We start from the raw sequence: 72,089 nt of genomic DNA, 5'->3' as shown, positions 1-72,089 counted from the left end.
TAGAGCTTTTGAGGCTCTGGTAGCTGGTACATCTGGCACGGATTGTCTGGTGTGAAAGACCCCATGACCTCATGTGCTCGATTCCTAAAATTTATGTCTGAGACATCTACATCATCAATCACCCATTTTACCATACTTGTGTATGGAGAAACTTAGTTCTTGCTTCTATTTTGTGTAAAAATGAGCATGTTGCTTCAAAGTAAGAAACATTAGATGATTCTTGGGCATCAGTTGTTACCTTTGTTACCAGTTGCCTGGGTTTCTCTTCTTCCAGTAGGTTATACATAGCTTCCCATAATGTGGTTCCTTCATCTTTGTTGCTAGTGGTATCAGAGAAAAGTGGTATCATATCTGATTTCTCAAATGTAGTAGCTTTTCCCTTCTTCACCATCTTTTCCAACATTGTTTTATTTAGAGGTTCCCTAAAATGGAGCAATGGATATTATTGGATAAACATAGAGCGAAAATGATATTGAAAATTCAATGATACAATTAATTATGAAAGGTGACAAGGAAGAAAATTTTATTTGAAAATGAAGATGAAAGATATCAAATCATGTCGATTCATTTTAAACATAAATGCCATTAAAAATCATTAAATATGCACTAAGATCTTCTATCATGGCCTTTAATAACCATTTAAGTCATCGTATCACAAACGTGTACTAAAAAATCTTTAAGTTGATGAGTTTAAAGTGAAAAATGCCGATTATGCAACTGCGATAAAGATTATCGCAATATCGCAAATTGCAATATCATATTTTTGATTATGCATTATTTTAGAGTTGTTTAGAATTTTGCGAGATGCGATGTGAGCGAAGTACCTTTTATCATTTAAAGCGGATTTTTCTGGAATGAATATTTATTGCATAAAGGTATGTTTTACTATGCACTGAACTTAACCAAAGTTTACAACATTTATCACATACTTTCGTCAAGTCTGGGTCATATCGTATTTTGCAAATTTTCTTAGTGCACAAGATTGCCCTTTGTGTAAGCGCTGCAATGCGATGAGTGTTCGACTTGTTATGTTGCATTATCGCAATTTGTATATTCCAAAGGTTTGTTTGTTGTACTCTTTGTGAATGTTGATATGCAATTGCAATAGGTACTTTGTTCTACAAGAAATAATTTAGGCCTTAGTTTTAAATGGAAAGTTTTAATGGTACCATAAGTTTATTATGGTGATCCCTTCTTATCGCAATTCACAAATCTCGATTGTTAATTGAACTTTTGACACACATGGTCTGGCGATATGCGATAAAGTGAGAATTGCTAGTCATAAAGGGATTTGGCTTGATACCTTATATTATTTAGAAATTTATTCCTAAGGATTCAAAAAGAAAGCGCTGAAGTGCTAGGTTTTGGGAGGATTTTTTATAAGGGGTCCCCATTTATCAATAGAATATTAACTATTAAATCAATAAATGGGGGGGTTTTTGAACAATACAACACTTCCCTATTGGAAGCTTTTGGACCACCAAAAATATGTTTTTACTCAACAAGTAAGTGCCGGTACAACTCCCTCACTTTTCTGATCTCAATCCACCTTGTTTTATTTGGATTGGTACCTTTGAGCCCCACTTGAAGATACTCCACATTGCATATGCGTGAAGTCCTGATTCTCCTATCAAGAATTGAGTCTTCCTACAACTCATCTAAATATTTAGTAGAAAAATATTCAATAGATGGAATCTAAACATTCTATTCATGACCATCAATCATTGGAGGTTCATACAATCTCAATTTTTCCACATTCACAATAGAATAAATTTGCATAGAAGGTGGAAAATATAATTGGAAAGCATTATTACCAATCTTCTCCAAGATTTTGAAAGGACCATATCTGATTGAACCCATAAATTTTGGAAAAACATATTTTTGGTATGTTCAGCTATAACATGTTTCTTGCATGGCATCAACACACACATTTTGCTGAAATGATCCACAAAAACATATAGATAATCATGACCTTTCTTAGAAATTGGTAGCCCCCATACAAAATCTATAGAAATAATTCCCAAGGACGAGAAGGAATATGAAGTGGAATGTACAAACCTAATTTCCTATTGCTAGGCTTGCTAGTAGCACACATGGAACATCCCTTGACATATCTTGAAACACTTTCATTTATGTGAGGCCAATAATAATACCTTTTAATTTGTGCAACTATTTTGCCTACACCAAAGTGACCAACAATAAGAGAAGTGTGGGCTCCCCTTATGACATTGACTCTTTCACCCTGTGGAACACATAACTTGCTAAGATGATACAACGAGTTTGTTATGAAAATGATAATCCAACTCTTCAACATGATTTCTTTGAATCAAAGTTGCATAAACATATTTAAAATCATCATCTTGGACATATTGTTCAATATAACTTCATGCATATTTGAGTTATGATTAAGAATGAAAGATGCATTAACAATAGGCCTTAATAATATATCAACAACTTTTTTGTATATACCTTTCTTGTACCTAATTACCAAATGAAATTGTTGTAGGAATCTCGTCCACATGAAATTTCTAGCTTGTTATAACTTGGTTTTTGATTGTAAATATTGCAAAGATTGATGGTCGGTATGAATAATCATTTCTTTACCCATCAAATAATGCTTCCATTTCTTCACGCTTTGTACTAAAGCATACAACTCTTTATCATGAGTTGGATACTTAAATACTACATTGGTAAATGTTTTAGAATGATAACAAATAGGCTTGCAATGTTGCATCAAAAATACCCCCATGGCATAATCACTTGCATCAGTTTGAATCTCAAATGGTTTCTTAAGGTCTAGAAGTGTTAGAACTGGTGTTGTACTATTTTCTCTTTCAACGTGTAGAAAGATTTATGTTGCTTGCCTCCCCACTAAAAGACCTATTTCACACTTGTCAATGCATGTAATGGTGTTGTAATGATTAAGAAGTTAGCTATAAATTTTCTCCAATATCGGGTTGCTCCAAAAAAGCTTCTAACTTCTGTTACATTGTTGGTTTTAGGCCAATTCACAGTGACTTCAACTTTTGAGGGATCAATATTCAATTCACCCCCTCCTACAATATGGCCCAAATAAACCAAAAATGTTTTCCCAAATTCACACTTAGACATCTTCAAATACAATTTCTCTCTTTTCAAGACATTTGAAAACTTGCTTCACATACTTGACATGAGCTTCACGAGTCTTACTGAAAATCAGAATATCATCTAAGTAAACTAAGACAAAATCATCAAGGAATAGTCTCAACACATCATTCACAACTCTCATGAATGTTTCAGGTACATTACAAAGCCCAAATGGCATAACTGACCATTCAAACAAACCTTGGTTTGTCTTGAAAGGAATTGTCCAAATATCATCTTTTGCAATCATTATATGATGATAACTTCTTCTCAAATCTCACTTAGTGAAAATAAGCATCTTTTAACTAATCTAGCAAATAATCAATGTGAGGAAAAGGATAGCGACTCCCTATCATGATTTTGTTAAAAGCTCTAAAATCCAAACACATGTGCCATGTATCATCTTTCTTTGGAACTAAGACAATAGGATACCCACAAGGAGTTGTGCTAGGACTGATGAACCCCTTGTCAAGGAACTCTTGAATTTTCTTATTGATCATATTCTTGTGATGTTTTCTAACAATATACTCAGCTCCATCTTTAGAAATATGATATTTGTTCTCATGACAGTAAGATATGGATTTTTGGTCATACAAGTTCGAACTCCCTAAAACAATTCCACATATGTCAAGTGGTACAAGATCAAGCTCTACCTCATCTATAAATTTTTTAGTGATGACGAATTTGAGTTTACACTTTCTTGTCACTTTCAATTTGGCATCTTCACATACCTAACCCAAAGGGTATGGTTTAGTATAAGGTGTAATTTCATAATAATAGCTGCAAAAATAAGGTTGACTTAGGATCCACTATCAAATAAAGTATCAATTTTGGTATGTTTTGTAATGACCCTGATATGAAAAATATCAGTTCTTTATTTATGATTTTGAGACTCAATAGGCTTACTAGAAGAACTAGTACTTGCATTAGAAGCTTTACCTTTTATTCCCATGGTCGTGATTTTGGTTTCATCACTTGAATCAGATCCTAGATTTTGTTGAGATGTAGCAACATTATTTTGTTTCCCCTTGTTATTGAACTTATTTTGTCTCATTTTTGGATGTAATTTTGATCCAAGTGGATCCTGAAATAGAAGCGGCCTTGAAAATAACTCAAAAATAAAATTTCTCATATGGAAGTGAAACCAAGGCCAGATCATAGTGCTTGTCTCCCCAATTCCAACGGTGCAAATGACACTCAAATTTGAGTTTGTATGCTCAACTTATAGTTGGTAAAAGTTCTGGTCATACTTGGTCAAGTGGAAATCACTAACGAGGCAACAATTTGGCGGAATACCAGTGCACAGAATCCAGTGGTTGAACAAGCGAATTTGTCACCTCTTTAATTTTTCTAATATCCTTATTATTATGCGTAATATTTTTAACTGCATTTTCTCTAAAAAACAACACACACACACACACACACACACACACACATATATATATATCTGGTGGCGGCCTGCCGCCCCCGCGGCCTTTCAATGGTAACATTATATAATATATTGGGTGGGCAGGCCAACCCCGATAGACTTGCCCGACCCTGATGGAGCCAACACATTAATTCAAATACCAAACCTTAATGCATAAATACCATTAACCACATCAAGCCGCATTATAAATTTTTCGCATTTAAATTGGGTGAGCGATCCACCATCGACTGACCCACCCAACCCCATTGAAATCCCAATCAAATTTAAAAAAAGATTGAACCATATGCATTGTTGAGACTCAAACATGAAATTTCCTCCTTACAACACACCACTGCCACCAACGGGCCAACGACCCACGTTGGTGGCTCCGCCCACCAAACAATGTTTAAACTTTAATTTGTCATTTAGAACCAGCCCAGTGAAGGAGCAGAGCAGAACCCTAAGCGGCCTATAGGCAGTGGAGCCATGAGTGAGGGATCAATTTAGATGCTGGAAATATTCCCTTAGAGGGCTAGAGGTTTCAGTGTCAGAATTTGATAAGTTTATAGTTTATTTTTCACATTTTCACACTAGGAATCCAACTGTGCAGTCCATTTCTCCAGTCGAGGTCTCCATTTTCAGGCGATCATCCGAATTGGAGGTATAAGGGTCATTTCTGTAAATTTTCTTGTAACTAATTTCAATGATGCCACTTAATAAAAGAAGGCCTCCCCACTTTGAGCAGGGCCCAGAGACATAGCCTACATTGGGTGAACTCCGTAATCAAATCGTTTGTGTGCCTTTGATCTCATGGTTGCTTTATGATTTCCGCTTCTTCTTCATGTGTTGAGTTACTTGGTTAATATTCTCTTTTATATCCAATTTTGAATGCATCCTTGAAGTTAAAATATCTAGATCAAATTTCCAACAATGATCTTCATCATGGCCTTCTTTTGAAAAATGTTTACGGGTAAATTTCTCTCCCTTTTTCTTGATTGTAACATTATTTTTTCCTTTGCCTTTAATCTTTCCTTTTCCTTTGTCTCCAGACTTGGATGGTTTCTTGATAGTCTCTTGAGGAACATTCTTTCCTCTAGCTTCTAAATGAGTTTCCTGAACACATACTTCATCTAAATTGGTGGTATTAAGCATAAGTATAGTATGTGTCAAATAACTATGAAATCCACCTATATATTTACTGACAATGTCTTATGATGAAAAATCAACGCCCAAGATTAAATCTCTTCTTATAAATTATCGTGTGTAACTTCGAACACTCTAATCATTAGCTTGTCTAAAATTTTTCCAATCCATAATTGTTTTTTTCATATAAGCTAATGGATAAAATTGCCTTCTTAATGCAGCTACAAAATCATTCCAAGAAGAGATAATTTTACCACTTTTATTCAAATCTTCTTGAGTTATGGCCTCCCACCAGATGAGGGTTGCACTTTCCAAATGAAGAGAAGCAAGCTAGATCTTTGTAACATCATCCTTAATTCTTTGAATCCTACAATAGACTTCAATTTGACGAACCCAATTATCCAACTTTTCAGCATTTACTTCCCCATTGTACATAGGCAATTCAAACTTGACATCAAGCTTAAGAAAAGGAGACTTAGCATGTCCTTTTGGAGAACTAGTAGGAGTATGAATAGGTGTTGAAGGAGGTGAGGATGGAGGTGAAGAAGGAGGTGAATGAGGAGGTGGAAGTGGAGGCTTTCTCCCTTCACCACCATTACCTTTTTGTTGATTTGAACTCTCTCCTTGCAAACTTGTTTTCGTCTCCTTCTATAAGAATTTCACCATCTCAGGCACACCATAGAAATCCTTTCTGAAGGCTCTCTCATCTTTAGACATCAAACCCTTGTCCTTCTTCAAGTTCCATGACTAGTGGAGTTATTGGAGTTTGAGACCTCCTTGAACCAATTTCAGGATTTGGTTCTTCAAACACTCATTCTCCTCTCTTCAAATTAGACCTTGTAATCATTCAAAACATTTGCAAAATAGAGTCAAACCTTCAAAACAACCATGTTGTGATAACAAATTGATCTGAAATTTAAAATTCAAGGTTCCTTGAAAAAGTTTGCAAGCTATTTTATGTCTTATGGGCAATGGATCGAAATTGAAAAACACATAAACTTAATAATTTTAGTCAAGTTTTGTAGATATAACCATAGAAAAATAGGCAATATGCAGTATCACACAAACAATAATTTGATGATGAAGTTCACCCCTATTGGGCTACATCTCCAAGTCCACCTTCCAATGTTGGTAATTTATATTATATGTTCAAAATGTCAATTACATCAACATACAATGCTCAAATCACAAAAATAATGTTGTAATTGTGTTTAGAATACCCAAAAACCCTTGTGTAGGCTCTTCTTGGCCTCAAAAAGGCTGAAAAATGGCCAAGTTAGGTCTCTTTATCCATTTCTTTATTATTTGTCCTGCAAATTCACCAAACTGGAAAAAATGAAAACATTTTCCTCCTTTGGCATATCTACTAGGCGACAATTTCGCGTAGGGACGATGTTGATTCCGCCACAAATGGTGCAAAATGTTGGAATTATAACCAGGCACCTGCACCAAAACTTCGCCCTCACTTTTGGTTATATGGAAATAATATGGCTCTAGCCTGTGCCCGTCGGCTCCTTGCCTTTGGTCATATGGCTATTTCAAAAACCACAGGCTGGGCGCCACGCAACAACTCCTCTAGTGATTCGCAAATGGTGTGTGTTGATATAACCTTGGGCCAGGCATGGGGCAGGTGCCTCACAACCCACCTGCTCTGCCTAGGTGTCGGATATGTGGTCACAATATGACTTGAGATTGGGGCTACGAGCCCCACCTCCTCTTGCCAATCACCAAACCATTCAAATTTAAATATAACACTACCAACTATATTAAACAAGAAACATTGATGGCATAACGATTCGATGGTTGGATTTTAACAATGAGGTCGTGGGTTCAAATTTGGTGGGGTCTATTGATCAACCCAAGGGCCACATGGCACATCCCAATTGGTAAACCACAAAACTCACCAACAAATGAAAACTCGCCAAATCGCCAGATATGACCTTCCACATGTTAGCACGGGATTGGACCATCTGACCACCATCCCTGCCTAGTCATCCTACTAATGTCAGAGTTGCATCATTGTATGACATGCCCAGTTAACCTTGTAAGTTTACTTTTTAGTTCTTTGCCAAAAACTTTAGAATGTGATAACTTTCACATACCGTGTCGGATTGAGGCAATTCAAATGTCGTTGGAATTAAAACGATGAGATCTACGATTTGGTATCAATTTTGTGAGATTTTTTAGCATACTTTTGATCCCATAGATCATTCCTCCCCACTGGAAGCTTTTGGAGCACCAAAAGTATGTTTTTACTGAACAAGTAAGTGAGGGTACAAATCTCTCACTTTGATTTACTTGGATTGGTACATTTTAGCCCCACTCGAATATACTCCACATTTCCTATGCGTGAAGTCTTAATTCTCCTGTCAAGAATTGAGTCTTCTTGTAACTCGTATAAATATTTACGAGAAAAATCTTCAATAGATGGAATCTGAAAATTCTCTTCATGATCATCAATCATTTCAGGCTCATACAATCTCAAGTTTTCCACATCCATAACAAAATAAATTTGCATATAAGGTGGCAAATCTAATTGGAAAACATTGTTACCAATCTTCTCCAATATTTTGAAAGGACCATATCTGATTGGCTTGAGATTTTTACCTTCACCTTGAAGTATTTCCTTGCTAATATACAAACAAACTTGATCTCCCACTTGGAAATCATGATCAACTCGATGCTTGTCATGCCTTGCTTTGTACTTGGCTTTGCTTTTCTCAAGCTACTCTTGTACTCTTTGATGCACTATTTGGATTTGTTCAATGAAATTATTGGCTTTGTCCACATAACTTTGTCCATCTACTAAAATATATTTACCAAGGTGAAATCCAAAGGAGACTTTGGAAAATAACCCAAATAAGCTTCAAATGAATATACTTGCATATATGAGTGCTTGACACGATTGTAGGCATGCTAGATGCAAGGCAAATGCTCATCCCAAAGTTTAGGATTCTTTACCACAATTTCCATGAAGGAGATGCACTATTTTTCTATTTACTACTTCTGTATGGCCATCATTTTTTGGATGAAATGTTGTGCTCTTCTTCAACTTGGTGTCCATGAGTTTCCATAAAATTGAACAAAACTTCCTAATAAATCAATAATATTGATAAAAAATAATAGAAGTGGATAATCCAAAGTGAACCCATACATTTTGGAAGAACATATTTGCGGTTTGTTGAGTTGTAACTTGTTTCTACCATGGAATCAACACACACATTTTTTTTTAAATGATCCACAACAAAATATAGATAATCATGACCTTTCTTAGACATTGGTAGTCCCCCTACAAAATCCATAGAAATACTTTCCCAAGTATGAGAAGGAATAGGAAGTGGAGTGTACAACCCAATTTCCTATTTCTAGGCTTGCTAGTAGCACAGATGGAGCAACCCTTTACACATCTTGAAACAATTTCATTCATGTGAGGTCAATAACAATACCTCTATGTGCAATTTTTTTGCCTACACCAAAGTGACCAACAATAAGATAAGTGTGGGATTCCCTTATGACATTGTCTCTTTCATCCTATGTAACACATGTTGCTAAGGTGATACAACAAATTTTTATGAACATGATAATCCAACTCATTAACATGATTTCCTTGAATCAAAGTTGCATAAACATCTTTAGAATTGTCGTCTTGGGATATTGTTCAATATAACTTTCATGCATGATTGAGTCATGCTTAAGAATGAAATATGTGTTAACAATAGGCCTTGATTATAGATCAAGAAATTTGTTGTATATACGTTCCTTGTACCTGATTAATGTTGACAAGGTTAATCCTCTCTGTGGTCGGAGACGATCCCTCTAGCCCAATGAGTGGGTCTAGCAACTGAAGGGATAATCAACTAGACATCTTCCTAGATTATACTTGAAAAGTAGAACAAGAGAGGTGACCTACCTTGCTCTGATGCTAATCCGATTTCCTTCGTTGAGATCCTCGAACCACTTGTGTCGCAGAATTGTTCCTTCTTCTTTCAACGCTTATGTACCTGCACAAGTGACCAAGAGACAAAAAAGCATTCAAAAACCAATAGAAAATCCAATAATAACCTACTTAGCTGATCAAGGAATGCCAAGCCAATACATATCTGAACATATATATTTTTGGAAGATGAACCAGAAGTTCTATTATTATTTAAAGAATAAAGGAAAGATTACAACCATAGCCTTGATGTTGAAAGGCTCCCCTTGAATGGTAATCCAAGTCCAAGCCAAGAAACTCTCCAACAATCCTTCTCCAAGTCTAATGAATAGCCTCTAAGTACAAGCTCATCATAGGGGTGCAAATGGACATAGATCAACCATTTGGGAATGGTAGAGGAGAAATTTATAGGTTGGGAGAGGGAGTTAGGCCTCCTCTGAAGATAGGACTAGGCCCACATCTCAAGGAGGTATCTCATAGGGATGAGACCAAGAGGTCAAATTAGGAGGATTCGACCTCATCTATGCCAAACCACCTCGAGCTTGTCGCTCTAAAAGCTTCTAGATCATGAAGCTTATCATCCTCTTTGGGAAAACTTCCTTTTTGATACCATTGTGGGTATGAGAGAGAACAAAGCAACACTGTCGCTGGCTTAATAAGGTACAATAGGAGATCATCACAGTTTTGAACTTCATAAGGGTGATAATTCTCATTTTAGGGTTTCATGAGCCATTTCTTCAAGGAACGTTGCAGAGATTTTCCAAGAAAATTTAGAGGGACCTGAGCTATATACATGGATGAGTATACTATATAATGATCATATTTTGGGCTTCAGGGTATGTCATAGGGACGTGCAGGAGGCATGACAAAATATTGTGTAACAGATTCCCCCTAAAGCATGAAGGAAGAACGAGGAGTGATGGCTGAGATGCTTTATGGGCTTTTGGCAAAGATGAGGACACACACTGTCAAGAGACCTGCAAATCAAGGACACATATACATATACATATACATATATGAGATCAAGACATGAATCCATGGCATGGACACAACCATCCAGATGATGAAGACTACATAAAAGATCCATGGTATGGGCGCAACCATCCAGATAACAAGGATCATCATAAATATAAAGTCTCACGGTATGGTCACAGAGATCCATATAGTAGAAACATGTGTACAATCATGAATAACATATAACTCCATGCATCCTGAGTCATAAAAGACAAAACTCAGGGTCTTGCACTCCATCCCAACCCAATCAATGTATGATCCTAACATGAGAATAAATGTGTTGAAGTCGAACATGCTATAAAACCACCTGATTAACGACCAATAATGTGGACCGTTAACAGGTACAAGAGAAGCCACCAATAATGACAATGGCTCTAAAGGTACACCAATACAATCTGTAAATGTAATAATGAGACTGAGGTCGAACACTCATGGAATCACCTGATCGAAAGCCAATAATGAAGACCTGTCGTCGGATGCGAAGAACTGACCATTAAGGCATGCCATCTTTAAGGTACTGAAAGGGAGTTCCTAAGTCATCTTCCTAGATAATGAGCTGAAGTTGAAAGAAAGTGACCCACTAAAGGAGGGAAATGATGAATCCCCCATCATCGACACAAAACAATAAATAAAGTGGAAAAATATTCAGGATTGTAACAATGACTCAAACAATGTATATGTAAATAACTGCAGGTTGGACTTCTCTTGAACATATTGAAGACACGACTCCGGAGTGTGGCAACATTTGACTCAACATAGGACTAAAGGTCATGATGAAAGTGTGGACTAGTCAAATGAGAGGAAAAATGGACCACCCAAGCCTGGGAGGACAAGTGACTGAGTGAGGATATCCCAAACCCGACATGAGAGTAGAAGAGTGTCATGTTCAAGAGTGACATGCTTCTTATACAAAGGATGTCTCATCTTCATTTTTACCCTCTATTTCTAGCGATTACCCCAATTATTTTTATCACAAGCTTGAAGAGGATAACATATGCTTGTTATGTAAGTTCATTCTTTGAATGAATCCATCCTAGTAAGTTTTACGAGCCCTAGGAAGGAGAAGCCCAGTCTCGTCATGGTGACAAGTCTTTCGTCGTAAAGTTTTAACAAGTTTGACATAAGAATAACTCGGTATTTTTTTCATATTTAGAGAGTTTGAAAAAGAAATGGAAAATAAAACTCTATCATGTCCCTTTTCGTAATTTGTTCCTTGAATCCGAAAAGGTGGAAAACGATATCCGAGGGAACCTCTTGACCATGTCGACCAAGGTGTAACTTTTTTGTAAATAGTCAATCTCAGCCTGAAAAATGGATAAATGTATACTAAGGTGATGTCAATTCATTTAATTTAACAAGTTCGAAACGATAAGTACTCTGCAACCTTTTCAATTTTTGAGAGTTAGAATAGAGCTGAAAGATGACTCCAGGGGGGTTCTATTTTCGTTTATTTAATGAGTCCAAAAAGAGAAAATAAAACTCGCAGAATCGATCAATAATAATCACTGTTCTCATTGAAGGCACCTGTAACTGCACAAGAATCACACCCATCGCTGATATCGTGAAAAAATATTAAAATATTCAAAAATATTTGACAAAATAAATTTCAAAACTTATAAATAGGTAAAAGTAATTTCATTTGTTACCATTTTACCAAACTGAGCTGTGAAAGTGCTTTTGTGCCCTAATTCTCTAGATTTTCCTGTGGCTGATGCGGGAGATCCAGGGTACCATTTCACGATCTATTTGGGACAAGTAAGAGTCTCATCCTTGCTCTTTCATTTCATTACTTTTTTATACAATTAAAATGGTAAATTTTAGGCTAGAAAGGAGGATTTTAAAATTTTAGGTTATCAACGACCATCGCGGGTATGGTCCGCGATGGTCATGCTCAAGCCCAAAGGCTTGCACGATGCCATCACATTGTTTATAAAACAAGCGCGATGGCGCTGAGAGTGATTTTTTCGAATTAAAAAACTCTCTTTTAAGCAAAAAATGTTGATTTTTATCCATGTAAAAAAGCATTAATAAGTGTTTAAATGTTGTTTTGCAGGAGAATATGGTCTTAGAGTGGAAAGAAAGAGGCCATGAGGCCGAATATTTCTAAGCATCTGAGGATCCGAAATTCATAAATTATTTGAGGGATTGCAGATTACTAAAATTCTTTAGGACCACAGGGTTGAGGGCTCAAATGGAGCTACTACCTTAACTGATCAACCTTTGGGATGTAGATCGAGAGATCTTCATCATAAAAGGGTAGGAACTGGAATTGGAGGAGAAGGACATCTATTTCATCACGGGATTATCCCACTGAGGAGAAACAGTTCAACTCTTTAGGTCTTGCCAAGGAGGTGAGAGTACCAGGATTCTAATCCAGACATATTGTCCTGGTGCTGAGATAACCAACGAAGGTAAGGTGAAGATAGCAACAATCACCAACAACCTCGTTTTCCGGAACAATTTTTTTCACCATGGCACGTGTATCCGAGACACAAGCTTTGCATGAGGCTTCAAAGTCTCAGTTTCAATATGCTATCACATTTTTGACCCCCACCATATCCAACTGGTGTGGAGGACTGTTGGAAAACATGGAGAGACAACTGAACAAGGGTAAGCATGGACACCTTCAGGTTCGGCTCTATACTTGTGACCTTATTTTTGGAGCGAGTGCCCCTCTTTTGGTATCAATGGGCAAAAGTACCACACCCTACCCCCCGAGATCTGAGGCTTGTAAGATGGAGCCAGCTCATGCCTCGAGGAGGCATGGGTCAACATATGCATTATCCACCACTGTTCTTCACTTGGATTGAATGCCAATTACTCGTGGTAGATGACTATGCTTATGCTGGTACAAATTTAAGGGGGGATCCAAATCTACCTCTACCACCAGGTGAACAATGGACCGATGCAGGTAAAAACTTGTTTTTTTTTTTTTTTTCAAATTTTATGATTTTTATAAAAGTGTAAACTGAGACTCAAATTATGATAAATGTGCAAATTTGGGACCAGAGAGACCACCAGGCATTTCGCCAATAGAACAGAGAGATGCCCATCCGATAGTGGGTGTAGAGTACAAGGAAGTGGTTGACCCCTTAGCCGAGATGGAATGCAATCTGGAGGCAATCACTCGAGGGGTTCCATATTATGCCACCATCGACGATGTTCCATTATGTTGGCAGAGACACACTATGGGAGTTTATGCGAGACTGTGTGGGCTGTTAGGCCGAGTGATCAGGGCAGTGTAGTGCTATCATGAGCATCATGCAATTTGATAGTTTATCTAATCGTTTACACATTTTGTAGGCTTTGAAAGCCAAGTGTCCCAGAACACTCTATTTTTTGACATTTTGATGTAAACACTCTGGCAGATGCGATATATATATATATATATATATATATATATATATATATATAGATATATATATATGCATGTTTTATTTCTACTTATGTGTTCATAACATGATTCGGTTTTATAAATGACGCAAATGTCTATCAAGAACAAGATTTTCTAATGCATCAGTTAATGTATTTAAATTACGTGGAATATGATGATATGTAATGTAATCAAAATTTATTTCTAGCAATCTAACATGTAGATACATACGTAATATTTGTGGATTTCTTACTAAGTAATGATTGTTTAATTGTAACACAATGAGCTGCGAATCCAACTTGACAACTAAATCCCTAATGCTAAGAGAAACTGCTTCTGACAAGAGCTCAATAACTGCACTATATTCAACAAGGCAGATACCTTGTAAGTTAATCAGCTCTCCATTAGGGTCATAGAGTACCCATGCTGCAGAGTGTGCTATGACAAGCACCATCAGCAAAATGAATGTAATGACCTGATGACCTTTGCAAGCCGAGTGGAACACAGGGTAAGAGAAAAACATCTGTTTGCAAAGAAAAAAACACACCAAAAATAAAAAAAATCACACTAATGAATTAACACACTAATGTACAAAAGTTATTACATGAATTTCAAGCATAATACTTTTTGAGATACAACCCATTACGGGGTTGTGACAATCCATTTCCCTCATAATCACATACCTCATATGCACATTTCTGTAAAACATGTTTGACAATGTAGGGCCCATGCCACATGGGTTCGAACTTGCCTGCCCCCAATTTATCGTTGGCTTGATCATAAAGAAGGACCAAGTCGCCTACAGCAAAAGTGCGAGGAGAAACAATTTGGTCAAAATGAGATTTGACTCGCTTCTTTTGAGCTTCGATGACTATCACAACAATGCGGTGATTCTCGTCAAGTCTCTCAAGATACAGTAGTTGTTCCTCTTCAGGAGAGGTATTCAGAAGAAGTTTGATAGCTATCTTAAGTGAAAGGATTTCACATTTGATTGGAAGAGTTTCCTCTAAACCGTATACCAGCTAGAATGGAGTGAATCCAGTGGCCGTCTTCACAGAAGTTCGGTAAGCCCAAAGAGCTGAGAATAACATTAAATGCCAATCCTTTCTATGCTTCCCAACGGTATGCTGAAGCATAGTAATGAAAACCTTATTGACTTCTTCAACCTGGCCATTGGCCTATGGATAATAAGGAGTTGAGCTATCATCTCGATGGCCCAACTGAGCAGTTAGCTCTGCCATCATGCGCTGACGAAAATGTGATCCATGGTCAGTCACGATAGCTTGAGGGACACCAAAACGTGCTATGACATGGTTAAAAAGGAACTGTGCAACAATAATATCGTCAACATTGTATGTAGGCATCGCCTCGGCCCATTTCGTAAAATAGTCGACGACGATGATGATATAACCATGCCCCCCAGTCGAGCGACGGTTACATGTCATGAAATCAATGCCTCATTTGGAAAATGGGCCAATGGTTATTACTGGGTGTAGGGGTGCAGGTGGGGTGTGCTGCTTGCAGTTGAAAATCTGGCATTCATGGCATTTTTGGATAGCTAGAATGCATCCTTTGAAGATAGAAGGCCATAAATAACTGATGCGGAGGATTTTTTGAGAAATGGCATATTGAGACATATGACCACCACAAGCACTAGAGTGGCAATCATTTAAGACTCACTCAACTTCTTCAAGGGTGGGACATCTGTGAAGGATAGAGTCCACACTGACCCGATATAATGTATCACCGATGATCCAATAGGGTTGAGACTGATGTCGGATGTGGCGTCGGTTAGATTAGAACAACTCAAATCGGAAAGTTAGGGTTTGGAGATAAACAATAATGTCTTCATACCATGGGTCAAGGGTGCTAATAAAAAACAAAGTTTCATTGGGTATCTGCTCAGTAAAATCAGTTGAGTGCTTGCAGATAGAAGAGCACAAATTAACTCAGTAAAGACGAGCGATTTATTTGATTTGGCAACGATAAATTCCAAATCAAACTCCTACAGGATGATGATCCATTTGGAGTATTTCCCCCCTAGTAAGTGACGAGTCAATATATATGTCATGGGGTTGCAATAAGAAATTACGGTGGTTTTCCGTAAAAGGATATAGTGTCGAAATCTTTGTACTGCATGAACTGCCACCAAGGAAAGCTTCTCGACATGAGCATAATGAGACTCAGTATCAATAAGCTTTCGACTCAGACAATAAGCCATGTGCTTGTTGTCATCATCGTCGTCCTGAATTAACACCATAGCAATAGTGGTATCAGTTGCAGCTAAATACAGGAAGTAATCACGACGATAATCGGGGGATTGCAGTAAAGGAGCACTAATCAAGGTGTTCTTTAAAGGATTGAAGGATTCTTGGGAAACTTCATCCCAAATAAAAGGGATCCCCTTCTTAAGTAGGTGAGTAAAACCTTTGGCAATTTCAGCGTTGTTAGGGACAAATCAATGGAGAAAAGTAGGTTTTCCTTGCAAGCTCTGCAATTGCAGCAATGATGAGGGAGGGGGTAGATTGACTATGGCCTCAAATTTCAAAAGATCAATCTTGATACCTTCAAGAGACATGAAAAAACCTAAGAGCCGTCCAGACTCGACGTAAAACACACACTTGTGTGGTTTGAGATAGATATTGTAATGCCGACATCATAAAAATATAGCTCTTAAACATATATATGCATGTTTTATTTCTACTTATGTGTTCATAACATGATTCAGTTTTATAAATGACGCAAATGTCTATCAAGAACAAGATTTTCTAATGCATCAGTTAATGTATTTAAATTACGTGGAATATGATGATATGTAATGTAATCAAAATTTATTTCTAACAATCTAACATGTAGATACATACATAATATTTGTGGATTTCTTACTAAGTAATGATTGTTTAATTGTAACACAATGAGCTGCGAATCCAACTTGACAACTAAATCCCTAATGCTAAGAGAAACTGCTTCTGACAAGAGCTCAATAACTGCACTATATTCAACAAGGCAGATACCTTGTAAGTTAATCAGCTCTCCATTAGGGTCATAGAGTACCCATGCTGCAGAGTGTGCTATGACAAGCACCATCAACAAAATGAATGTAATGACCCGATGACCTTTGGAATCCAAGTGGAACACAGGGTAAGAGAAAAACATATGTTTGCAAAGAAAAAAACACACCAAAAATAAAAAAATTCACACTAATGAATTAACACACTAATGTACAAAAGTTATTACATGAATTTCAAGCATAATACTTTTTGAGATACAACCCATTACGGGGTTGTGACAATCCATTTCCTTCATAATCACATACCTCATATGCACATTTCTGTAAAACATGTTTGACAATGTAGGGCCCATGCCACATGGGTTAGAACTTGCTTGCCCCAATTTATCGTTGGCTTGATCATAAAGAAGGACCAAGTCGCTTGCAGCAAAAGTGCGAGGAGAAACGATTTGGTCAAAATGAGATTTGACTCGCTTCTTTTGAGCTTCGATGACTATCACAACAATGCGGTGATTCTCGTCAAGTCTCTCAAGATACAGTAGTTGTTCCTCTTCAGGAGAGGTATTCAGAAGAAGTTTGATAGCTATCTTAAGTGAAAGGATTTCACATTTGATTGGAAGAGTTGCCTCTAAACCATATACCAACTAGAATGGAGTGAATCCAGTGGCCGTCTTCATAGAAGTTCGGTAAGCCCAAAGAGCTGAGAATAACATTAAATGCCAATCCTTTCTATGCTTCCCAACGGTATGCTGAAGCATAGTAATGAAAACCTTATTGACTGCTTCAACCTAGCCATTGGCCTATGGATAATAAGGAGTTGAGCTATCATCTCGATGGCCCAACTGAGCAGTTAGCTCTGCCATCATGCGCTGACGAAAATGTGATCCATGGTCAGTCACGATAGCTTGACGGACACCAAAACGTGCTATGACATGGTTAAAAAGGAACTGTGCAGCAATAATATCGTCAACATTGTATGTAGGCATCGCCTCGTCCCATTTCATAAAATAGTCGACGACGATGATAATATAACCATGCCCCCCAGCCGAGCGACGGTTACATGTCATGAAATCAAGGCCTCATTTGGAAAATGGGCCAATGGTTATTACTGGGTGTAGGGGTGCAGGTGGGGTGTGCTACTTGCAGTTGAAAATCTGGCATTCATGGCATTTTTGGATAGCTAGAATGCATCCTTTGAAGATAGAAGGCCATAAATAACTGACGCGGAGGATTTTTTGAGAAATGGCATATTGAGACATATGACCACCACAAGCACTAGAGTGGCAATCATTTAAGACTCACTCAACTTCTTCAAGGGTGGGACATCTGTGAAGGACAGAGTCCACACTGACCCGATATAATGTATCACCGATGATCCAATAGGGTTGAGACTGATGTCGGATGTGGTGTCGGTTAGATTAGAACAACTCAGATTGGAAAGTTAGGGTTTGGAGATAAACAATAATGTCTTCATACCATGGGTCAAGGGTGCTAATAAAAAACAAAGTTTCAATGGGTATCTGCTCAGTAAAATCAGTTGGAGTGCTTGCAGATAGAAGAGCACAAATTAACTCAGTAAAGACGAGTGATTTATTTGATTTGGCAGCGATAAATTCCAAATCAAACTCCTACAGGATGATGATCCATTTGGAGTATTTCCCCCCTAGTAAGTGACGAGTCAATATATATGTCATGGGGTTGCAATAAGAAATTACGGTGGTTTTCTGTAAAAGGATATAGTGTCGAAATCTTTGTACTGCATGAACCGCCGCCAAAGAAAGCTTCTTGACATGAGCATAACGAGACTCAATATCAATTAGCTTTCGACTCAGACAATAATCCATGTGCTTGTTGTCATCATCGTCGTCCTGAATTAACACCATAGCAATAGTGGTATCAGTTTGTTGATGCCTCGAAAATCGCTGCAACAACATCGGGGATAACCACCCGGTCTGGACCTTAGTACAGCTCCTTTTCCGTTTGGAATAGTGGCTCCGACTGGGGATAATGGGACAAGTTTCCCAGAAATAGATAAACGGGATGGATGGATGATTATAAACTACGCTAGCGATGAGCGAATAACTAAAACTATTGACAAGAATATAATAACTATGATCTACCCCGGGGACTTATTGAGCTTTTTAAAGTGCAGCGCTTGATGATCCTTATCTATAAACGGGCATATAGATGACTCCATTTGACAGACATGGATGTTATTCTGTTCATGATTGCTATGCCTAAATAGTTAAGCAGAGCGATTAAGGCGATATTACCACACTTTATCATTTATATCATTGTCACATGCATGATTAAAAGAAAAGGCACATCGTAAAACATCCAATAGTGGAATGAATAAAGATCTGCTGTTACAGCGCATGCATATAATCAACAATAGCAAGAATAATCACATAAAAATTCATATAAAAGGAATGAATTCAGACATAGATAGAAATACCATATGAGCCGCTTTAACACTCCCAAATATCAATCGCTATTTGTAGTTCTTCCTTCAACGCAAAAACATTCTCAACAAAGACAATAGTGCACAATTGCATAAAGAAGCTTCCTTGTCAAATTAAGAACAACTGGTCTGGTTTCATAAAAGAATATTGACTGAAGCACAATAGTGAAAACTTCAGTCTTTTAAGTCTGTTACAAAACTTTTACGACCCTTTCCAAAACAACGAAAGGGTCTATAAATACTAAACTAATCTAAATATCTAATAAACAGAAACCCTACATAATTAGCATCAATAAATATTGATCCTATTTCCCAGAGCGATCTGGCAATTGGCGGTATGATTCATCAGGTAGGTTGCTTGCCTTTAAACCCGAGCTGACTTGTCACAAGCATTGGCTCTACTTCAGGCGGTTTGTTGAGACGCGAACTGAGCTGGGCAGCATAGGTGGCATCCTGAATGTCGGGAATTATACACCCGATTGCATCTGTTAAACACTTAAGGGCGGCTCGCTGTGTGTGCGGCTTAATCAGAAAAAACCAACATGCATCCATAGTTAAAATATTAATCCCAGCGATTAATCTCCCTTTCTCCTCTAAATCAGGATAGCATGATTGTTCCAATGTATTTGTTGTTGTCATCTTTCCTGGTGTATATTGGGAAATCATATTTGCTAAGTAGAGAGTGTTGTTAACTAGATCAACTAGATTGCTGGAAGTTGTTTTACACCTTGAAGCTGCCCTTTCTGCTTTCATTACCTGAGTGTGCCATTGTGTGAAAAGTATGTCTTTATATGTTTCTGAAATCTTGGGCAAATTTGCTTCTCTCCCTTGATCGGAATCTTGCCAGTCAAGATATCCAGTTATGATCTCTTCGGCCTGGTCTAACTCATTTCTGACCTTCTCTATCTGCTGATTTATGGATGTCGTTAGCTCACACAATGGCTCTGCCTGAGCGATTTGTTGACACAGGAGCCTAATCTGGGATATCAATGCACTGTTGATTAGTGATGCTTCCTTTCTGAATTCTGCCACTTGTGAAGTGCCCTTTGCTTTTTCGAGCTGCGATGATAATTGAGCGATTTGCTCATCTTTCGTTTTCATCATTTGCTCATTTGCTGCTCTCAATTGTGCCAATGCCTCCGACAATTCCTTTTGTTTCTGGATTGTGTTTTGTTCGATCCTTTGCCTTTCTTCCTGCAATTGTTGGGTTAATTCATTGTTCATTTGCTGTTGTGCCAGCAACTGCTCCTCTGCTTGCGCTGCCTTCTGCTTTGTCTCGGCCAATTCTGCCTATAGTGCAAAAATTTCTTGGTCCTTAGTCTTCAGTAGAAGACTTACCTCCGATGCCTTGTCGATTGTTGCTACGGAATAGGCTCCTGCATACTGTGACAGCTTTGTTAGGTCATCGGAGGGGTCCAATTCCTCCTTCCATACTACATTACCCGTAACTGTTTGCTCCGGAAAGATAGAAGGTTGATCAGTCCTTCGTCTTTTTCTTGATCGCTTTACAACTGCTCTATGCCTCGGGCTGTAGAAAACATCCAGGGGAGGAATATCTTCTACCTGGAGAATGATTTGATCAGAGGGGTCCTTTGGAATTATCTCAACATCCTTAGAAATGGGTGGGCCACTGGTTCCACTTGGAACCTGAGGTGAAGTGATGTCCTGTGTGTCACTTGTCTTGGAAGTGTCCCCATTTTTTGAACATTCCAATCCACTGATGATGGAATGAAACTTCTGCCATTCCTGGAGTAGTTTGGGGTCTATGGTAGTGTCCACATTGATATCGGTGGTGGTCTGTTTCTCCTTTTCGGCTTGGGACTCCTCCCGTTCCTTTTCCTGCTCTTTTTTCAGCTGTTCCTCTTGTTCTTTCTTTTGCCTTTCCTCTTGCTCTTTTCTCTGTTGTTCCTCTTACTCTTTCCTCTTTTGTTCCTCTTGTGCTCTCTTCTGCCTTTCTTCTTTTTCTTTTCTCTGCCTTTCCTCCTGTTCCTTTTTATGATCCTTTGTTACCACCGGAGGTTCCTTTGATTGTTGCCGAACATGCCCGCTTGATGATGTCGCCGGGGTTGTTGCTAGTAATTCTAGAGGCAGAGTTTGCAACCTCTGTTCTCTAAGCTTATTAAACTCAGTCAGCCCTTCATCATTATATTTCAATCGAGCGAGTTCTTTAGCTTGACCTATTGTTTCGACTGCAACGAATAGGTCGTCAAACCAATATTCTTTGTGCTCAAATTTTGTTAATTTGGCATGTTCTAGCGCATTGTAGGCAACTTTGCTTGGATCATATGGCCTGTTTGGGATAGTCACCAGAGTTAAAGATTGAAGCTTTGTGGCTTCCTTTTCTGCATGTTTGAGATCATGCAGAGTATAGACACCACACCTAAAGGGAAAAGAGGGCTAGCCCCTCTTCTTTTCTTTCTTGAGAGTTTGCGTGACACTCTCAGCCATAATCTGATAGGCGATTTCTCTTGCTAGCAGCTTGTCTGGTATATACAGAGGGAGAACATGTGGGTCGGCTTGGCTGCTGAAAACTCTTATGTAGGTAAATTTCTCCTCCCCAAACCAACTCGCTACCGCTGTTATATCAAACGAAGCTTGATAGGAAATCTTGGGAATGGGTTTGTCAAAGATAGAATAGTGAATAGGCACCATAAAGCCATTGCAGATTTGGTACAGATGGTGCTTGTAAGAGGACTTCCATAGTTTCTGATGGTATATGTGGATGGCCGTGGGATCTTGTGGCGTCCACCTCCAGCCGAGCACGGGGAATTCAGAATTGAAACATAGTGTATCTAAGATATATGCACTGTAATAGAATGGGGGAATTTTCCTTTCTGTGACGATAGTCTGATGTCTAAAGTCACGCACAGCTTGTGCTAATTTGTCAGAAATGATGGTGGCCCAATCCATAATTATACCGTTTACAACTGCCTCCATTAGAGGAACCATCTCTATGGTAAAATTAGCAGAGTCATGCAATCCCCATAATCTACACATCATTATTCCTGCATAGCAATAAGGAGAAGCAAGAGAATCGACTGAGTACTTACCGGAAGATTCGTGTTTGTGTTTGGCTGGATTTTGTCTCCAATCCCGGATGGGTTCGGATTCAACTTCATTTTCGCTTGCAAACTTCTCCAGGAATGCTTTATTATATATCTTCTCCGGCTCGGGCAAATGATACATTTGTCTTAGATCATCTGGCCTGAACGATCCGAAGATTCTCCCATCTCTAGTGTTGAAAGTTTTGTCCAAGATTGGGATTTCTTGAATCACCCACCGCACTACATCTGTGTATGGGAGAATTTGCTCCCTGGCCGCTATTCTGTGAAGGAAAAAGTCGGCTAAATCTTTGAGAGTACAATCAGACTTGCGAGTAGGATCCGCAGTAGCTTATGTTACTGTCTTTTCTGGTTCTTCGGCTTCAATTAGGTTGTAAGTGCCTTGCCAAGTAACTCTAGTGAGACCCGTGCATGTAGTATCGGATATTAAGCCCTTCTTTTTGTCCACAAGAGCTTGTCCTGCTGCTGATGTAGTGGAAGCGCCTGCGGTCTTCTTATATTTCTTCCCCATCTTGTTTGAGTTTTCTCTTTCGGATGGATTCTGCACAGAGAGACAAATGTGCGTAATACAGAGATAGCAATGAAAACTTGCAAGTGATGAGAACATATGCATAGGTGCGTAATAAGGGTTTAGCCTTTAAAAATAGGCGCAGACACAATCCATGGAAAGATTTTAAGACTTATGATCTCATTAATTGGCCGTTTAAAACCTGTCATCCCTTAAATGGCCATTATATCGTTATTCGGCTGAATGATTCACTTAAGTGTGCAGTGGGCGTTTTGGCGGTTGAGTGCAGGTAAATGACTGCTTAACCGATCAAGCTTTAAATATGAGTGAATTGTGATATCCCATCACTTAACGGCTTTTTATTGAAAACTGCGCTTTATCGCATCGTGTCGGGAGGATGAGGATTATAAAGTGCACATATAGTGTATCGCCGATCGCCGATAGCGATATCGGATCGCATCGGGGGTATGACCTGTGCGCCTTAATGATGTGCATTGGATATTGCCGATTGTCGACTGCCGATTGCATCACATCGGGGGAAAAGCTTTGAGCACATTAAGACTTAAGTAAAGATTACCGCCGATATCCGATCGCCGATTTCGCATCGCCTTGGGGCTAATGGCATGGGGCGCTTTAAAATGTGCATGAAGTATTGCCGATCGCCGATTGCGATATCGCATCGACGGAAATCAGTGTGTCGTTTATTTATATTTCTTATGTCATTGCGATATGCGATCTTGCGATCGCTTTATCGCAATGACAAAGATTTGCCTTATTTCTTTAAATGGGTTTTTCAAAAGGGTTTTATAAAATGAGTTCATTTGATTATCGGCCCTTTTTGAACAATAATAAGTATTGATACCAATTAATCTTTAAAGGGACCCATTTCATATGTTAATATTTATAAATAAAAATGATATGAAATGGGGGTTGTTGTAGAGCACAACAATTGGCGATTCGCTGGAAGAACCAGTTATCTCTGGAAATGATAGAAATACTTAAGCTTTTTCAAAAATACAGTTTCAATCAAAAGGGGAAAATTCTAATATAACCAAATATATATGTATTCTGAATAAAATAAAACTATTTTGTTAACTTCCTCCCTTTTCTAAGAGAACAAAAAACATTCTGAGCTTTAAAATAGGCCTTTATTAGTTTACAATGATAAAACAGAAAACCTTTCCAAATCAGCTTTTAAAATGAACTCCTCTGTCATAGGTAGAGCCTCTGTTGCCAGCAAACATCTATAGTTTCGACAGGGATACCTTTTAACCATGTGATTGTCCATTGTCCCATCCAATTAAGAGTGTTATTAACAGAATGAATTCAAAATATGTTTTCATATTTTGTACTTCATTTCCTTTTTTGTTGTTGATAAGATAAAAAGCCATTGTCCTGGTTTGGTGGCCAGCTATTGACAATGCCATTCACTGGTAGTAGTCTAATTGAACAAGCTGGCTCGTGATGAGACCCCTTGTCTTGTAATTTCAAGCCATTACCCTGTTTTGGTTTGCAGTATTGGTAATGTCAGATAAACTATTTCCCTATGAACATGGTAAGCAGGCTTGTAATAAGACCTCTTATCTTTAATATCTTATATTTTAGAATTACACTCTGAATAATCATAAACTTTAGTGAATGGGATGAACAATCTTCTCCTTAAGAGTAAATGGATGACAGGGTAAGAGTTGAAGATGCTGAAATTGGATTGACTTCTATCTTGATATTGATAACATTTTGAGACCAATTTGAAAACAGAAAATGATTTACAATATTTCTATGCTTTGAGAGGAGTTGACAAAACTTGAATTGTGGTTTCAGAATATAATGATATCTAATTTCCTAGAAATTGTCCTTTTTGGTTAAAAGTTCTATTATTTAAAAGCAAATGTTCATACTAGTTCTGTGGGACAACTTTTCAAACACAGCAAAAGGTCAATGGAAGATATCTCACAACCTTATTTTCTAAAAAATCCTACAAACTATAAAATCCTACTAAAATGAAAGGAGAAGGGGTTACCTCCTCAGTTAAAGAATTTCTTCAAGATAAGGCCATTAACAGGGAGAGAATCTCTCAAACCTGATAAATCTTGCAATATAAAGGTTGAATGGCCTATCTTTTCACAGATATGAAATGGTCCAAGCCACAACTTCTGGAACTTGGAGTGTTTACCCTTGTCCTCATGGGCTTTGTCCCATTTCAAAACTAAATCACCGACTTGGAATTGTTTTGAACCGGATGAGACTGAATCAAAAGCTGCTTTGATGACTTGCTGATGTTTGGCATGGATAACCTTGGCTTTTTCTCTTTCCTCTTCTAATTTTAGAATTTGGTCATGTCTAAACTGAATAGAAGAGGAAGGACTTTCCTCAATGAACTGAACTAGGGCTAAAGAAGGAATAACAAGATTCGTGGGTAGTATTGCTTCTTTTCCATATACAAGATTAAACGGAGAAGTTCCAATAGAAGCTTTCTGTGTTATCCTATCAGCCCATAATGGAAACACTAAGGATTTGTGCCAATTTCTCTGATTTTGTTCGATAGTTCGCTTAATGATTTTAATCAGATTCTTATTAGTAGACTCCGCTAAACCATTACCTTGGGGATAGTAATTAGCAGAATATTTTAACTTAAATCCTCTTTTAATAGCGAAATCATACATAGCATTGCCTGAAAAGTAAGATGCATTATCAAAAACAAGAGCATTTGGAACACCAAACCTGGTAATAATGAATTGATCTATGAATTTAATGATTGCTTCAGAATTTGTTGTCTTTAAAGGGATTGCCTCAACCCACTTAGTAAAATAATCGGTAGCAGTAAGGATATACTTATGCTGTTTTGAAGACGATGGAGTGATTTCCCCAATGATATCCAATCCCCATTGCTCAAATGGTTGTTCAATGTTGATTGGTTGCAGAGGGAAAGCTGATTTACATTGTCTTCCACTAGCAGTTTGACAATTGAGACATTTCCTTACATACTCGTGGGCATCTTTAAATAAAGTAGGCCAATAGTAACCAGCATGAATAATTTTGTGAGTTGTTGTGTCAGCTCCGAAATGTCCTCCTGCTGGTCCATCATGTAACTCCTGCAAAACCTTTTGGGCTTCAGGTTTCTCAAGGCATCTTAACAAGATAGAATCATAATTCTGCCTAAAAAGCACGTCATCAATAATTGTAAAATTCTTCGCTTTTAGCCTAATGGCCCTTTTGTTTTTGTAAGACAAATTTGGAGGTGCATAACCATTCTTTAAATAAAATATTAAATCTTCATATTGAGATCCAGAATCAGTAACACTTATCTGATTGATTTCTTCAGTTTGCCCTGTATCGCTTGATTCTGGAATGTTGGATGCTCCTACCAATATCCTGCAAAAACCTTGGCCCCTAACAATCTTTGCTGGCCTAATTTCTAAGTCATACTCTTGAAGCGCTGTGACCCAATTTGCCCTTTTTTCACCTAGTTCTTTTTGAATTAATAGTTGCCTAACTGCCGGGAAAGGAACTATCACTTTTGTATGGGTTTTCAAAAGGAAGGGTCTATAATGCTTGACTGCTTTAAATACAGCAAAGGCTTGTTTTTCTACATCGGAGTAATTCAATTTAGCACCCTGAAGATTTGAGCTGAAGAACGAAATGGGTGCTTCCAAATTGTGTTCATTTAGTTGCGTGAGCACTGCAGCATAAGACACGTCGGATGCAATGGTATACAATGTAAAATGATTAGAAAAATTTGGAGTATTCAAGGTTGGGGCATTGATTATTGATTGCTTGATTATATCAAAAGCTTGCTTTTCTGCTGATCCCCACTTGAAGACTGAATTCTTCTTGATCATTGTTTGAAGTGGTAATATAATTTGAGAAAAATCAGGAACAAATCTTTTAACAAAATTGATCTGGCCTAAAAATGACTGCATCGAATTTTTATTGTGTGGGAAAGGGATTTCAGAGATTTCTTTGATCCGATCAGGATCGATATAAATGCCATCTTTGGATACAATAAAACCTAAGAGTTTTCCTTGATCAAGAGCAAAGAAAGACTTTTTTGGGTTAAGAGAAATACCATATCTTTTGAAACACTGAAAGATTTGATTTAGATCATGCAAATGATTATACCTCTTCTTAGAGAATACAGTAATATCGTCTAGATAGACGACTACTGTTCTATTAATCAACCCTCTAAAAGCTATATCCATGGCTCTTTGGAATGTCGCTCATGCATTTATAAGTCTGAAAGGCATTTTCTGATATGCATATGTTCCCCATTTTGTTTTGAATGTGGTTTTAAGTTGGTCATCAGGATGAACCAGAACTTGGTTATATCCTGAGAATCCATCAAGAAAAGACATCAATTCAGAGCCTGCTACTGATTGGAGTATTTGCTCCATAGTAGGTAATGGGAAGTTGTCTTTCAAGCTCGCTTTGTTTAAATTTCTGAAATCAATATAAATTCGAATGTCGCCATTTTTCTTTCTGACTGGCAACATATTAGAGACCCAGTTTGAGTGTCGGACAGGAAAAATAATCTTGGCTTTCAAGAGTTTGTTAAGTTCTGACTTTATCTGGCTCTCTAAATTTGGATGTATTTTTCTTAACTTCTGCTGAATCGGTTTCTGATCAGGAAGCATAGGAATGGTGTGTTGGATAATGGATGTATCGTATGTCTTCAAATCATCATACTTCCAAGCAAAGACCTGTTTGTTTTTTCTTAACAGTTTAATGAATGCCTCCTTCTCTTCCAAGGAAAGTCCTAATCCTAAATTAATGTTTTGAGGAGCATGGTCAGTACCTAGATTTATCAATTCAAACCTAAGGGTAGAACTTTGGAGCTTTGCATTAATTACAGGTTTAAACCTGTCTTTGATATCATAAAGATCTTCGAGCTTTACCACTGGTTTAGGAATTGAATTTTCCTGAGGTGTTTCTTTCATTTGTAGATCATGGTCATTTTCCTCAATAATTTGATCGTCATAGGACTTTTCAGAAGTTATAAATTGTAAAATATCTTCATCATGGTTAAATACTCTCCAATTAGTGACATTGTCGGGAATTGAAGGCCTAAAAAGTAATTCTACGGAAAATCTATCAAGGCTGTAGTCTTCAGAAGGTAGAAGCTTGGAAGCTACATTGGCTAGTAGGTCGACTGCCGAGTTTTGCGACCTAGGAATGGAGGAAATGTTAAATGCTGAAAAGTGTGAGGTAAGATCTTGTACTAGCGATTGATAATGCTTAAGGTGATTTGAAAAACAATGAATTGCATTCCTCACCTGTTTAATAATAATTTCAGAATCGCCGAATACTTTTAGATATTGCACTTTAAGGCTGATTGCTTTATATAATCCCTGGACTAAAGCTTCATATTCGGCTGTGTTGTTAGTGCATTCAAATTCTAACCTACAAGACAACATTGTCTTTTCTCCTTGTGGACTAACCAAAATGCAACCTGCTCCTGAGCCCTCGCTGGACTTAGAGCCATAAAAATATAAAGACCAAAATAAAGAGGTATTAACAAAAATATTTAAAGTTTTCTCAGCATCATTGAAACATCTAGACTTATCAGTTTGTGAAAATTTTTCAATCTGGGATGTAAAATGATTGACTGAAAAAGGAGATGGTTGGGCAACAAAGTTGCCAAAGAATGACTTTGACGAATAATTCCCCAAAATGTTGTTGTTGAACGCTACAGGTTGGTTTTCTTGCTCAAATTCAGTAACTGTGTGGGTCATGTGTTTCTCTCGATCGATCCTTATTTGATTTGGCTTGCCCTTGTAGGGAAGCCACATATGTGACCAATCAGTGGAAATATACCCATGCAATTTTTCGGACCAATCCCTACTCAGAATTAAACCGTAAAATTCAGGTATATCAGCTATTAGGATGTCAATCCTCTGTACAACTCTGGGATCGGCAGACAACCTGATAGTTACGGAATTAATTTCTCCCACAACCTGCACTTTGGTCCTGTCCAACTGTACAATATGAATAGCAGACTTCTGGGGTTCAATGTTTAGTTTAGAGCAAACTGAAGCTGGCATTATGTTAGATGATGCCCCTGAGTCAATTAAACAGTTGTGCAGGTTTCTGTTATAAATCTCATAGGTCAGCAGGAAGGGTGGAGTATGAGAATTCGATCTATCTCCAATTAGAACTGAATCGGTAGCTTCAACCATACCTGGAGGAGGTTGGCCTGAATCATTAGCAGCTTTTGCACTGGGAAGGGGTGTAGAGGGAACAACATTCAATTCTTTAAGAAGTAATTCTCGCTGATGCTTTAATTTACTAAGTTCAAACATAGTTATGTTTGCTTTAGTTTTCTTCATGTCATCAACAATGTTATATTCCATTGAATCGGATACCACTAATGTTTTAGATGTTGAAGGAGAATTAGAAGTTGAAGGCTGGTTTTGGGGAACTACTACAGGTGATTTCTTTGGGGGAACTTTTTCCTTTGTTGTGGTAGCACCTGCACTCCTTTTCTTTGAAGTTGCCTGGGCAGGTTCAGAAGTACTTTTACTTCTAGTAGTAACCGGGAAGGCTTCTTCTTCATTATCAGTATCAGAGTTGGGGAGTATAAAATCCCACATTCCGTGGCATTCAGCTACTTCTTCTTCTTCATCAGTTTGTGAGGTTGTTTCCTCTTCCTCTTCTTCTTGCTCTGAATCTGCGTTAGATATGACATTCGGTGGCTTTGGTTCAGTTTTCTTATAAGTCCTAAATGGTCTTTTGTTTGAGGTTTCAGCCACCTGTTTCTTTATTTCAACCATTTCGTTAGACAAAGTTTTCAGGACCTTTTGCAAACCCTCCATGTCATATGGGTCTTTTGGGTTTTTCTTCTTGGAATCCTCTTTGAATGAAACTTTTTTGGCTTTTCTGTCTTCCAAAGCAGCTTTCTTCTCTAGAGCATTGATGCGCTTTTCCACAGCAAGTGCTTCTCTCATGTTTTCAGCTAAGGTAGGTTTCCCAGCCCTGTCTACAAAAATGGCGATATTGGCAGGTAGGGCGGTAATATACCATTCGCTTCGAATTTGTTCACTTGGTTTGGAAGCTGTAGGGATTTTATTCAGGAGTTTATTAAATCTAGCATTAAATTCCTTTATTGGTTCCCTATGCTCTATTCTCAGATTGGAGAGGTCGTTTATTAAAGTAGCTAAGGACCTATCATCTCCATATTTGGTAAGAAACTGCTCTTGGCAAGTGTTCCAACTGGTAATGGAACCAGAGGATAAAGAAAAATACCAGGATCCTGCTGATCCTTGCAAGGTGTAAGGGAAGAGTCTAACAACAACATCTTGTTCTGTTACTCCTTTCAAGTTGACTGCTAACATAAAATTATTAATGTGTTCTTCAGCTTGGGTCCCGTCATCTGGGTTAAATTTAGGTAGCCATTTTTTAGGAGCATCTGGTAAAGGATGCAATGGTGCAGGCATGTTGACTGCACCTGGCCTGGTCCATGGGTCTGCCATTATAATAGCAACAGTGGTTGATACTGCTGTTGGAATTCCAGATGTATTGGAAGAAAATAATGCTGAGGAGTGAGTAGGTTGGGATGTTGAGGCTTCTAATCCCTGGTGAACAACAATATGTAATGGGGGAGTGGATGGTTGACTTTGCAGAGGGGAAGATGCAATGGAGGATGTGGATGAAAGCTCTCCACTATCAGATCCTTCAGTAATTTTCTTCGCCTTTTTCCTTTTGGGTAAAGGGAACTCAGTGGGTTCAATACCGAGTTTTTCGCTCTGAAGTCTGGTGAGAGGATGAGTTAAATTGAACTGCGAAGTCGCACTGCTTTGTGATACCTCAGATTTCTGTGGTGAAATCGAGAAGCTCTGAAGTTTGCGGATAAGAGACTGGACTTCAGGTGATTCAAGACTTAATTGTTCTGGAGTATGATGGGTTTGATAAGTGGTAGTTGATTCCCCTTCTTCTTGTTTGGATACCGGGGAACCAGTACGAAAATGGGAAGATCGAGGGGATTCGGAGGGAGAATTACTCTTAGAATGGCTTATAGGTTTTGACGTATGTGCCATTCACTGTTGATGGCCCTCCTTCTATCGCCAAAAATGTTGATGCCTCGAAAATCGCTGCAACAACATCGGGGATAACCACCCGGTCCGGACCTTAGTACAGCTCCTTTTCCGTTTGGAATAGTGGCTCCGACTGGGGATAATGGGACCAGTTTCCCAGAAATAGATAAACGGGATGGATGGATGATTATAAACTACGCTAGCGATGAGCGAATAACTAAAACTATTGACAAGAATATAATAACTATGATCTACAACGGGGACTTATTGAGCTTTTTAAAGTGCAGCGCTTGATGATCCTTATCTATAAACGGGCATATAGATGACTCCATTTGACAGACATGGATGTTATTCTGTTCATGATTGCTATGCCTAAATAGTTAAGCAGAGCGATTAAGGCGATATTACCACACTTTATCATTTATATCATTGTCACATGCATGATTAAAAGAAAAGGCACATCGTAAAACATCCAATAGTGGAATGAATAAAGATCTGCTGTTACAACGCATGCATATAATCAACAATAGCAAGAATAATCACATAACAATTCATATAAAAGGAATGAATTCAGACATAGATAGAAATACCATATGAGCCGCTTTAACACTCCCAAATATCAATCGCTATTTGTAGTTATTCCTTCAACGTAAAAACATTCTCAACAAAGATAATAGTGCACAATTGCATAAAGAAGCTTCCTTGTCAAATTAAGAACAACTGGTCTGGTTTCATAAAAGAATATTGACTGAAGCACAATAGTGCAAACTTCAGTCTTTTAAGTCTGTTACAAAACTTTTACGACCCTTTCCAAAACAACGAAAGGGTCTATATATACTAAACTAATCTAAATATCTCATAAACAGAAATCCTACATAATTGGCATCAATAAATATTGATCCTATTTCCCAGAGCGATCTGGCAATCGGCAGTATGATTCATCAGGTAGGTTGCTTGCCTTTAAACCTGAGCTGACTTGTCGCAAGCATTGGCTCTACTTCAGGCGGTTTGTTGAGACGCGAACTGAGCTGGGCAGCATAGGTGGCATCCTGAATGTCGGGAATTATACACCCCATTGCATCTGTTAAACACTTAAGGGCGGCTCGCTGTGTGTGCGGCTTAATCAGAAAAAGCCAATATGCACCCATAGTTAAACTATTAATCCCAGCGATTAATCTCCCTTTCTCCTCTAAATCAGGATAGCATGATTGTTCCAATGTATTTGTTGTTGTCATCTTTCCTGGTGTACATTGGGAAATCATATTTGCTAAGTAGAGAGTGTTGTTAACTAGATCAACCAGATTGCTGGAAGTTGTTTTACACCTTGAAGCTGCCCTTTCTGCTTTCATTACCTGAGTGTGCCATTCTGTGAAAAGTATGTCTTTATATGTTTCTGAAATCTTGGGAAAATTTGCTTCTCTCCCTTGATCGGAATCTTGCCATTCAAGATATCCAGTTATGATCTCTTCGGCCTGGTCTAACTCATTTCTGACCTTCTCTATCTGCTGATTTATGGATGTCGTTAGCTCACACAATGGCTCTGCCTGAGCGATTTGATGACGCAGGAGCCTAATCTGGGATATCAATGCACTGTTGATTAGTGATGCTTCCTTTCTGAATTCTGCCACTTGTGAAGTGCCCTTTGCTTTTTCGAGCTGCGATGATAATTGAGTGATTTGCTCATCTTTCGTTTTCATCATTTGCTCATTTGCTGCTCTCAATTGTGCCAATGCCTCCGACAATTCCTTTTGTTTCTGGATTGTGTTTTGGTCGATCCTTTGCCTTTCTTCCTGCAATTGCTGGGTTAATTGATTGTTCATTTGCTGTTGTGCCAGCAACTACTCCTCTGCTTGCGCTGCCTTCTGCTTTGTCTCGGCCAATTCTGCTTGTAGTGCAAAAATTTCTTGGTCCTTAGTCTTCAGTAGAAGACTTACCTCCGATGCCTTGTCGATTGTTGCTGCGGAATAGGCTCCTGCATACTGTGACAGCTTTGTTAGGTCATCAGAGGGGTCCAATTCCTCCTTCCATACTACATTACCCTTGACTGTTTGCTCCGGAAAGATAGAAGGTTGATCAGTCCTTCGTCTTTTTCTTGATCGCTTTACAACTGCTCTATGCATCGGGCTGTAGAAAACATCCAGGGGAGGAATATCTTCTACCTGGAGAATGATTTGATCAGAGGGGTCCTTTGGAATTATCTCAACATCCTTAGAAATGGGTGGGCCGCTGGTTCCACTTGGAACCTGAGGTGAAGTGATGTCCTATGTGTCACTTGTCTTGGAAGTGTCCCCATTTTTTGAACATTCCAATCCACTGATGATGGAATGAAACTGCTGCCATTCCTGGAGTAGTTTGGGGTCTATGGTAGTGTCCACATTGATATCGGTGGTGGTCTGTTTCTCCTTTTCGGCTTGGGACTCCTCCCGTTCCTTTTCCTGCTCTTTTTTCAGCTGTTCCTCTTGTTCTTTCTTTTGCCTTTCCTCTTGCTCTTTTCTCTGTTGTTCCTCTTGCTCTTTCCTCTGTTGTTCCTCTTGTGCTCTCTTCTACCTTTCTTCTTTTTCTTTTCTCTGCCTTTCCTCTTGTTCCTTTTTATGATCCTTTGTTACCACCGGAGGTTCCTTTGATTGTTGCCGAACAGGCCCGCTTGATGATGTCGCCGGGGTTGTTGCTAGTAATTCTAGAGGCAGAGTTTGCAACCTCTGTTCTCTAAGCTTATTAAACTCAGTCAGCCCTTCATCATTATATTTCAATCGAGCGAGTTCTTTATCTTGACCTATTGTTTCGGCTGCAACGAATAGGTCGTCAAACCAATATTCTTTGTGCTCAAATTTTGTTAATTTGGCATGTTCTAGCGCATTGTAGGCAACTTTGCTTGGATCATATGGCCTATTTGGGATAGTCGCCAGAGTTAAAGATTGAAGCTTTGTGGCTTCCTTTTCTGCATGTTTGAGATCATGCAGAGTATAGACACCACACCTAAAGGGAAAAGAGGGCCAGCCCCTCTTCTTTTCTTTCTTGAGAGTTTGCGTAACACTCTCAGCCATAATTTGATAGGCGATTTCTCTTGCTAGCAGCTTGTCTGGTATATACAGAGGGAGAACATGTGGGTCGGCTTGGCTGCCGAAAACTCTTATGTAGGTAAATTTCCCCTCCCCAAACCAACTCGCTACCGCTGTTATATCAAACGAAGCTTGATAGGAAATCTTGGGAATGGGTTTGTCAAAGATAGAATAGTGAATAGGCACCATAAAGCCATTGCAGATTTGGTACAGATGGTGCTTGTAAGAGGACTTCCATAGTTTCTGATGGTATATGTGGATGGCCGTGGGATCTTGTGGCGTCCACCTCCAGCCGAGCATGGGGAATTCAGAATTGAAACATAGTGTATCTAAGATATATGCACTGTAATAGAATGGGGGAATTTTCCTTTCTGTGACGATAGTCTGATGTCTAAAGTCACGCACAGCTTGTGCTAATTTGTCAGAAAGGATGGTGGCCCAATCCATAATTATACCGTTTACAGCTGCCTCCATTAGAGGAACCGTAAAATTAGCAGAGTCATGCAATCCCCATAATCTACACTTCATTATTCCCGCATAGCAATAAGGAGAAGTAAGAGAATCGACCGAGTACTTATCGGAAGATTCGTGTTTGTGTTTGGCTGGATTTTGTCTCCAATCCCGGATGGGTTCAGATTCAACTTCATTTTCGCTTGTAAACTTCTCCAGGAATGCTTTATTATATATCTTCTCCGGCTCGGGCAAATGATACATTTGTCTTAGATCATCCGGCCTGAACGATCCGAAGATTCTCCCATCTCTAGTGTTGAAAGTTCTGTCTAAGATTGGGATTTCTTGAATCGCCCACCGCACTACATCTGTGTATGGGAGAATTTGCTCCCTGGCCGCTATTCTGTGAAGGAAAGAGTCGGCTAAATCTTTGAGAGTACAATCAGACTTGCGAGTAGGATCCGCAGTAGCTTATGTTACTATCTTTTCTGGTTCTTCGGCTTCAATTAGGTTGTAAGTGCCTTGCCAAGTAACTCTAGTGAGACCCGTGCATGTAGTATCAGATATTAAGCCCTTCTTTTTGTCCACAAGAGCTTGTCCTGCTGCTGCTGTAGTGGAAGCGCCTGCGGTCTTCTTAGATTTCTTCCCCATCTTGTTTGAGTTTTCTCTTTCGGATGGATTCTGCACAGAGAGACAAATGTGCATAATACAGAGATAGCAATGAAAACTTGCAAGTGATGAGAACATATGCATAGGTGCGTAATAAGGGTTTAGCCTTTAAAAATAGGTGCAGACACAATCCATGGAAATATTTTAAGACTTATGATCTCATTAATTGGCCATTTAAAACCTGTCATCCCTTAAATACCCATTATATCGTTATTCGGCTGAATGATTCACTTAAGCGTGCAGTGGGCGTTTTGGCGGTTGAGTGCAGGTAAATGACTGCTTAACCGATCAAGCTTTAAATATGAGTGAATTGTGATATCCCATCACTTAACGGCTTTTTATTGAAAACTGCGCTTTATCGCATCGCGTCGGGAGGATGAGGATTATAAAGTGCACATATAGTGTATCGCCGATCGCCGATAGCGATATCGGATCGCATCGGGGGTATGACCTGTGCGCCTTAATGATGTGCATTGGATATTTCCGATTGCCGACTGCCGATTGCATCGCATCGGGGGAAAAGCTTTGAGCACATTAATACTTAAGTAAAGATTACCGCCGATATCAGATCGCCGATTTCGCATCGCATCGGGGCTAATGGCATGGGGCACTTTAAAATGTGCATGAAGTATTGCCGATCGCCGATTGCGATATCGCATCGGCGGAAATCAATGTGTCTTTTATTTATATTTCTTATGTCATTGCGATATGCGATCTTGCGATCGCTTTATCGCAATGACAAAGATTTGCCTTATTTCTTTAAATGGGTTTTTCAAAAGGGTTTTATAAAATGAGTTCATTTGATTATCGGACCTTTTTGAACAATAATAAGTATTGATACCAATTAATCTTTAAAGGGACCCATTTCATATGTTAATATTTATAAATAAAAATGATATGAAATGGGGGGTTTTTGTAGAGCACAACACAGTTGCAGCTAAATACACGAAGTAATGACGACGATAATCAGGGGGATGCAGTAAAGGAGCACTAATCAGGGTGTTCTTTAAAGCATTGAAGGATTCTTGGGAAACTTCATCCCAAATAAAAGGGATCCCCTTCTTAAGTAGGTGAGTAAAACCTTTGGCAATTTCAGCGTTGTTAGGGACAAATCAATGGAGAAAAGTAGGTTTTCCCTGGAAGCTCTGCAATTGCAGCAATGATGAGGGAGGGGGTAGATTGACTATGGCCTCAAATTTCAAAAGATCAATCTTGATACCTTCAAGAGACATGAAAAAACCTAAGAGCCGTCCATACTCGACGTAAAACACACACTTGTGTGGTTTAAGATAGATATTGTAATGCCGACATCATAAAAATATAGCTCTTGAACATATATATGCATGTTTTATTTCTACTTATGTGTTCATAACATGATTCAATTTTATAAATGACGCAAATGTCGATCAAGAACAAGATTTTCTAATGCATCAGTTAATGTATTTAAATTACGTGGAATATGATGATATGTAATGTAATCAAAATTTATTTCTAGCAATCTAACATGTAGATACATACGTAATATTTGTGGATTTCTTACTAGGTAATGATTCTTTAATTGTAACACAATGAGTTGTGAATCCAACTTGACAACTAAATCCCTAATGCTAAGAGAAACTGCTTCTGACAAGAGCTCAATAACTGCACTATATTCAACAAGGCAGTTACCTTGTAAGTTAATCAGCTCTCCATTAGGGTCATAGAGTACCCATGCTGCAGAGTGTGCTATGACAAGCACCATCAGCAAAATGAATGTAATGACTCGATGACCTTTGCAAGCCGAGTGGAACACAGGGTAAGAGAAAAACATCTGTTTGCAAAGAAAAGAACACACCAAAAATAAAAAAATTCACACTAATGAATTAACACACTAATGTACAAAAGTCATTACATGAATTTCAAGCATAATACTTTTTGAGATACAACCCATTACGGGGTTGTGACAATCCATTTCCCTCATAATCACATAGCTCATATGCACATTTCTGTAAAACATTTTTGACAATGTAGGGCCCATGCCACATGGGTTTGAACTTGCCTGCCCCCAATTTATCATTGGCTTGATCATAAAGAAGGACCAAGTCGCCTGCAACAAAAGTGCGAGGAGAAACAGTTTGGTCAAAATGAGATTTGACTCGCTTCTTTTGAGCTTCGATGACCATCACAACAATGCGGTGAGTCTTGTCAAGTCTCTCAAGATACGGTAGTCGTTCCTCTTCAGGAGAGGTATTCAGAAGAAGTTTGATAGCTATCTTAAGTGAAAGGATTTCACATTTGATTGGAAGAGTTGCCTCTAAACCGTATACCAGCTAGAATGGAGTGAATCCAGTGGCCATCTTCATAGAAGTTCGGTAAGCCCAAAGGGCTGAGAATAACATTAAATGCCAATCCTTTCTGTGCTTCCCAACAGTATGCTGAAGCATAGTAATGAAAACCTTTTTGACTGCTTCAACCTGGACATTGGCCTATGGATAATAAGGAGTTGAGCTATCATCTCGATGGCCCAACTGAGCAGTTAGCTCTGCCATCATGCGCTGACGAAAATGTAATCCATGGTCAGTCACAATAGCTTGACAGACACCAGAACGTGCTATGACATGGTTAAAAAGGAATTGTGCAACAATAATATCGTCAATGTTGTATGTAGGCATCGCCTCGTCCCATTTCGTAAAATAGTCGACGACGATGATGATATAACCATGCCCCCCAACCGAGCGACGGTTACATGTCATGAAATCAATTCCTCATTTGGAAAATGGGCCAATGGTTATTACTGGGTGTAGTGGTTCAGGTGGGGTGTGCTGCTTGCAGTTGAAAATCTGGCATTCATGGCATTTTTCGACAGCTAGAATGCATCCTTTGAAGATAGAAGGCCATAAATAACTGACGTGGAGGATTTTTTGAGAAATGGCATATTGAGACATATGACCACCACAAGCACTAGAGTGGAAATCATTTAAGACTCACTCAACTTCTTCAAGGGTGGGACATCTGTGAAGGATAGAGTCCACACTGACCCGATATAATGTATCACCGATGATCCAATAGGGTTGAGACTGATGTAGGATGTGGCGTGGGTTAGATTAGAACAACTCAGATTGGAAAGTTAGGGTTTGGAGATAAACAATAATGTCTTCATACCATGGATCAAGGGTGCTACTAAAAAACAAAGTTTCATTGGGTATCTGCTCAGTGAAATCAGTTGGAGTGCTTGCAGATAGAAGAGCACAAATTAACTCAGTAAAGACGAGCGATTTATTTTATTTGGCAGCGATAAATTCCAAATCAAACTCCTACAGGATGATGATCCATTTGGAGTATTTCCCCCCTAGTAAGTGACGAGTCAATATATATGTCATGGGGTTGCAATAAGAAATTATAGTGGTTTTCCGTAAAAGGATATAGTGTCGAAATATTTGTACTGCATGAACCGCTGCCAAAGAAAGCTTCTCGACATGAGCATAATGAGACTCAGTATCAATAAGCTTTCAACTCAGACAATAAGCCATGTGCTTGTTGTCATCATCGTCATCCTGAACTAACACCATAGCAATAGTGGTATCAGTTGCAGCTAAATACAGGAAGTAATCGCGACGATAATCGGGGGGATGCAGTAAAGGAGCACTAATCAGGTTGTTCTTTAAAGCATTGAAGGATTCTTGGGAAACTTCATCCCAAATAAAAGGGATCCCCTTCTTAAGTAGGTGAGTAAAACCTTTGGCAATTTCAGCGTTGTTAGGGACAAATCAATGGAGAAAATTAGGTTTTCCCTGCAAGCTCTGCAATTGCAACAATGATGAGGGAGGGGGTAGATTGACTATGGCCTCAAATTTCAAAAGATCAATCTTGATACCTTCAAGAGACATGAAAAAACCTAAGATCCGTCCAGACTCGACGTAAAACACACACGTGTGTGGTTTGAGATAGATATTGTAATGCCGACATCATAAAAATATAGTTCTTAAGTGATCCGGATGGTCACAACGTTTAGCCGAATGAGCCGGTAGGTCGTCAAGGTATGGCTTAACAATGTGTTTAATGTCATGGAATGCATAAGAAATTTCTCATTGAAAGGTAGTGCCAACATTCTTCATACCGAAAGGGATTTTTTTTTTTAAGAGAAAGTACCCCAGGGATAGATAAAGGCTATTTTATGCTGATTGGTGGGTGAAATGTTAATCTGGTTATAGCGAGAAAAGTCATCCATGAACGAAAAAATATCACTCCCCACACATTCATCGATTATTTGATCGATAATGGGAGTAGGATAATTGTCCTTAGGACATGTGCAATTGATATCACGGTAATCAACACAAACACGTATCATGCCCTACTTTTTGGCCACATGGATGATAGTGGATACTCAATCCGTCAATGGAATAGGATTATTGAAACCGGCTTTGAAAAGCTTTTCTACTTCTGCTTTGATAGCAATAGCCTTTCAAGGGTGCACAGAGTGAAGCCATTTCCAAATAGGCTTAGCATAAGGTTAAGTCAGAATCTCATGCATCACTATGGTTGGATCAATACTAGGAATTTCCTCATATGACCAAGCAAAAATGTCTCAGAATTCTTTAAAAAATTGAGTATAAATATGTGATCTCATCAGGAGAACAAGACACACCAATTTGGATGTTCTCAACAATTCCCAGTTTAACATAAATTTTGAGAGGCACCATAGCAATGATGTTTCCCATATTACCCTCCAACAAGAATTCATGTACCCGGATAGGTGTTTGAAGTGGAGGTGTAGGAGAATGAGAAATAGACACTTCAAGAAAAGAAGACATCTCATCGAGGCTAGGGAGGAAAGAAGAATGATGATGCAGACCGTTCCATGGAATTTCATCCAAAGACATGACCTCCACGATACTCTCATTAGTGGGGAATGTCTCATTCAAAGGATCTGAAGAATCCCAAGAACCAAGCCAAGGAGATGGCACATAAGTTTCTAGGTTCATACTAAAGACAATATGACTTTTTGAAGTGGCCATCGAAGCTAATACAATTTATTAATAATTTATCTCCAATGGACTTAAAGGCATAGCATCGCCAAATGAGTCAATTTGATTGTCGGTAGGGATAATCCAAGGATTCGAGAATCAGAGATGATATTGACTAAATGAACATTAGGAGGTGGGAGAGAAAAAGTACCCATCAAAGCAGAGCCTTTGAAGAGACCTACTCCCACACTCTCTTAAGGAATCTTAGTATTTCCCACATAAGGAACGTTACCGTTGGATGAACCAGAAGAAAAAAAAACAATTGATCAACCGTGATTGTTTTTCCTTCATGAAGAAAATGAAGTATGCGAAACAAAGAAGACACCACGCAAAACATGGCGTGAGTCTAGCTTCACTCGAGAAGAAGGTTGTAGTTGAGATTGGCATCTATAACTTCTACTTCTAATTCAAAATTATTTCCTTCTAATGTAACCAGCAAGTTCGTAAGAGTACCGTATGGTCGTGAACCTATGCCATCAAATGTTTCCAAGGTGTTCGGAGATTGGTTAAGAGGAGGAGAGCCAATGGCTTTGCAACACGAAAATAACATGATTCAGGTAGAGGCAACTTCATCAATAACCATTCGATGGATCGTCTTTCCCTTGATAAGGACCTATATCAGAAATGCAATTTGATGAGGGAGACGAGGTACATGATTCTCTAGATCGAAAGTAATCAGACTTGAATTAGAAGCATCGATAGCACCTATAGCAGAAAACAGTGACTTCTGTTGTGTTGGACAGGATTGAAGAACCTCCAAGGCAAACATCGCCAAAGGTGCTTGAGCTAAATCCTCAACAATATTGTAATGTTGAGCAGCTGTAGCATTCAAATTGAAAGATGCCTTCTGAAGGACACCTTTGGGAGGTGGTCGGATGATAGACTCAATGTTAGGGCACTTGATATGGAGTGGACCAGAACTATATGGAGTAGAAGTAGAAGGAGTATCAACGTCTTCTTTCTCCATCGTCTACTTAGAGGTGGCTTGATAGTCCTTAGTTTGAGTAGCAATCAAGATAGGTGATGAAACTTGCATCATGAACACTTGGGAACTGAAACAGGCAGAAGAATATGGTTGGTATACCAATTGGGTCTGTTGTGATGGAAAGGGTTCGTTTATGACATTCAGAGTCCCTTTCAGCAAGTGACTAACTTTAGATCGTCGAGGACAATCCTTAGTGTAATGATCCTCGTCACAGATGAGGCAAGGATATTTCAGCTTTGTTCTAGAAGCATCATCAGAAGAACATTTAGAAGGGTCCTGTTTTGGAGCATCAGATTTGGCCTTACCTTCGTCCTTGTGTTTACCTTTAGAGGTCTTATCTGCTGCGTTAGACTAGACAACATGTACCTCAAAGGTTTTACCAGGACTGGATGAATTCTTGGAGGGATTATTGGAACTAGTGTTCGAGATGGATTTTTGCTTCGAAGAAGCTTTCATGGGAGTCTGATACAAAAAACCAATCACACCATCAATAGGTGGTGTATCTGATGACTTTTATGTTGTCAGATCCGATGATGGTCTCGGAGCATCAGGTAACATCTCATACAATGTGCCATCCAAGTCTAAATACAGCGCACAGATGATATCTTTCTCTTCAGTAACACATCCACCCATGGCTATGTCCTTATAAATTTTTCCGACGAATGATTTTGTGAACCATTCTGTAAACAACTCATCAGAAATCTTGAACTTGATGAGGCAAGGCCAACGTCTCCATTCATGGATGTGATCGGAAATGTGGGTCGTAGTGTCTTGCTTAAGGGACATAAGAAAATGAGCGCCAGTTTCATAGCAAACTGAGAGTTGGAAATGAGTAAGGAAAGCCATAGCGAGAGAGTTGAAGTCACCGTAGGTACCTCAAGGCAATTTGATGTACCATTTAGCGGAAACACCTATGAGAGTTCTTTGAAAGAGTTGAAGATGGATAGAATCATCAACATATGAATTGGAGGAGCACTAGAGATGATATGTCATCGGCTTGTGGATCCTCCTTCGCTTTTCCCTCAAATTTGGGGAAATCACTTGGAATTTTCATCGAAACTAGAGGCTAGTAAGGCGAATGAAGAACGGGATCATTCATGAGCCTCAATACATCGAGTAGCTCCAATGTAGTCAAGAAAGGAAATTGCGTGTTAAATGACATATAGGGCCTTTGAGGGGACCCAAACTACAGAGTCCATCCTTATTGGTAAGGATTTTTCCCCCACAATGGAGGATTTTGTCCATATGGAATTTGGTTTTGTCCTCACTGAGGGTTACCGTGCCCATAAGGAGGATTTGGTCCCTGGTAGGTTTGATACTGCCCTGCCATAGGCCACTGATGAGCATTATATGCGGCATACAGGTTATAAGGCTGCTAAACATGTTGACCCTGGAAGTAAGGAGATTGACCCTGGTGATGCAGGGGTTGACCTTGGCCTTGCAAAGGCTGACCTTCCTGATACGCATATAAGGCTTGCTACTGCCAAGGTTGACCTTGTTGTTGTTGCAAAGGATGGCCTTGCTGTTGCAAAGGTTTACCTTGCTACCGCAAAGGTTGGACTTGCGAGGACAAAGGTTGAGAGGATTGCTGCACAAACTGAGTTTGCAACTGCAAAGGTTGTTGTGTATGTTGCAAAGGTTTCCCTTTCAGTTGTAGTAGTTGTCCTTGCTATTGCAATGCTTGTCCTTGTTTCTACAAAGATTGCGTTGCTTCTGCAAAGGTTGCCCTTGTTGCTGCAAAGGTTGTAGCTAGATAGTTCCTGGGGTTATACCCTGAGGGTATTGATAGTTCCTAAATTATATTTAGCCATACCCACCAGGAATAATGGGTTGGCCAAGATGAACATAAGGTCCAAATTGAGGAATGTAAGGTGGATTAACCAAATCTTGCGAACCATATGGGACATAAGATTGTTGGAATGGAACTTGAGCCATATATGGCTATTGGTATTAGACATTACCTAACCCGGATGGACCAGTAGGGTTAGGAATGGTGCCATAAAAGGGTTGATTCATTCCAACCATGTGAGTTTGTAATCCACTCACATTGGTTTCACCTGACATAAGAGAAATATTCAGATCTTACCCCCCAGGCGGCGTCATAGTTTGTCCACTCGATGGAGGGATAGAAGAAATTACCGAGTCTTGACCTGAGATAGTCGGTTGAACTGGAAAAGTCGATTGAAACGATTAAACAGGTTGGGACGGAATGGTAGGTTGAAGCGGAACTAAAGTGACTACAGTTTGCACAATAGGTCAAGAGGTCATGTTCTAGATGAATGGACCTGATGTAGGCATAGCGTTAGAAGACTAGATGGGGTTTTGATGCAATGATGAGGCACTAGGAGTGCCCGAAACTAGCTGAGCTAAAGTGGTATATCCATGTGGAAACATGGGTCCACTAGTCTCGGGATAAGGGAGAGATGGGACTCTTCCTGTATAGGGAAAGCATTCTAGAGGGAACTCATATCCCTGCTCATCATCTATGTGAGGAGTATGGGTAGCGGAAACTTCCGAATGACCCGGAGAGGAGATTGAGATCTTGCCTTCTAACTCCATAGATGGAAACAATTGGCGATGAGGAACCAAAGATGTACGAGGAGATAAATCCAAAGTAATACTAGGACGATCGTTCAGACTGTAAGGACGCTGAGGAGATATCACAACAGGATCTAACAAAGGGTTCGGATGATAAACAACAAGACTTGGTGGAATTTCAAGAGTCTACGAATTCTCAGGGGTTTGAATAGGATTATCAGAGAAATCTAGATCAGATTCTTGAGGTGAACATGAATCTGATGGAGGCAAATGAGAAGACAAAGGTTGGATACTTAGAATAATTCCAAGTTCAAGGCCTTGATTCTCAAGCGACTGTGGAAGTTCCGAATGAACTCCTTGGGACGACCCTTCAGTATCAGATAATGAAGTTGAACTATGAGTTGGATTCAATGGTTCAGCCATGATGACTTCCTCTCAATAGCAAAAAATGAAAGGAAAAAATTCATTTAGGGCTTTAACAATCTTGAAATTAATAGGGAATTACTCAATTTGGTCTAAGAAGAAATTGATTGGGATTGACATGTTTATCGTGGGTAGTTACATTTTAGAAACAAAAATTTTTCCTTTTCATCTTTTAAGAGTTGAGTAAAGGGTGAAAAGGTGGCTCTAGTTGCTTTCAATAGTTTTGCGAGCTTGAAAGGACAAGGTTCTCGATGATATTTTCAAATTTAGAGAGTTAGAAAATATCAAATGACTGCTCAGGTGAATCTAGGTAAAAGGAATACCAAGTAATCGTGAACTGCAATATACACCTCAGCTAATAAATTAACCAAGCAATTGATGTACATGTAGGCAATATGCCCGAATGTTGTGTTTGGTGTATCATGTTTACAGGGCAGCAGACTCGACTTCCTACAGATAAAGGATTGCAACCTAGGGGGGTTTCCCTTTATATACACGGCGATATGGGAAGCACAAGTCCGTGCTAGCACTATCTAATGCTGAAGCAAATGACAACTGCTAAGTTTTTAAGACGTCGAAACACGTCTCTAACCTAGACCACTAGATATGATCGTTAATGTTTCAAATTCTCCTTAGGTTAATTGATAGATTTAAAGTTGATCTTATAATTATGTCTCAATTTCAAGGCCTTAACAATGTTACTTGTTCCTAAAATTCAAACTAGATGACGAAACAAAATCCTTCAATTCGATGAAAGCTATCTATGTAAGGATTCAAGAAGATCACTCAAATAATGCATTAAACCAAATGAAAAAATGCATCCATAAAAATATTCAAATGCTAAATGGAAAATATGAAATCAGATATTTCATATGATAAGCAAATGCAATGCCACACAAATCTTAAAGCAAAATTTCCTTAAGATATAATGATGATTTTTTCTCTTTTTCAAAATGAAACTAGCGTAATCTAGTGCAAAGTAAAAGAGAATGAAAGCAAGCCAATAAATATGAAAATATCTTTCACATCAATGATTTGAATACAACTCAAAATGCTTTGAAGACTATGAAAAGAATAACACTTTCACTTTCACTTCAAAACACTGAAAACTTCAAAGCAAACACTTCTTTTTGATCCCAATGAGACAATCAATTTGTAATCTATCGTTCGTCAAATGAATCTTAAGTGACTTTCACAATTTGACTATGAAAAAAACTTGAGGTACAAAAACCAAAAAGTGATATGCAAAGTATGTCTGAACACACAAAGACTCTTTAACACAGGCAATGGATCTCTGATCTCTGATGGGATGACTGATGAGTGGACGAAGGTTGACCTCAAAGACCTAGAACCCTTAAAGGCTAATCAAAATTCGAGCACACTCAAGCCAAGTTAAAAGACAATTGCAATGAGACAATGAGAGAGTCAATGAATAACACACAGGTAAATCACAAGAAGAAATCAAATAGAACCGAAAATAAGAGAGAAAACCCTAAATTGCTTAACTCTCTAACACCTATTAGGAGTAAAGTAGCGATCAACGGTACTGTAACTAAAAAACCTACGATATCATCACGAATGTCCCATGATGGTCGAGAAAAACAAAAAATAAATCCAAAATCTTCAAAAACAGCTCAAGCTAACAATCTTCAGGGATCTACCAGACAGTGACACTGACTACAAATAAGCAATGAAGTCCAAAAATCACTGGTTGATCAAACTCATCAAAAGACAAGGTGAAGGAAGGGAAAGAAAGGGTCATAGGCTCCCCAGTGGTGTCACCATTTGGTTGACAAGGTTAATCCTCTCTATGGACATAGACGATCCCTCTAGTCCAATGAGTGGGTCTAGCAATTGAAGTGACAATCAACTAGACATCTTCCTAGATTATAATTGAAAAGTAGAACAAGAGAGGTGGCCTACCTTGCTCTGATGCTAATTCAATTTCCCTTGTTGAGATCCTCGAACCGCTTGTGTCACGGACTTGTTCTTACTTCTTTTAGCACTTATGTGCCTGTACAAGTGACCAAGAGACAACAAAGCATTCCAAAACCAATAATAAATCCAATAATAACCTACTTATCTAATCAAGGAATTCCAAGCCAATACATACGTGAACATATATATTTTGGGAAGATGAAGCAAAAGTTGTATTATTATTTAAAGAATAAAGGGAAGCTTTCAACCAGAGCCTTGATATTGAAAGGCTCTCCTTGAATGGTAATCAAAGTCCAAGCCAAGAAAGTCTAATGAATAGCCTTTAAGCACAAGCTCAGCATAGGAGTGCAAATGGACATAGATCAACCATTTAGGAATGGTAGAGGGGGAATTTATAGGCGAGGAGAGGGATTTAGGCCTCCTCCAAAGATAGGATTAGGCCCACATCTCAAGGAGGTAGCTCATAGGGATGAGAGCAAGAGGCCAAATTAGGAGGATTCGTCCTCATGTATGTGAAACCACCTCCAGCTCGTCGCTTTGGAAGCTTATAGATCATGAAGCTTCTCATCCTCTTTGGGAAAACTTTCCTTTTGAGACCATCGTAGGTATGAGAGAGAATAGAGAAATACCATCTCTAGCTTAATAAGGTACAACAAGCGATCATCACTTTTTTGAGCTTCATAAGGGCGATGATTCTCATTTTAGGGTTTCATGAGCCATTTCTTCAGGGAAAGCTCCATATATTTTCCAAACAAAGCTAAAGGAGGGATCTGAGTTGTATACATGGAAGAGTATACTATATAATAATCATGTTTCGGGCACTCTAGGGTATGTCCCATGGAAGTGCATGAGGCGTGACAAAATACTGTGTAAAAATTACCAAAAGAAATTGTTGTAGAAATCCCATCCACCTGAAATATCTATCTCATTGTAGCTTGTTTTGTTATTGTAAATATTTCAAAGGTTGATGGTTAGTATGAATAATTGATCCTTACCCATAAAATAGTTCTTTCATTTCTTCAAGCTTTGTACCAAAGCATACAGATTTTTATCATAATTTGGATAGTTAATTACAACATTGGTAAAGGTTTTAGAATGATAACAAAGAGGCTTACCATGTTGCATCAAAACTATCCCCTTGGCATAATCACTTGCATCAGTTTGAATCTCAAATGGTTGCTTAAGATCTGGAAGTGCTAGAACTGGCGTTATAATGTTTTTCACTTTCAATGTGTTGAATGCTTTCTGATACTTGCCTCCCTACTAAAAGACTTGTTTCACATTTGCCAAAGCATGTAATGGTGCTGCAATGATTGAGAAGTTAGTTATAAATTTTCTCCAATATTGGGATTCTCCCAAAAAGATACTAACTCTTGTTATATTGTTGGGTTTAGGCCAATTCACAATGACTTCAAATTTTGAGGGATCAATCTTCAATTCACCCCCTCCTACAATATGACCCAAATAAACCAAAGAGTTTTTCCCAAATTCACACTTAGACATCTTCAAATACAATTTCTCTCTTTTCAAGACATCTAAAACTTGCATCACATGCTTGACATGATCTTCACAAGTCTTACTGAAAATTAAAATATAATCTAAGTAGACTAAGACAAAATCATCAAGGAATGGTCTCAACACATCATTTATAACTCTCATGGATGTAGCAGGTGCATTGCAAAGCCCAAATGGCATAACTAAGCATTCAAACAAACCTTGTTTTGTCTTGAAAGCAATTTTCCAAATATCATCTTCAACAATCCTTATCTGATGATAATCGCTTCTCAAAATGAACTTAGTGAAATAAACAACATATTTTAACTGATCTAGAAAATCATCAATGTGGGGAAGATGATAATTGTTCTTTACTATGATTTTGTTCAAAGCTTTAAAATCCACTCACATGCACCATATACCATCTTTATTTGGAACCAAGACAATAGGAGACCCACAAGGAGACGTGCTAGGCATGATGACACCTTTGTCAAGAAACTCTTGAATTTTCTTCTTGATCTCTACATTCTCCAAAACTAACATTCTATACATTCCAATATTTGGAAGAGGTGCATCCTACTACGAATGAATCTCACGTTGGGTTCCTCTTTTAGGAGGCAACCCTTTAGGTCCTTGACACATCTTGTGATAAGTATTAACAACTTCAACCAAATCATGCTTGAGTTTAGAATCACATCCTTTGAAAGCTTCAAATTCAACGATATCTTTAGCTTTAATCATCAACAACATAAAATTCATCTTACTAGCATTTACAAGGCTTTTCATTTGCCCAACACTTACAAGAGATAATTTCATATTCTTGCGATGTGCTCTAACAATATATTCAACTCCATCTTTAAAAATATGATATTTTTTCTCATGATGATAGATTATGGATTTTTGGTCATACAAGTATGGACTCCCTAAAACAATTCCACATATGTCAAGTGGTACAACATCAAGCTCTACCTCATCTATAAAGTTTGTAGTGATGGCGAATTTGAGTTTACACTTTCTTGTCACTTGCGATTTGGAATCTTTACATACCCAACCCAAAGGGTAAGGTTAGTATGAGGTGTAGTTTCTATATTTAGTTTCTTGACAATAGGTTTAGAAATTAAGTTGACTTGGGATCTACTGTCAAAACAATTATCATATTTTTTATGTTTTGCAATGACCCTGATATGAAAAATATCACTTCTTTCTTTATATTTTTGAGACTAAATACGCTTACTAGAAGAACTAGTACTTGCATTAGAAGCTTTACCTTTTATTCCCATGGTTGCAATTTTGGTTTCATCACTTGAATCAAATCCTAGATCTTGTTGAGTTGTAGAAACATTCTATCGTTTCCCCTTGTTATTGAACTTATTTGGTCTCATTTCTGGATGTAATTTCCAACAATGATCTTCATCATGGCCTTTCTTTGAACAATGTTTACAAGTAAGTTTCTCTCCCTCTTTCTTGACCGTGGAATTCTTTTTTCCTTTTCCTTTAAACTTCCCCTTTCCTTTGTCTCCACACTTGGATAGTTTCTTGCTAGTCTCTTGAGGAACATTCTTGCCTCTGTATTCTAAATGAGTTTCCTAAACGCATACTTCATCTAGATTGGTGGGATTAAACATATGTATAGTATGTATCGAATAACTATGAAATCCACCTATGTATTGGAGGATTGTGTCTTGTGATGAAAAATCAACACCCATTATTAAATCTCTTCTTCTTAATTCTCACGTGTAACTTTGAACACTATAACTTTAGCTTGTCTCAAATTTTGCCAATCCATAATTGATTTTTGCATATAAGCTAATGGATAAAATTTCCTTCTTAATGCAAATAAAAATCATTCCAAGAAGAGATAATTTTACCACTTTTCTTCAAATATTCTTAAGTTTTGGCCTCCCATCCGATGAGGGCTGCACTTTTGAAATGAAGAGAAGCAATTTTGCGTGGGGAAAACGTTGATTCAACTGCAAACGGTGCAAAAATGTAGGACCATTAATAGGGAACCTGTGTCCAAAATCCACCCTCTATTTCAGTCATATGGCAAAAAAATGGTTAGGCTGACTCCCTACCTTTTTCCATGTGGCAGTTGTGAAAACCACGGGCTGAGTGCCATGTGCCAGCCCCTCCAATGCTCTACCAACAGTCATGTGCATAGCGAAATAACCTCAGGATGTTTGTGGTTCAAGTGCCTCATGGCCTACCCTCTTTGCATGGCTCTTGGACATGTGGTCACAACGTGATTCTGGGCTGGGGCCACGTGCCCCACTCCCTCCTTCCAATTGCTAAGCCATTCAAATTTAAATATAAACACCACTAGCTATATTAAGCAAGAAACATTGATGGCATAATGGTTCGATGGTTGGTTTGTAATGGTGAGGTCATGGGTTTGAATTTGATAAGGTCTATCGGTCAATCCAAACAAACTTTGGCACAAATACCAAGGCCACATGGCACCCTCCCATTGGGCCAAATGGCACCTCTCAATTGGTCAACCACAAAACTCACCAACTAATGAAAACTTGCCAAATTTCCTTATATGACCTGCACATGTCAGCACATGATTGACTTGTATGACCATCATACCTATCTAGCCAAGCTACTGAAGTCAATGCCACATCATTGTATGACCTTCCCAGTCAGTAGCCCAATTAACCCTGCAAGTTGACTTGTTATTTTTTTGCCAAAAACTTCAGAACATGATAAATTTCACATACAATGTTGTTGATCAGTGGTTGTCATTGATGTCAACCCAAGCAGCACCAGGGGCTATCCAAATCTTTCATGGGAACTTTGACTTGAAAACTTACTCTATTCTGAGTCAAGTATCTTCTAGATGGATTCTACTCGTCGATATGTTTCCGTTGATATATGGCACACCAAGTAATTCTTCACGGTTTAAGAGATATTCATATTTGAAGTTAGTAACCCCAGTTAGTGGGCTAAAACCCTGTGGGGTTGTGGAATGGCACTCATAATTGGTTGTGGTCAGTGAATAGACAACAATTAATAATAATAATAAAATTTCTTCTAAAATCCCTCTAGCATTCACTTGTTTAGGACCCTCTCAACTTATGACATTCATATAAATAATGGCCCTCATATCCTCCTCTAGTAGGGATTTTGTGGATTTAAACAGGTCATCGTGGAATTTTCGCTGCAACATTTCTTCTACGAAGCTTCATAAGATGAAACTAAAACTTGCTTGATATGAAATATTTATGAACCTCGTGACTAAATTTTAGATCTTGGTTTGCTATATTTTCGGAGATATGATTTGAGGAAGTTAGGGCTTTTGCAGGCTCTCAAATTCCATGTCAAATAGGTGATGTTGGGAAAATCGTCATAACTTTATGTCTGAGAATTGGATTCAAATTTTGTAAATAATCACATAAATAAAACAAATTGTAGTTTATTGAGTAGCATTTTTAGGGCCGAAGGTCGCAAAAGAAACACGTGGCACTTCATACAAGTTCGCTCTACTGAACTAGTCTATAATCAGGTCATCTTGGGAGATTGTGCATAACTATTTCTTGAAGATTCCAATATTGATCATACATATGGGGTTGGAAAGAGGACTCAACGAGCTACCATATGAGACACTGGAGATCCGAAAATACATAGATACAACAGATTCAATATAGAGCTCCTAGAAGGCAAGAAAAAGCATGCATTCAAGGATCACTACAGTAAGGACCACACATCAACAGTCAAAGGTAAGTCTCCTACAACAAGGTATGTATGATTAGTGTTTACATTTGAATTTTTAGTATCGTATCTGACATATGCTTTTTCAGGACAACATAAGTATATACAATGTCTCGGTTTCTCAATGTCTCTATATGTCACAATTAGTTTTTTGGATGTCCTATTCTTGATGCTACACATTTTATGCTACACCAAGTTTGTTAAACCTATATGATGTTGTAAGTTAATGTTACTTGTCTTGTCATAGTTGATATAATGGGATCTATTGTTGTACTTATAACTTGGTCCATCATAAGTCTAGGGTCTATCATCACTTTTTATTGTATATATATTTAGGTCAGTTTTGGATATAGCCTTGCATAAAGTCGAGGCCTATATCAAGAGTGGGAGTCTTTGTCTACTGCTGTAACAAGTACACAAAAAACCTGAAAGGAACACTTCAGGTATGCATTGTAATTTTAATTTTTATTTAATCATTATTATGCACATACATGTGTTTTGCAGGTAGAGGTAAGTTGAAGGGTATTTTGTTTTGTTTTGGGATTGGTTTCGCCGGGAAAAGTTTGCATGCAGGTAGAAGAAGATTCAAGTACAACTTCAAGCAAGAATTCAAGAGGAGAATTCTCAAATCAAAGGAAGCATTGCAGTGGGAAATCCTTTGAAGACATGACAACCATCTGCATATTGTGAAGAAGTATCAAGGCCAAGAGTCATTTGTAAAAGAGTCATCATTGTAAAGTTGTAAAAGAGTCATCATTGTAAAGTTGAAAAAGAGTCATTTGTAAAAGAGTCATCATTGTAAAGATTGTAAAAGATTCATTTGTAAAAGAGTCATCATTGTAAAGATTGTAAAAGAGTAATTCTGCCTAGAGTCGAAGAGGCAGTGTTGGGAGGTATAGGAGTCACTGTTGGGATGATGTCATGGTTGGGTTGCAGGTCATAGAGTGATTGGGTTTTTGGTTAAGTACACGAAAATCATTATACATCTTATTGTATCATGGATTCTTGTCCCTAGTTTGGGAATCCACAGTCTTGTCTTATTTCAGTCATTATAGAGTGGAAGGGAGGTGCTAGGTAGGTGTATGAAGTCACCTACAGGTTGGGGCCTGTGAACACTTCAGGGTGGTAGGGTGGTGCTAGGGTGAGTTGTGGCTCGCTAGGGTGTTGGGGCATCCATTCAGATGGTTATTGAAGAAACTAGGGCGTTGGGGCGTCCTTCTAGTGGGAGCTGGAGAAGAATGATTTTCTAGAATTATAGGAAGTTGTTGCTTTCATTTCAGTTGGGGCTGAAGATTAATAATTTATTATAAAAGTGTTCGATGGTTTTTGACCTGGAGGGGGTTGCCCACCTAAAATTCTTGTGCCTACTATGTTATTTTATTTACTTTTATTACTGCATAAACATATATAATAATTGAATATTAAATAATGCTCTGAAAATATTTAAAAGTGCTAATTTCTAAGGAATATTGATTCGCAACCCCCCCCCCCCTCAGTATTTCCAACAATTGGTATCATAGCTTGGTTCCTTCAAAAGAAGTCTAACAACTATAAGGAGATCATGGAGTATACTGATAATATAGTTCCTTTTTTCAATGGAAATAAATATGAACTTTGGAGTGGAAGAATGTAGGTTCATTTGTTGGTGCAAGGATATGAAGTATGGGAAATCGTTGACAAAGGCTTCACACTGACCCAGGATGAACAAGGTAAGAAAAATATGGTATATTATGCAAAGGCTAAAGTTCTTCTTATCAGCGGGCTTATCGAATCTATTTATCTTAAGGTATTGAGTTGCAAAACTGCTAAAGAGGTATGGGGCAAGCTTGAAAATATATATACAGGCGACTCCAAGGTGAAAGAAGCAAAGCTTCAAATTTTCAGGGAAAAATTTAAGCAACTCAAAATGAGGGAAGATGAAGATATTTATGCATACTTTCAGTGTGTTGATGAAACAAAAGATACATTGGAAGGTTTGGGAGAACCTGCTGAAACAAATATTATTGTCCGAAAGATCCTCAGAACCTTGCTAGCAAGATTTAACCCTAAGGTTTCTGTCTTGGAAGATAGATCAAATATGACCAATCTCAACATAGATGAGTTGCATGGAATTCTTATGACATATGAAATTAGGATTGAAGAAGAGGATGGAACATCTCACTTAGAAACAACATTTGCTGCATCCAAGAAGAATAGTAAGGAAAAGCAGACTCCGAAAGAAAAAAGCTTGCAATTGTAAAGATGAGGAAAAGGAAGAAGATGAAGAAGAATTCTTAGATAAAGAGTTTACATAATTCACGTAGAAAATGAGAATAGGTACGAGAAAATTCAAAGATAAAATTACATTAATATGTTTTGATTATGGTGAGGTTGGGCATTTTGCAACCAAATGTCCTCACAAAAATGAGGTTGTTACGAAAGGAAAGAACAGTTCTAGGAAGTTCAACAAGCAAGGTAAGAAGAAATGGTTTAAGAAGAGTTTCTTCTCCAAAGAATATAGATCCTCATCCGAAGAAGATAGTGATAACAAAGAATAATTCAACGAAAGAGTATTGTTTATGGCCAGGCACAATAAGCAAGAGGCACTTGACGAAGAAGGAGATGAAGAAGAAGAAATGACTGAGGTTGAATTTCAAAACGAAGTAATCAGGATTATCAAAGAGCTCAAGGCAGAGAAGAAGCATGTCAACACTCTTGAAGATGAATTAAAGGGAACAAGCTCTAAATCTTAAAATCAAGGTTGAAGAATACAAATGAATTGAAGAATCGCTCAGGAAAGAGTTAAAGGAAAGCAACAAGAAAAGAGAAGCATTGGAAGCTGAAATCGTTTATTTACAGAAGGAAGTAAAAAAATGGAAAAACTTTTCAAAACTATGCCAACATCTCAAAGACTTTGGATGAACTCATCAACAACCAATGATCATGCAACGACAAGACTGGTCTTGTTTTCAAAGAAAAATTTGAAAAGGAGTCAAGTCCTTCTATGATAACAAAAGAAGATGGATATGAAAAATATACCAAGCAGGTAGATCTCCCAACTAGATCAAGAGATCAAGACTTGCAAGAAGAACCTTGGAAGACAATTCCTCGAAGAAGATTTCCTCCCAGGTACCAACCTATCTCTTATGGTCATTGTTATTCATGTGGAAGGTTTGGACATAGAGTTGCAGAATGTTGCATGTATGTTTGGAATGAATATAATTCCAGGAGATCCTTCAGAAATGGATATTCCAGAACTAAACATAATATCAAAAAATTTGATCATTTGAGAGATGATGTCAAATGTTACAAATGTAACAATTTTGGACATATGGCTAGGGATTATGAAGTTCCAGATAGGTACAACTATTATTGGAAAAACCCTAGAAGCAAATTGGTAGGATCACGAGATAAATACCAAACAAAATCTTCTAAGAATAACATCGAATGTTACAAATCTCATAACTATTGACACATAACTCGTAACTGCAGGTACATGATGGAATCAACCATGAATGAAAATCTTGACGACAAGAATAAGAATATTTGGAAAGGAAAATAGGTACAAGATGAACACGTACAAGATGAGAAAGAAAAGAAAGAAGGCAATAAGGTCCCAACAATTATACTTTCACATTTATAGCAGATTGTGAGGGATTAATAGTTTCTTCGTTATTTAATTGAGTCAAGATGGTCCATTAAATGACACACTATTATCAAAAATTTAGCTTATCGACTCCTAGACATTTGAAGATGAGGAGTCTATGCAACAGTATATGACACAAGTCTATGATTGACAGACAGGTAGTTTGAACAAGATGGCAGTTTCATTACATGATCAAGGGGAGAAGAATAGTTGAAGCATTATAGATTCAAGAACGGAAGTGCTAACAAGCAATCTCTATGTGAAAATGGATCAAGACAATCTAATAATTATTGAGATATCTCAATAGGATAAAGGAATATTCATATATCAAATCAAGTACATCAAGGAAATGCTCAAGAAATTCAAGATGAAAGATTGCAAGCCTATCCTTACCCCCATGGTAACATGTTACAAGAAGATTCATCAAAGGATGTGGACCAAAGGTTGTATAGATCCATGATTCGTAGTCTCCTAAATGTGAGTAATGTAGGCAGTTGGACAAGTATCAAGATTCCAAGCAACACCAAAAGAATCTCATATTATTGCCATCAAAAGAATTCTTCGATATCATAAGGGCACAATGAAATATGGTCTATGGTATCCCAAAGGAAATGATCTGGTTATCCAAGCTTATACAGATGCATATTAGGAAGGAAGTGTTGATGATCATAAGAGTACCAGTGGAGCAGCATTTTATCTAGGTGGTTGTCTTGTTTCATGGTTAAGCAAAAAGCAGTCTTCAATCTCGTTATCCACATCATAAGCAAAATATATTGTGACAAAAACTTGTACACAAGTTCTCTGGATGAAGAAAACTTTGCAAGATCTTCAAGTCAAGTTTTATGAGCCTATTCCAATATTTTGTGATTAAACACCAACACCATCAGTATCTCCAAGAATCCTGTGATGCGTTCCAAAATGAAACACATTCCGATTAAATATCATTGCATTAGAGAGCAGGTTGCTGAAAAGAATATCAATCTTGAATATGTTGGAAGAAAGGAACAAATTGTTGACATCTTTAACATACCATTACCTCGTGAAGTAGTTGAGTATCTTCTCCAAAATCTTGGGGATCTCCCAAGTTTTCATTAGACTCTTTCTTTTATCTACTCGAGTAGAAAGTGGGAGTGGAGGTGTGTGTAGGTCTGTAGGATGGATGTTTGTCAGGGGGAGTTACCCTTTTCCATTGATGACAAATTGGGAGAGAAGGTAGTAGGAAGAGGTGTCATGATCGCAGGGGGAGTACTTGTGTTTCCATCAATGCCAAAGGGGGCTATTGTTGATCAGTGGTTGTCATTGATGTCAACCCAAGCAGCACCAGGGGCTACCTTGATCTTGCATGGTAATTTTGACTTGACAACTTACTCTATTCTGAATCAAGGATCTTCTAGATGGATTCTACTTGTCAATATGTTTCTGTTTATATATGGCACGCCAAGTAATTCTTCACGGTTTGAGAGATATTGATGTTTGAAGTTAGTAACCTGAGTTAGTGGGTTAAAACCCTATGGGGTTGTGGCATGGCACTCATAATTGGTTGTGGTCATTGAATAGTCAATAATTAATAGTAATAAAAAAAATTTCCTAAGATCCCTCAAGCGTTCACTTGTTGAGGACCCTCTCAACTCAAGACATTCATATAAATAATGACCCTCGTATCCTCCTCTAGTAGGGATTTTGTGGCTTCAAACAGGTCATCGTGACATTTTTGCTATAACGTTTTTTCTGCAAATCTTAAGAAGCTGAAATTAAAACAAATTTAATTCGCAATATTTATGAACCTCGTGAATGAATTTCAGATCTTGGTTTCCTATATTTTCAGAGATATGATCTGAGGAAGTTAGGGCTTTTGCAGGCTCTCGAATTCCATGTCAAATAGGTAACGTTGGGAAAATTGTCATAACTTTCTGTCTGAGAATTGGATTGAAATGTCATAAATAGTCACAAAAGGAGGAAAGATTTTATTTTGTTAAGTATCATTTTCAGGGCTGAAGGTCACAAAAGAAACATGTGGCACTTCATACAATTTCTCTCTACTGATCTAGTCTATACTCAGGTCATCGTGGGAGATTGTGCATAGCTATTTCTTGAAGAATAAAATCTTGATCATACCTATGGGGTTGGAAGGAGGACTCAACGAGCTACCACATGAAAAATTTTAGACACTGGAGATCCAAAATTACATAGATACAACAGATTCAATATAGAGCTCCTAGAAGGCAAGAAAACATGCATTCAAGGATCACTGTAGTAATGACCACACATCAACAATCAAGGGTAAGTCTCCTACAACAAGGTATGTATGATTAGTGTTTACGTTTTTTAAGTATCGTATCTGACATATGGTTTTGTAGGACAACGTAAGTATATACAATGTCTCGGTTATATCTTTATGTCTCTATATGTCACAATTAGTTTTTCAGATGTCCTGTTCTTGATACTACAAATTTTATGCTACATATTTTTGATGCTACACCAAATTTGTTAAACCTATATGATGTTGTAAGTTCATGTTACTTATCTTGTCATAGTTGATATAACGGTCTCTGTTGTTGTACTTAGAACTTGGTCCATCACAAGTCTAGGGTCTATCATTAGTTTTTATTGTATATATCTTTTGGTTAGTTTTGGATACAGTCTTGCATAGAGTGCAGGCCTATATCAAGAGTGGGAGTCTTTGTCTATTTCTGTAACGAGTCAAAAACAAAAGTGAAAAACATACTTCAGGTACACATTATAATTTGTATTTGTATTTATTCATATTATGCACTTACATGTGTTTTGTAGGTAGAGGTAAGTTGAAGGGTATTTTGTTTTGTTTTGGGATTGGCTTCGTTGGGAAAATTTTGCATGCAAGTAGAAGAAGGTTCAAGTACAACTTCAGGCAAGAATTCAAGAGGAGAAGTATCAAATCAAAGGAAGCGTTGTAGCAAGACATCCTTTGAAGACATGACAACTATCTGCATATTGTGAAGAAGTATCAAGGCCAAGAGTCTTTTGTAAAAGAGTCATCATTGTAAAGTTGTAAAAGAGTCATCATTGCAAAGATTGTAAAAGAGTCATTCTGGCTAGAGTCAAAGAGGCAATGTTGGGAGGTATAAGAGTCACTGTTGGGATAATGTCATAGTTGGGTTCCAGGTCATAGAGTGATTTGGGTATTTTGTCAAGTACACGAAAATCATTGTACATCTTATTGTATTGTGGATTGTTGTCCCTAGTTTGGGAATCCACAGTCTTGCCTTATTTCAATCATTATAGGGTGGCAGGGAGGTGCTAGGTAGGTGTATGAATTCGCCTATAGGTTTGGGCCTATGAACACTTCAGGGTGGTAGGGTCGTGCTAGGGCGAGTTGTGGCTCGCTAGGGTGTTGGGGCATCCATTCAGTTGATTACTGAAGAAACCAGGGTGTCGGGTTGTCCTTCCAGTGGGAGTTGGAGAAGAATGTTTTCTAGAATTATAGGAAGTTTTTGCTTTCATTTCAATTGAGGCTAAATATTAAAGAATTTATTAGAAAAACATTTGGTGGTTTTTGACTCGGAGGGGGTTCTCCACCTAAAATTATTGTGCCTACTATGTTCTTTTATTTACTGTTATAACTACATAAAAATTAATAATAATTTAAGATTAACTAATACTCAAAAAAGATTTAAAAGTGATAATTGCTAAGGAATACTGATTCATCTCCCCCCCCTCTCAGTATTTCCAAAAAATGTCAGATAGAGGTGAATCAAGCGTCACTGGAATCAAAATGATGAGATCTATGATTTGGTATTAGTTTTGGGTGATTTCAAACATTTTTATTTTTGAGCATATTTTGGATCCCCTCGATCATCCCATCATGACATTGGGATAACTTGGGAGGCATTAGGTGATTATTTTTTATTAGCATACACGGAAATCATCAAAAGTTAAATTATTGTAAGTAAAACATTAATATATGGAGGTTTTTACATGAGAATATTTCCTTCTCTATTCTTAATTGAAGTTTATAATGAAAGTGAGCAACTTAGGTTTTATCATTTTTTTTAGTGCTCTTAAACCATAATACTATATGGATGTGTTTTCTTTACTTTGCTAATTCTACAAAGTAGAAAGATACTATTTTAGCAAAGGATTCTTAATTTCCCTTTGTTCATGACCACCTTCTGTTCTTCATTCTGATCCCGGTCCAAGGATTCTTAAGTGCCCTTTCACCCTGGTTAGAATAATTTCATCCATTAGACCTGAAGATTTTCCTTTGGCTTTGCTAGCCTGCCCTGTGAACATTCCCTTTAATGATCTGGTCCAGTTATGCTATCCATTTATTTACTCCATAGCCCAATGGCTTGAAGACCTAGCTCTATCCATCTGCTCTAAGAATTCCACCACCCAGCCTTCAATTCAAAACAAAACCCCATGAACACGAAGAACTAGCCTAAAATCCCATAAAAACAAAGCTAAATTATAAAGAGAGAGCCCTCTCTAGACTTACGTTGGCTAGATCCTAAGCCTAAAAGATTGGTTTGTGGTTACCTCAGATGTTTCCTTATTTTGATAACTTCTAAGGAAAACTTCTGAGTGATAACAGGTGCAACCAACAATTTCTGTTTATACGTCTGTAAGTTCCTCAATTCCCCCATCAAGTGGACAAAATGTGCCACCACCTCATTTACAACATGGGTGGGGGGGGGGGGGGAATCCAAATATCCCTCTTGTCTCAAGTGGAACCCATGTGAGTGGATCATAACCTCACATGGTTGGAGTGAGTCAACCTGTTAGTGGTATTCCTAATCCTGCTAAATCATTTATTCCAACTAGAGCAAGTAATTTCCATTATCAATAGCCTTATACGGCTCAGATACCCCTCCAACAGTCTTATGTTCCATATGGTTCATAAGCACTTCAAATTCCACCTTATATTCCACAAGTAGGTCCTCATGTGCAATCTAGTCAGAATCCTATTTTTGGTGCATATGGTCAAATCCCAATTTGAACTTATCAGTACCAACAAGGAATTCCTTAGGGAACTATTCAACAACAATCTTTACAGCAACAAGGGAAAACTTTGCAACAACATGGGAAACCTTTGCAGCAGTTTCAACAACCTTTGCAATAGAAAACACAATTTTTCCAACAATTGAATCAATCATTGTATCTGCAAGGTCAACCATTGCAGTAGCAAGGTCAACCCTTACAACAACAAACTAAACCTTGATATCAACAAGGTCAAACCTTGCAGCCACAAGGCCAACCCCTACAGTAGCAGGGCCAACAACTTTATTACGAGGGTCAATAGTTGCAACAACAACCATACAATCCGTATGCGTGTACAATGTTTATCCACCTTATGGTTATCAATGGCCTATGGCAGGTCAATATCAACCCTACCATGGGAATAATCCACCTTATGATCAGGGTATCCCTCATTGGGGGAAAATCAAGCCCCTTGTGGTAAAAATCCTTCACTTTGGGGGAAAAACCCTTACCAATGATCTGAAAATCACCCTATGAGTGACCTCAGTTGAGGATTTATTAAACAAAAAGGTATTACAGACCCATGTGTTGGTGTGTGTGTTCTGTGTTATTGAAGCAACGGATCGATCAAATTTCCAATACACAGAAAATAAATAGAAAGACAGTAGAGAAATACAGTAAGCAAATCAAAGACAGAAATAGTTTTTAATAAGGAGTTCACCCTATTCTCCAGGGCTACGTCTCCGGTCCAGCTTTAGTGCTGGCCTTGTTTTATTGTGTCTTTCAGCAGAGAAATTACAATGCAGGGACTCAATATGAGTTCTCCTGAAGCAGATTTTGCTTGGAAAGGTGGTTCTTGGATTCCCCAAGCGACTTGGAGTACACAGACTCTTGTTCTTCCTATCAGCTCTGTGACCCTCGGTCTACAGTGGAAAGAGCCAACTATGATCCTCAGTCTAGACAGATTCCTCTATGGGAAGGCTTGATTCTTCAAGCTCTCTGGTGCTCGATGCTGCTTGTGGTCAGCTCGGTCCTCTGTCTGCTTTGCTTGGCTTTACTGCTCTTTGTGCTCAGTCCTCCTCTCAGGGTTCACTGTTCACTATCTCTCTCAGTCGCTTGGACTCTTCGCTTTCTCTTTCTTAATCCCATTCGGATGTCTCTGTCCATGGCTTTAGCCATTCGACCTCCATGCCTCTTCGGTTCCTCTCCTTCCTGCGTCGATTCTCCTTCTGTCTGTGTGCTGGGAATTCCCTGTTCAGTGTCAACATGAATGCTCGGGAAGTAGCCATGTGTCTCCATCATAACAGCGCCAGCCTATTCGTCGATTCGTTTCTTTATCCACCATGGCGATAAACGGATTCCAAATCCCCTTAAATCGCGGCTTAATTCCCTGTCAATTCTGCTTTGTCTATCGGGCGCAATCTTAACCGTCTGATCTGGGTTCCTCCAGATCCAACGTCATACGCACGTCGAGCGCAATTGACTTGCTCAACCGATAACGCGCGATCACGGCGATTTTTCTCTCACCTCCACTGCCACGCGTCGATCGCTGAGTGTGATCACTCCGTTTTCTCCAAAACCTCTTATCGTTCAAGGGCACCCCGATCAAACCGCTGGTTTCTAGGTTGTGGGTCCCACCTTCATACGATGGCGCTTTTCGTTTCTCCGCCCACGGTCCTCTGGCTCCCAACGTGACCGAGTGCTTAAGGCTCTACCATTTCAGCCCTGTTCACCCAACGATGCAAAATCGGCTCCTTTTCCCATTCTGGGGCTCCCAGGGGCTACATCAACCTCCTGCGCAGTCCCCATGGGCCTCGGTCAGCGCGCTTTGACCGAGGTCCTCGTCGTTCCGTGCCAGCTACCATGGCCACTGGTTCAGGGTGTTTTCGATTGCTGTTTTAGATTCTTCAAGGATTTGTTTCATCCCGATATAGTCATGGTTCTGTGACAGTCGTTTATGGATCTGATTCGGATCAAGACCTCTCTACTGAAAAGCTTTTGGACCATCAAAAGTTGGTTTTTTTTTTTCTTCACGCATAAACTAAGTGAAGAAACCGTTGTCTCACTTGTCCAATCTCAATACACTTCACACTGCTCGGCTTCGAACCTTTAAGCCCAATTTTTAGGTATTCCACCTGTCCACTATGCGTCGTCTTTACCTTCCTGTCTAGCATTGTATCTTCCGGCAACTCATTGAGATATTTAGGTAGCAGGTCATTAATAGAAGGAAATTGACTCTGCTCTTTAGGGTCCTCAATCATTGAAGGTTCAAACAACCTCAAGCAATCTGCATTCACGACTGCGTAGATGTGCATGTAAGCTAGCAGATCAAGGCAAAAAGCATTCTCACCAATCTTCTTAAGTATCCTGAAGGGTCCATACCTGATAGGTTTTAGATTCTTGCCTTCACCTTGCATCCTATCCTTGTTGATATACAGCCAGACTTGGTCTCCAACTTGAAAACTATGCTCCATCCCATGCTTATCATGCCTAGCCTTGTACTTGGCCTGGCTCTTTTCCAGTTGTTCCTGCACTGCCTGGTGGATCTCCTGGATCTATTCAATGAACCTAGTTGCCCTATCATCACTGTGTCCATCAACCATGGTATCTTTACCAAAAACAAAATCCAAGGGAGACCTTGGTATGAAACCAAAGCAGGTCTCAAAAGGAGATCTCTGGGTAGAAGAGTGTTTGGCTCTATTGTAAGCATGTTGCACATGACACAAGTGTTCATCCCAAAGCTTAGGGTGTTTGCTGCAATATCCTCTCAGTAACTGGATCACTGTCATGTTAACTACTTCTGTCTAGCCATCTGTTTGTGGATGAAAAACTATGCTTTTCTTTAACTTGGTGTCCATTAGTTCCCACAGACTGGACCAAAAATTTCCCACAAACGGGTGTCTCGTTCAGATATAATAGAAGTGAGTAATCCAAAATGAACCCATACATGTTCAAAGAATAATTTTGCAGTTTGTTCAGCTGTAATCTGTTTACTACATGGTATCAAAATACACATTTTTTTGAACCTATCCACAACAACATATAGATAATCATGACCTTTCCTAGATTTAGGCAGTCCTCCCATGAAATCCATGGAAATGCTTTCCCAAGGGTGAGAAGGAACAGGCAAGGGAGTGTATAAGCCTAGTTTTTTGTTGCTGGCCTTGCTTTTAGCACACCCCTTTACATATCTAGAAGCTGTCTCACTCATTCTTGGCCAATAGCAGAACCTTTGCAGCTGTGCAACTGTTTTACTTACCCCAAAGTGACCTGATATCAGAGAAGTGTGTGCTTCCCTAATTATCTTTTCTCTCTCAGCTTGTGGAAGGCAGAGTTTCCCACAATGATATGGGAGTCGGTCCTTCACATGATAGTCCAATTCTTCTACTCTTTTTCCTTGACTCAAAGTTGCATATACATCTTTAAAGTCCATATCCTGAGCATACTGTTCTATGTAGCTTTCATGCAACACAGAATTATGCGTAAGTATGGTAGATGCATTTATAATGGCTCTAGATAACATGTCTGCAACCTTGTTATGTATGCCCTTTTTATATCTGATGACTAAATGAAACTGTTGTAGAAAAACCATCCATCTGTAATGTCTTGATTGTTGCAACTTAGTTTGGAAGTGTAGGTATTGAAGTGGCTGATGATCAGTATGTATTAATGTTTCTTTGCCCATTAAGTAATGTTTCCACTTTTTCACACTCTGAACTAATACATACAATTCTTTATCATAGGTAGGATAGTTGACTACTACAGGATTAAAAGTCTCAGAATGATAACATATGGGTTTATCGTGTTGTGTCAACACTGCTCCCATGGCATAGTCATTGGCATCAGTTTGGATCTCAAATTGTCTTTGTAGATCTGGAAATGCTAGTACAGGTGTTGTACTAATTTTTTCTTTCAAGGTGTCAAAGGCTTTCTGTTGTTTGCTTCCCCAATGAAACACCTTGTTCAATCCTGTCAAAGCATGTAAGGGAGCTACAATTGAGGAAAAATTTGAAATTAACTTCCTCCAATACTGTGCTACTCCTAAGAAGCTTCTCACTTTTGTAGTAAACTTGAGTTTAGGCCAGTTTACAATGACTACCACTTTAGAGGGATCTATTTTCAATTCACCTCCCCCTACTATATGACCCAAATAATTTAGAGAGGTTTTGCCAAATTCAAATTTGGAGAGTTTAACATAAATTCTTTCTCTTTTCAAAACATCTAATGTCTGCTTAACATGCTTAAAATGTTCTTCCCACGTTTTACTAAAAATCAGAATGTCATCCAGATACACAATAACAAAATCATCAAGAAAATGTCTGAGTACATCATTCATTAATCTCATGAAAGTAGCAGGGGAATTGGTCAAGCCAAAAGGCATAACCAGCCATTCATACAATCCCTGCTTTGTTTTGAAAGCAGTCTTCCATGCATCTTGCTCTACAACTCTGACCTGATGGTATCCACTGTGCAAATCCAGCTTGGTGAAATAAATAGCTTCCTTCAATTGATCTAAAAGATCATCTATGAGAGGAATGGGATAACGATTTTTTATTGTTATCTTATTCAGTGCTTGGTAATCAATGCACATTCTCCATGAGCCATCTTTCTTTCTCACCAAAACAATTGGTGACCCACATGGTGATGTGCTAGACCTGATGAACCCTTTCTCGAGAAACTCCTTCACCTGCTTCTTGATTTCAGCATTCCCTAAAGAAGATAACCTGTACATCCCAATGTTAGGCAAAGGAACATCTTGCTACAAAATAATATCATGTACTATTCCCTTTTTGGGTGGCAAACCTTAAGGTTCTTGAAACAAGACATCATACTCAGAAACAATATTTTCTATATCAGCTTGCTGATCAGAATTACAGCCCTCAAATACATTGGTTTTATTAGTTTTCTTTTCCTTTACAACCATCAGTAAGAACTATTTGCATGAATTTATCATTCTTTTCATCTGTCCTGAGTTTATGAGAGTATAATTCTTCTTGAGCTTATGAGCTCTTACAAAGTATTCGATTCCATCTTTAACAAGTAGATACTTGTTCTCGGCTTTATAGAAAATAGCCTTTCTATCATACAAGTAAGGACTTCCTAAAACAATTTCACATATATCCAAAGGAATTACATCTAACTCAACCTCATCTACAAATGTTGACCCAAAAGAAAACTTGAGTTTGCACTGTCTAGTCACTTGTAGTTGTGCTTTATCATTCAACCATCCTAATGGGTATGGATTCTTATGAGGTGTAGTTTCTAATCCCAATTTCTTTACAATTGCTTCGGAAATCAGATTTACTTGTGAGCCACTATCAAACAAAGTATCAATCTTTTGATTTTTGGAAACAACTCGAATATGGAAAAGCTTATGCATTTTTCTCTCATGTTCTTCATCAATAACAAATTGAGAAGAATTACTAGTAGATGATTCAGAATTCTTACCTTTTATACCTATGGCTGCAATGATTGTTTCATCTCCTGAGTCTGACCCCAAATCTTTCTAAATAGCTGCAGCAGTCTTCTTCTTCTTTCCCTTGGACTTCTTAGGTCTCAGCTCTGGATGCAGAATCCAACAGTGCTCCTCATCATGCCCATCCTTTTTACAGTGGGTGCATGAGGCTTTGCCTTTCTGTGCAGTGTGAGCCTTCCTTGCTTTCCACTTTTGCTTTCTTTTCTCCTTTCTCTTGCTTACAATGGGTTGGGATGGTTCCCCAACTTCTGGATTTCCATTCTTTCCTCTAGCTTCTAGATGAGTAGCTTCTATAGATACCTCATCTATACTAGTGGGATTAAACATGAGGATGGTATGCCTCATATAGTTGTGTAGACCACCAATGTACTTCAAAAGAGTTTCTGGTGAGTCTAATGAAATACCCAACATCAATGCTCTCTTTCGGAACTCTTGAGTATACCCTTGTACACTTTGCGCTTTCAACTACCGAAGAGTTTTCCAACTCATCATGGCTTGTTGCATGTAGGCCAATGGATAGAACTGCTTTTTTATTGCAGTAACAAATTCACTCCAGATAGAGATGGTCTTACCATGCTTCCTCATATCAGCTTGGGTTCTTCCTTCCCACCAAACCAAGGCAGTGCCCCCTAGGCGAAGGTTTGCCAGCTGAATCTTGCTCTTGTCTGAGTCTATATTTTGTACTCTGCAATACACATCAATTTGTCTAATCCAATTGTCCAACTTTTCAGCATTTAGCTCTCCATCATATATAGGCAGATCAAATTTAACATCTAACTTAATCAAAGATGCTTTATTATTATGAACAGGGCTACTAGGAGGTGTAGGGAAGCTTTCTTCTTTCCCCTTTCCTTTGGAGTGGTCATGGGAATGAGATTCATCTTCTTCTTTATCTTGCTTAGAGCCTGATGAATCTTCACCCTTATGCTTTCTAAAGTCCCTATGCATTTCTTCTACCATGGACTTTATAGCTAGGAAACTTTATATGAATTGAGGGTCTAGCCCTATAGAACCTTCTTCTGACATTGTCTTTCGAGAATAGACTCCCAATTTCAGGATTAGTTTCCACCAACTCTCCTTCTCCTAATTTGAGCTTTGATCTAGTGAGCATTCACAGCTAAACCAACACAAGCTTGTCCAACCTTACAGCCTAGAGCTCTGATACCACTTGATCTGAAAATCACCCTATGAGTGACCTCAGTTGAAGATTTATTAAACAAAAAGGTATTACAGACCCATGTGCTGGTGTGTGTGTTCTGTGTTATTGAAGCAACAGATCGATCAGATTGCGAATACACAGAAAATAAATAGAGAGACAATAGAGAAATACAGTAAGCAACACAAAGACACAAACAATTTTTAATAAGGAGTTCACCCTATTCTCCAGGGCTACGTCTCCGGTCTAGCTTCAGTGGTGGCCTTGTTTTATTGTGTCTTTCAGTAGAGAAATTACAATGCAGGGACTCAATATGAGTTCTCTTGAAGCAGATTTTGCTTGGCAGGGTGGTTCTTGGATTCCCCAAGCCACTTGGAGTACACAGACTCTTTTTCTTCCTACCAGCTCTGTGACCCTCGGTCTACAGTGGAAAGAGCCGACTGTGATGCTCAATCCGAACAGATTCCTCTATGGGAAGGCTTGATTCTTCAAGCTCTCTAGTGCTCGATGTTGTATATGGTCAGCTCAGCCCTCTGTCTCCTCTGCTTAGCTTTACTGCTCTCTGTGCTCAGTCCTCCTCTCAGGGTTCACTGTTCACTATCTCTCTCGGTCGCTTGGACTCTTTGCTCTCTCTTTCTTAATCCCATTCGGTTGTCTCTGTTCATGGCTTTAGCCATTCGACCTCCATGCCTGTTCGATTCCTCTCCTTCCTGTGTCGATTCTCCTTATGCCTGTGTGCTGGGAGTTCCCTATTCGACGTCAACATGAACGCTTGGGAAGTAGCCACGTGTCTCCATAGGAATAGCGCCAGCCTATTCGTCGATTCGTTTCTTTCTCCACCATGGTGGTCAACAGATTCCAAATCCCCTTAAATCGCAACCTAATTCCATGTCAATTCTACTCTATCTATCGGGCGCAATCTCAGTCGTCTGATATGGGCTCCTCCAAATCCAACGTCATACGCACGTCGAGCGTGGTTGACTTGCTTGACCGATAATGCGTGATCACGGTGGTTTTTCTCTCACCTCTGCTGCCACGCATCGATCGCTAAGTGTGATCGCTTTGCTTTCTCCAAAACCTCTTACTGTTCAAGGGCGCCCCGATAAAACCGCTGATTTCTAGGTTGTGGGTCCCACCTTCGTATGATGGTGCTTTTCGTTTCTCCGCCCATGGTCCTCTAGCTCCCAATGTGACCGAGTGCTTAAGGCTCTACCATTTTAGCCTTGTTCGCCCAGCGCCTAGCGCGACGCTAATCGCGCATCAAAAATCAGTTCCTTTTCCCATTTCTGGGCTCCCAGAGGCTACTTCGACCTCCTACGCAGTCTCCATGGGCCTCGGTCAGCGTGCTTTGACCAAGGTCCTCGTCGTTCCGCGCCGACTGCCATGGCCACTGGTTCAGGGTGTTTTCAATTGCTGTTTTGGTTTCTTCAAGGATTTGTTTCGTCCTGATATAGTCATGGTTCTATGATAGTCGTTTATGGATCCGATTCGGATCAACCAACAAGGTTGGAATCAACAAATTAGGCCTTATCAAAGGCCTTACATGCCTTTCAACCCGTAATTGTCGTTTCTAGTGATGTTGGATCTGTCAAATGTCTCGAGGCTTACTAATGATCTTATTCTTCATTTGCCTTATTGGCCTCCAGTTCCTACTAAGATTCCCAGCGATTGCCCAAAATTCAAAGGAAAATATAAAGAAGACCCTCAGGCCCATGTGATGACTTATCACTTATGGTGTTCATCCAATTCCTATGTTAACAATTATGTTCCTCTACGCCACAAAATGGTACATCGAGCTACCTCGAGGTACCTATGTAGACTTCAATTCTTTGGCCATGGATTTCCTCACTCACTTCAAGTTACCGGTTCACTATGAAACTAATACCAACTTGCTCACATCTCTGAAATAAGATATTGTGACCCACATCTCCAATCACATCCATGAATGGAGACATCAGCGTTGCCTCATCAAGTTTGAAATCCCTGATGATTTGTTAACCAAATGGTTTACCAAATATTTCGTAAACAAAATCGTTGCAGACATAGCAATGGAGGTTGTGTTACTAAGGATCAATCCATTGCCCATGCCCAATATTTGAATTTGGTTTATTCCCAACTTGGCGCACTATATGAGAATTTTCCTGATGCTCCAAGGTCATCTTTAGATCCAGCATCTTCAAAGTCTCCGGATGTACTACCTATCGTTGGTATCATTGGATCAATATCCCAATCTTCCAATAAATATTCTTCGGAGTAGAAATCTATTTCTAATACTAGTTCCAATCCTCCTTCGAAAACCTCGTCGAATCCTAGTAAAACCACTGAGGCTAATGCCGTTTAGTCTACCGCGACAGACAAAGCCTCAAAAGGTAAGAAAATGGGTAAAGGTAAAGAAAAATTTGATACCCCGAAACAAGATCCTCTTAAAACATCTGCTGATGATGCCTCAAAACGCAAGCCTAAATATCCTTGCCTCATTTGTGAGGAAGATCATTACACCAAGGATTGTCCCATTGTGCAGAAGTTAGTCATTTATTAAAAGGGACCCCGAATGTACTAAAAGAGAAATTTCCATCATAGCAGAATCAGTTGGTAGACCAATCACAATCCTCTGCCTCGTCAGGTTCTCATGTGTGCATGAGTGGTACAGTGCCTATTTCTGTTGCCACCCAGTTGAAATATTATCAAACTCCTCAAAACCAGACAGTGGAAAAAGAAGCCACTGATACACCTTCTACTTCCGCTCCACCCAGTTCTAGTCCTCTTCACATCGAGAGACCTAATAATGAATCTATCATCCAACCTCCTCCTAAAGGTGTGCTTCAGAAGTCATACTATAATCCAAATGCTGGAGCTACTCAACATTATAGTATTGTCAAAGATCTAGGTCAAGCGCCTTCGGTGATGTCTGCCTTGGAAGTTCTTGAATATTTTCCAATGCAATGGAAATCAATATTGTCTACTATAGGAGGAATCGATCCGGTAGATTTGAATTTGATTACTTTCGATCTTGAAAACCATGTTCCCCATATTCCCCATCAAATTTCATTTTTTATTAAAGTCATTATTAAGGGAAAGACGATTCATCATACTGTCATTGATGAAGGTTCTTTCACCTACATCATGTATGTTTTGTGTTGGAAAGCCATTGGCTGTCCACCTCTAAACCAATCCCTTAAGACCTTAGAATCATTTGATGGCATAGGCTCCCATCCTTATGTTATTCTCACAAGTTTTCCCATCACCTTGGAAGGGAAAACTGTCGAGTTAGAAGTAGAGGTTGTAGATGCAAATTTGAATTACAACCTTCTACTCGGGAAAAGTTGGACTCTTTCCATGTTTTCTGTGGTTTCTTCTTCGTTCCATGTGCTCCATTTTCCTCATGAAGGGAGAATAATCACTGTAGATCAATCATCTTTTTTCTCTTCTGGTTATTCAAATGGCAACGTCCCATATGTGGGAAATACCGATATTCCATATGACAGCGTGGGGCAGGTCTTTTCGAAGATTTTCCTTTAATGGGAACTTTTTCTCTCTCGCCTCCACATGTCACCTTGATCAACATGATCTCAACCTCAAATGATCCATCAATCATCCTTACTCCAGTCAAGTTGTTTCTTTCAGTGATGTTATGCCGCTAATTCCTTTAGAACAAACTTATCAACAAGCTATTTTGGCTTCAATGACTACTTTTGAAAATCATACTATTCTTGGTATGTGCATGGATACGCATTCACAATCTCCTTGGCTTGGTTCTTTGGATTCTATGGATCCCTTGAACAAGATATTTCCCACCAACGAGAGTATTGTTGAGGTTATGTATCTTGAAGAAACTCCCTCGAATGATGCCCATCATCATTCCTCGTTTCTTCCAAGTCTTAGTGAGATTCCTTCATGTCTTGAGACTTTTGTTTCTCATAACCTGACACATCCACTTCAAACACCTGTTTTGGTGCATGAAGTTCTATCCGAATGTAATATCGTAAATATTAATGCAACCATGCCAATCGAAATTTCCATTAAACTTTGGATTGTCGAGAACATTCACGTCAAGGTTTCCTATTCTCCAGAAGAGATCAGGGTTTACACTGACCTTTTTAAAGAATTTCGTGATGTATTCGCTTGTTCATATGAGTAAATGCATGGTATCTATCCCACTATAGTGTTGCATGAAATACCCATGTATCCTAATGTGAATCTTGTTTATCAATGAATCTGTCCAATGCATCCCAGAAAATTAGCTGCTATTAACGGAGAAGTTGAAAAACTTGTAAAGGCTGGTTTTATTTACCCTATCCCATTGACAGATTGGGTTTCTAATATCGTACCTATTACTAAAAAGCAGGGAACGATTCATGTTTGTGTTGATTACCGCGATATCAATCGTGCATGTCCTAAATACAATTATCCACTCCCTTTATTGATCATATCATCGATGAGTGTGCTGGGAGTGAGATATTATCTTTTATGGATGGTTTTCCTAGTTATAACCATATTAACATATTACCCGCTAATCAACATAAAACTGCTTTCATCTATCCATGGGGGAATTTTTCTTATAAGAAGCTACCTTTCAGTCTCAAAAATGTTGGTGCTATCTTCCAGAGAGCGATGTCATATGCCTTTCATGATATTAAACACATCGTTCAGCCTTATTTAGACGACTTACCAGCTCATTCTTCTTAAGCGTCATGACCATCCAGACCACCTTCGAGCAATCTTTCTATGTTGGCGACACTATAATATTCCTCTCAATCCACATAAATGTGTCTTCTGCATTTAATCTAATCATCTCTTGGGTTTTGTTGTGTCCAAAGAAGGCATCTACATAGATCCTCTAAAATTTGAGGCTATTGTAAATCTACCCCCTCCTTCATCCCTACACCAATTGCAGAGTTTGCAAGGGAGGCCAATTTTATTCGTCACTTTGTCCCTAATTATGATGAGCTTGCCAAGGGATTTACTCGCTTGCTTAAAAAGGGGATCCCATTCGTTTGGGATGAAATTTCCTAACAACCTTTCAATGCTCTAAACCAGACACCCATTAGTGCTCCTTTTATTGCATCCCCCTGACTACCATCGCGATTATTTCTTGTAATTGGTCATGGCTGACAGTACCATTGCTATGGTGCTGATCTAGGATGATGACGATGGAAATAAAAACGTGGTTTATTACTTGATTTGAAATATTATTGACACATAAACTCGATATGATCATGTCGAGAAACTTGCCTTGGCAACAGTCCATGCTATCCAACGATTTCACCATTATATTCTTTTAAGGAAGACCGCAGTGATTTCTGAATGTAACCCCATGAATTATATTTTGGCCCATCAATTACTTGGGGGAAAATACTCTAAATGGATTTTTATCCTACAAGAGTTTGATTTGGAGATTACTGCCACCAAATCAAAGAAGTCACTAGTTTTTGTCGAATTGCTTTATGCCCTTCCTTTTGCAAACACCCCCACTAATTTTACTGAGAATATTCCTGATGAAACTTTGTTTCTCATCCACACTCTCGACCCCTCGTATGGAGATA

This window comes from Pinus tabuliformis, chromosome 4_2 (assembly GCF_031772625.1).
Source record: "Pinus tabuliformis cultivar Carrire ecotype Pingquan chromosome 4_2, CPIR1, whole genome shotgun sequence".
NCBI lineage: Eukaryota > Viridiplantae > Streptophyta > Pinopsida > Pinales > Pinaceae > Pinus > Pinus tabuliformis.
The sequence above is the reverse complement of the archived record's forward strand: the minus strand, read 5'-3'. Positions refer to the sequence as shown.